This window comes from Salvelinus alpinus, chromosome 4 (genome assembly GCF_045679555.1).
Source record: "Salvelinus alpinus chromosome 4, SLU_Salpinus.1, whole genome shotgun sequence".
In the NCBI taxonomy this organism is placed as follows: Eukaryota; Metazoa; Chordata; class Actinopteri; order Salmoniformes; family Salmonidae; genus Salvelinus; species Salvelinus alpinus.
Window position 1 is genome coordinate 33,287,510 of NC_092089.1, and position 71,173 is coordinate 33,358,682.

The 71,173-nt window shown below is 44.2% G+C and overlaps 3 protein-coding genes across 9 annotated transcripts in view; 2 read left to right on the forward strand and 1 right to left on the reverse strand.

Annotated features, from left to right (window-relative positions):
• Positions 1-2,427: 2,427 nt before the first annotated feature.
• On the reverse strand, positions 2,428-7,776 carry LOC139573328 (rap1 GTPase-activating protein 2-like). 3 transcript variants are annotated; one of them, XM_071396654.1, is made up of 19 exons: positions 7,615-7,776; positions 7,431-7,463; positions 7,173-7,263; positions 6,857-6,892; positions 6,696-6,743; positions 6,236-6,433; positions 6,016-6,113; positions 5,840-5,918; positions 5,671-5,724; positions 5,382-5,465; positions 5,184-5,284; positions 4,879-5,008; positions 4,598-4,777; positions 4,422-4,493; positions 4,250-4,336; positions 3,173-3,328; positions 2,997-3,083; positions 2,862-2,887; positions 2,428-2,786 (listed from the first exon to the last, which is right to left on the reverse strand). In XM_071396654.1, the coding sequence occupies exons 1-19, from the start codon at positions 7,683-7,685 to the stop codon at positions 2,687-2,689; spliced, it is 1,731 nt and encodes a 576-aa protein (XP_071252755.1). In that variant the 5' UTR covers positions 7,686-7,776; the 3' UTR covers positions 2,428-2,686. The 3 variants fall into 3 exon arrangements, with proteins under 3 accessions (XP_071252755.1, XP_071252756.1, XP_071252754.1); XM_071396655.1 differs by having other exon boundaries at positions 6,236-6,427; positions 7,173-7,266; positions 7,615-7,775; XM_071396653.1 differs by having other exon boundaries at positions 7,173-7,266; positions 7,615-7,775.
• Positions 7,777-17,318: 9,542 nt separating this feature from the next.
• Positions 17,319-29,722, forward strand: casp2 (caspase 2, apoptosis-related cysteine peptidase). Of its 5 annotated transcripts, none has more exons than XM_071396656.1 (11): positions 17,319-17,395; positions 18,126-18,279; positions 18,803-18,964; positions 23,588-23,660; positions 24,189-24,280; positions 25,206-25,388; positions 25,790-25,918; positions 26,002-26,092; positions 26,169-26,357; positions 27,341-27,450; positions 27,560-29,722. In XM_071396656.1, exons 1-11 carry the CDS (start codon positions 17,334-17,336, stop codon positions 27,692-27,694), a joined length of 1,380 nt encoding a protein of 459 aa, XP_071252757.1. In that variant the 5' UTR covers positions 17,319-17,333; the 3' UTR covers positions 27,695-29,722. The 5 variants fall into 5 exon arrangements, with proteins under 5 accessions (XP_071252757.1, XP_071252759.1, XP_071252758.1 ...); XM_071396658.1 differs by having other exon boundaries at positions 17,328-17,399; positions 18,123-18,279; XM_071396657.1 differs by having other exon boundaries at positions 17,344-17,399.
• A 29,314-nt stretch (positions 29,723-59,036) lies between these two features.
• clcn1b (chloride channel, voltage-sensitive 1b) overlaps positions 59,037-71,173 on the forward strand; it is a 39,661-nt gene continuing 27,524 nt past the window's right edge. Inside the window, exons 1-2 of the mRNA XM_071396661.1 lie at positions 59,037-59,357; positions 59,465-59,596. Of these exons, the coding sequence (XP_071252762.1) occupies positions 59,243-59,357; positions 59,465-59,596 (247 nt within the window). The 5' untranslated portion in view covers positions 59,037-59,242. The remainder of the gene's footprint in view (positions 59,358-59,464; positions 59,597-71,173) is intronic.

The following is a 71,173-nucleotide window of genomic DNA, read 5'->3' on the forward strand; positions in this document are numbered from 1 at the left end:
TAATCCATGGCGGCGTAGTGTGTTACTAATGGTTTTCTTTGAGACTGTGGTCCCAGCTCTCTTCAGGTCATTGACCAGGTCCTGCCGTGTAGTTCTGGGCTGATCCCTCACCTTCCTCATGATCATTGATGCCCCACGAGGTGAGATCTTGCATGGAGCCCCAGACCGAGGGTGATTGACCGTCAACTTCAACTTCTTCCATTTTCTAATAATTGCGCCAACAGTTGTTGCCTTCTCACCAAGCTGCTTGCCTATTGTCCTGTAGCCCATCACAGCCTTGTGCAGGTCTACAATTTTATCCCTGATGTCCTTACACAGCTCTCTGGTCTTGGCCATTGTGGAGAGGTTGGAGTCTGTTTGATTGAGTGTGTGGACAGGTGTCTTTTATACAGGTAACGAGTTCAAACAGGTGCAGTTAATACAGGTAATGAGTGGAGAACAGGAGGGCTTCTTAAAGAAAAACTAACAGGTCTGTGAGAGCCGGAATTCTTACTGGTTGGTAGGTGATCAAATACTTATGTCATGCAATAAAATGCAAATAATTTCCTTAAAAATCATACAATGTGATTTTCTGGATTTTTGTTTTAGATTCCGTCTCTCACAGTTGAAGTGTACCTATGATAAAAATTACAGACCTCTACATGCTTTGTAAGTAGGAAAACCTGCAAAATCGGCAGTGTATCAAATACTTGTTCTCCCCACTGTATGTGTATATGTGTATATGTATATGGATATATATATATATTTACCCCCCAAAAATATATGGGGGATTGGAAATGATGCAGACAATTACATTGATGGAAGCGAAAATCTTTCTGCAATATTAAGCTGATCCACCCCTTAAAAAATATATATATAATAAAAAAATGTCTTCACTGACATTTTCAACCTCTTCCTGTCTGAGTCTGTAATACCAACATGTTTCAAGCAGACCACCATAATGCCTGTGCCCAAGAACACCAAGGTAACCTGCCTAAATGACTACCGCCCCGTAGCACTCACGTCTGTAGCAATGAAGTGCTTTGAAAGGCTGGTCATGGCTCACATCAACACCATCAACACCATTATCCCAGAAACCCGAGACACACTCCAATTTGCATACCAACAGATCCACAGATGATGCAATCTCTATTGCACTCCACACTGCCCTTTCCCACCTGGACAAAAGGAACACCTATGTGAGAATGCTATTCATTGACTACAGCTTAGCGTTCAACACCATAGTGCCCTGAAAGCTCATCAATAAGCTAAGGACCCTGGGACTAAACACCTCCCTCTGCAACTGGATCCTGGACTTCCTGATGGGCAGCCCCCAGGTGGTAAGTGTAGGTAACAAAACAACACATCCGCCACGCTGATCCTCAACACAGGGGCCCCTCGGGGGTGCGTGCTCAGTCCCCTCCTGTACTCCCTGTTCACTCATGACTGCACGGCCAATCACGACTCCAACACCATCATTAAGTTTGTCGATGACACAACAGTGGTAGGCCTGATCACCGACAACAAACAAACAGCCTATAGGGAGGAGGTCAGAGTCTTGGCCGTGTGGTGCCAGGACAACAACCTCTCCCTCAATGTGATCAAGACAAAGGCGATGATTGTGGACTACAAGAAAAAGAGGACCGAGCACGCCCCCATTCTCATCGACGGGGCTGCAGTGGAAATGGTTGAGAGCTTCAAGTTCCTTGGTGTCCACATCACCAACAAACTAACATGGTCCAAGCACACCAAGACAGTCGTGAAGAGGTCACGACAAAAACTATTCCCCCTCAGGAGACTGAAAAGATTTGGCATGGGTCATCAGATCCTCAAAAGGTTCTACAGCTGATCCATCGAGAGCATCCTAACTGGTTACATCACTGCCTGGTATGGCAACTGCTAGGGCTCCGACCGCAAGGCACTACAGAGGTTAGTGCTAACGGCCCAGTACATCACTGGGGCCAAGCTTCCTGCCATTCAAGACCTCTATACCAAGCGGTGTCAGAGGAAGGCCCTAAAAATTGTCAAAGACTCCAGCCACCCTAGTCATAGACTGTTCTCTCTGCTACCGCACGGCAAGCGGTACCGGAGCACCAAGTCTAGGTCCAAGAGGCTTCTAAACAGCTTCTACCCCCAAGCCATAAGACTCCTGAACAACTAATGAAATGGCTACCCAGACTATTTGCATTGCCCCCCCCCCCCCCCTCTTTTACACAACTGACACTCTCTCCCTGTACCCCTGTATATAGTCTCGCTATTGTTATTTTACTGCTGCTCTTTAATTACTTGTTACTTTTATTTAATATCCGTATTTTTTTTAACTACATTTGTTGGTTAGCGGCTCCTAAGTAAGTATTTCACTGTAAGGTCTACACCTGTTCGGTGCATGTGACTAATACAATTTGATTTGATTTGAAGGTGCTTCAACAAAGTACTGAGTGAAGGGTCTGATATTTCAGTGTTTTATTTGTTATAAAATTACAAAAATGTCTAAAAACCTGTTTTTGCTTTGTCACTATGGGGTATTGTGTGTAGATTGATGAGGGAAAAAAACTATTTCATCCATTTTAGAATAATCCATTTTAGAATAAGGCTGTAACGTAACAAAACGTGGAAAAAGTCAAGGGGTCTGAATACTTTCCGAATGCACTGTACATACAAAGTATCCACTCGGTTATTACTAAAATATACACATAATTCTGTCTGTCTACGTATTCTCCTGGGGACTGGAGTGGTCTTTGACCTCTGTGGAGCCCAGGTTGTCTGTGGGCGGAAAGCTGGGTTCAGGGGGCTTGTAGGCCAACTCACTGAAAGACAAAAAACAACATCTGTCTGTCTGTCCATCCATCTGCATGATTTGTCCGTTCTCTGTAGTGTCTTACCTCTCTCCATCTCTCTCTGTAGCAGCCTGGAGAGGGAGACAAAAACCAACAGGGGTGGTCAGTATTTCCCACAAACATATCAATAAGATATTCACTGAAAAAAGAGAAAGTGCTTCCATCTTCAGTATGAGTTACCTTGGGCTTCTGTGGGAGCGGCACCCCGCCCATCTTTCTAGGCCCCCCAAGAGTGTCAAAAGAATTACTGCGTACCCTAATGGCTCTCTGCAACAAAGACAGGAAATATGGATGCCAAATCCAAAACCCACCCTTTCCCCATACTGGAGTGAAAAGTCAAGGATTTCTGACTTCACCTTAAAGTTTTCGATGAACCCTCCACTCCCCTCAGTTACACCCCTCATCCCCTCAGAAGTCGAGAGGGCAGACACAGGCGAATCTCCCATCATGCACTGGGAGCGGGTGGACAGTTCCGCCTGCAGACCCTCCAGGAGGGACGAACGAGTGCGCAGCTTGAAAAGATAGAATGAGAGGAGAGAGGGAGGCAGAGACGGAGGAGAGAAGGAGGCAGAGACGGAGGAGAGAAGGAGGCAGAGACGGGGGAGAGAAGGAGGCAGAGACGGAGGAGAGAAGGAGGCAGAGACGGAGGAGAGAAGGAGGCAGAGACGGAGGAGAGAAGGAGGCAGAGACGGGGGAGAGAAGGAGGCAGAGACGGGGGAGAGAAGGAGGCAGAGACGGAGGAGAGAAGGAGGCAGAGACGGGGGAGAGAAGGAGCCAGAGACGGAGGAGAGAAGGAGGCAGAGACGGGGGAGAGAAGGAGGCAGAGACGGAGGAGAGAAGGAGGCAGAGACGGGGGAGAGAAGGAGGCAGAGACAGAGGAGAGAAGGAGGCAGAGACGGAGGAGAGAAGGAGGCAGAGACGGGGGAGAGAAGGAGGCAGAGACGGAGGAGAGAAGGAGGCAGAGACGGGGGAGAGAAGGAGGCAGAGACAGAGGAGAGAAGGAGGCAGAGACGGAGGAGAGAAGGAGGCAGAGACGGAGGAGAGAAGGAGGCAGAGACGGGGGAGAGAAGGAGGCAGAGACGGAGGAGATAAGGAGGCAGAGACGGGTTAGAGAAGGAGGCAGAGACGGGGGAGAGAAGGAGGCAGAGACGGAGGAGAGAAGGAGGCAGAGACGGGGGAGAGAAGGAGGCAGAGGCGGAGGAGAGAAGGAGGCAGAGACGGGGGAGAGAAGGAGGCATCATAGAGGAGTTAAGTAAGAGATGGGGAGCAGAAGAGAGGAATTGGAGAAGAGGAAAGACTTGTTTCTTTGGTTTCTGTTCCACATAAAAAGATACCAGATTTGCATCTAGAAAGTCTTTGGATATGTGCATGTAATGCCTCAAGAATTACTGTATACATTTATAATGGTGTTGGTGTTGTTCTTCTGTGGTTACCTCCAGTCTACTGAACCTCTCAGCCTTATAACAGGAGATCTCTGCATTGATAAGCTTGGTCAGAAGGAACTCTCTCAACAGGGAGCTCTGGAAGATAGGCCAACAGAGACACACTAAGTATGCATCATGGTCTTTTACCATGTCACCAAGTTCAGATGTGAATTCTACTCACCTCTGTGAATATGGGAGGATCAGGGAGGGAGGGACCAAAGGGAGGTACATCCTCTCTGGCTGTGACTGACACCTGCAACAGACCACTTCCAGGTTTGAAAAAGGCTTTCCATTCCAATAAAAATACCTACAGTGATAAGAGATCAATGTGTCTCTCATTTTGTTTTATCTTCTTACCTGGAACACCCCTCTTCCTCCTGCCTCCTCCCCCTCATCCCCCACTCCCTTCCTCACCCTCCTGACCACTAGGAAACAGTGCAGGAAGTGTGAGCCGATGACATCAGACAGAAAAGGGGTGTGGCCTTCCTGGTAAACAACAGCAACGATGTCGTTGCCTATGTGTCTCTTCCTCTGTAGCTGTAAGGAGTAATGAGCAGAGGGTAAGAGGGAGCCACTGGAGCTGGGTTGAAGTGATTGACTGTGGGTGAGGATGATTTGGTGTTGTTATTCAGGCTAACCTGTTGTGTATCGCCCTCTGTGAAGGGGAGTTTGGTGGACACATGGAACATAATCTCTCTGCTGTGGAAGGAAGTGAAGACCGCATCACTTCCTGTCTGGCCGTGACACACGTCCAAACCTCCTCGAAACCTGGAAGAGAGGGAGGGAGAGAGAGAATGGGGGAGAGAAAGAGGGAAGAGGTAGTTGGGGAGAGGGAGTGACAGTAAGCTGCTGGTATCTTCTTATTCATCTCTTCCTGTTACAATGTCATATTTCTGTAATTACTCCATAAGGCTATGTCAAAATGTCGGTTACTGTACATTACCCAGTGAACCCTTGAAGTGCGACTGTAGCTCCCAAAATAGAGAGGAATTCTTGAAACTCTTCACTTTCCTCATTGTTACAGAGTATGTCCTCCTCTGTCAACTGTAAAAGATAGAGAGAAAATATGAGAGGTAATGTACAGTAGACTAGTGCTACTATTTAATGCTTCCAAGCTTCTGCCTGCATTCCAGTTATTTACCTGTCCCTCTCTCTGATACAAGACACCAAACTTGAAATTCGGAGACACTCTGTGTTCATCAAATGCTGTTATAAGATCTGGTGCCTGAAAGACAGAGAGGGGAAGAGAGAAAGAAAGAAAGAAGCAAAGAGAGGGAGAGAGGGAGGGAGAGACAGAGAGATAAAGGGGAAGGAGAGGGCACACATTTTTGTCAAAATGGTCTCAGGGTTTAGAGGTCATTTGAAGAGTACATTCTGTGTAACATGAAGGCCTAAAGCATTTGGGAATATGTACAGTGAAAAAGAAGTACCTTGAGGTAACTGACCACATCAAATCTGGGCACAGTCACACTGTCGCATAGCATCTGAAAAGGACATGGTCAGTTTGGGTTTTTTCAATGATGGTAAATGTTTTCAGTAAAAGTACAATAAAGGTTCATCTAGAATACACACGTCTGTTGGAGAGACTAGTAATGGTACCTTGGCCAGCTCCACAGCAGACGGGATGTTTGGGAACAGAGACACAGAGAAAACCCCATGCATAGAGCATTCCCTCATTCTGGAAAGGAAAGACAGACGTAATAACTGTTGCTCATGGAATTCACCAGGGTGTTTCATTACATTAATTGAATCATTTCCATTCTTTCTGATACAACCTCAGTATTACTCTCAGCCTCTTCTCTTCTTCCTCCAAACAGACAGAGAGAAGGAGGGGTCCCAGGGAGGGGTCCACTGCTGTGAACGAGTGATGATACTGACATAGGAGAGAAAGTCACACAGCTACTATGTATGTATTTCATCATCTTGGATCATAGTCCATCTCTACCATCAAATGGAACAGAATAAGAGTAGTCCTATGGGCGGTACTCTACTAACTCGTGAGCGGAAGAACTCCTGGTAGTATGTGGCCTCGCTGTCTCTCTCCATGATGTCATAGGTCTCTGGGTCTAGTCCGTAATGAGAGGATGTCGGACTGGTCTCAGCAAACTTCTGTAGCGGGGGGTCTATCCAGTAACCACCCAGCTTTGGAGGCAGGATCAGAGGAAGGTCATGACCTATCTTCAAAAGCTGAGACTTTCAAAAGGGTGAGATGATAATTAATAAGTCTGGTGTATCCAATTAAATGTAGATCTAGTAGTATCCATAGGATGATGGTTGCATCAGCATACCTAATAATGAGTTTTATGTATGCTGGTATGAGTGTTACAACTATTGTGACATCAGTGTTTTAGGGAACAAAAATGTCTGTATCGTTGATAATATTGAAAGGTCATTGTCAACACACACACACGTGTGCACACAGATCTTGACATTATATTTTAGGAGAAAGACTCACCCTCAAAGGCAGAGGGAATTCACAGCGCTGTTCATCTAGCCTGCTGCTCTGATGAAGGAGAGGGAAGGTAACAGTGACTGACTGATTGACTAACTGGAGAGAGAACTGTTGTACACACAGAGACTACACAAAACAGAGAGGGAATGGTGCTGTACACTCACCTGCAACTTCTCAATGATCTCAAACAGCTCTGTCACCTTACATGGAAAACACAGACAGACAGACAAAGTCAGACAGACAGACAGACAGACAGACAGACAGACAGACAGACAGACAGACAGACAGACAGACAGACAGACAGACAGACAGACAGACAGACAGACAGGAGGTTCAGGGAGAAACAGGAAGAGAAAGAGTATCAACGTTAGACAAACACAGATGCAGGGGAATGCAGGGAGACTAAATTAGTGATGATGTGATCAACAAATGCAAAAAGGATATGATGAAAGACACATTATCACAATTAAGTCATTTTACCTTCTGGTTGCTGCTAGCAGAGAGTAACGGTTTGGTCTCGCTGGTAGGGGAGTCCAAAATATCCAGAATGCTGTGCTCTAAAGGTTCTGGTCTGCTGCAACAGGTGGAATGACAGAGCAAAGAAATGCAACCATCACCTTTCCCATTCATCAACTGCAAGTGTATTAAGCTCTAAATCCATTGTAAAATGACCAGCGAGAAATAAACTACATCTAATGTGGATAAAGGTAAATAAAGGTATTTTTAAGTTTTTCTCACCTAGTCTCATTTTCACATATGAACTTGTCCACACTGTGAATAGGGAAAGTGGTAACTCCTTAGACAATTTGCCACATGACATTAAGGACTACTTCTATGGACAACTATTTCAAGATCTTATTCAGATTCTGACACAAGAACCAAAGCATTTTAATTTGTTCCCAATACTTTGACTGTTACTCACCCTCCATATGCCCCAAAAGTGAAACTTCTCTTTCTGGAGAAGAACTTCTCATTTCTGCTGTCTCTCTCCATCGTTCTGTGTGGGTGTTAGTGCTTGTGAGTGCCAGTGTGCTAGCTATAGTCAATCAGTACTGCTTAGGGATGAATTAAATCACTCCCCTCTCTCTCTCTCTCTCTCTCTCTCTCTCTCTCTCTCTCTCTCTCTCTCTCTCTCTCTCTCTCTCTCTCTCTCTCTCTCTCTCTCTCTCTCTCTCTCTCTCTCTCTCTCTCTCTCTCTCTCTCTCTCTCTCTCTCTCTCTCTCTCTCTCTCTCTCTCTCTCTCTCTCTCTGCCCCCTGCCTCTCACTCATTTAATCTCTTTACTTCCTTCCCTCTATCCTGCTGTCAGCCAGACTAGCAATATTAACCTCATCTTGGCCGCAGGGACACGCACTGATGGATAACAAACCCTCATGACCCTGCCCTGACAAGCAGTACATGTAGGACACAGAGACAGAGGGGTCTCTGGGTATCGGTCGCCATGCTCTAAGAAACACAGGTAGTGGTCTCACTGACTGGGTGTGTGTAGGAATGGTAAATAAATACATACATGAGAGATTGGACCTGTTACCCTTTGAGTCTGTAGAACCATCAATTATTGACAGCACATACTGAGAGAGGTGCAAGGCAGCGGGAGAGGAGAGGAGAGAGGAGGGAAATGGGGATGGGTGGTAGTGGGGGGGTGGGGGGGGGTTGAGGCACACTGCTAAAGGGGGAATAAAAAAGAGGAAGGGAGGTTAGAAATACTGTCTGTTCCTACTCTATCTATGAAAACAACATTAAGCTTCATTTGTGCAGTAAGGTCAATTATGTTGTGGCATTGGTAGTATTTAAAAAAAATATTTGTTATCAAGGAAGATGTTTCATATCAATCAAAATACCCTTTTCTGTGTTTGCAAACATTTCCGCAGGTGGGTGATGCGCGCCATATTGGAAGTTCTCATAGACGGTCAGCTAAAAAAGCCTCCATTTACATGTTGCTTATGAGTAGATTTATAATAATAATAATAATTAGGAGGGTGCTTACATTTGTCCTATTTCACACATGTACTATACACAGTATTATACACATTTGTCCTATTTCACACATGTACTATACACAGTATTATACACATTTGTCCTATTTCACACATGTACTATACACAGTATTATACACATTTGTGAATTGGACATTTGTTTTTTGCATATCCCTCTCCCCCTGAGACAACCTCGGAGAGTGGGGTCACAGCCTGCAATTATTGACTGCGACCCTGGAGCAATTAGGGTTAAGTACCTTGCTCAAGGGCACATTGACAGATTTGTCACTTAGTTGGCTCGGGGATTAGAAACCAGCAACCTTTCGGTTACTGGCCCAATGCTCAACTACCTGCCACCCAATTTCACATTACTTAGGGATTATTATTGGATTTTCGCATTCTAGCTAACAACTGCTACATCCAAAATATATGTTTTTTAAAGTTTACAAACAAATATAATCTTTGCGACTATTCAAGCAATAATCAAAACATTTTAAGTGTATGAGAAACCAAAAAAGTGTTCGCCCAGCAAAACGTCAATCAAAATTCCCTGAACTGTCATTGGCTATAATCCAAAACTTCTATCAGTCCCACTACTCCCACACTGCAGAGGTGCGGAAGTTGGTTGTTAGTAGGGTACGTTGTTAACCTCTGAAGTAAAGTCCCTTATTTAGGGGACTAGTAGCGGTTCTGGACTGGTTCTGAGTGACCGAAATGTTTGTGTACAGAACGTTCTGTGAACAGTGCAACGTCAATTGCTTTAAACTCAGCAAAACAGCTGAGTCTCCCAATTCAGATGGCGCTCTCCGCAAGGTGCTGAGATGTAGGGTTTGAAATCTTACACCTCATTTGCATAGGGAGTGACGTGTCACATTTTTTGTCCTATCCAGACAAAGGATCTATTCCTCTGGCTGTGAGCATAGGAGCCCCACTTGCTATAGAGCCGGGCTCTCCAATCAATGAAACTCAAGATTCTCAAATGGAGATAACGTTTGCGGTATTAAGTGTTAGCTATGTTGAATGAACAGATTACTATATTCTATATGAAAACCCTTCAGTTGGCATGCTGAATGATATTTCCCCAGTTTGACTGATAAATAAAATGTATCAGGAACATATTATACATGTAATTGTATTCATGAACATCGAAGGGAAGAAGTCTGAATTTGCTCAATCTAGTTCTGTTTATCCACCACAAATATTTATTTGGATGGAGACCAAAGTTCACAACTGGTTCCATAGTGGCGACATTCTTATTGATTTCAAGGAGCTGCAAACACAACTCATGGTAACCTTGCAGAATCATCCGTATCAGTGAGCTGTTGTGAAGCTCCTTCTAAGAATCGCTCTTACAAAAAAATGTCATATTTGCATTTTCACATTTGAAATAGCTGCTTTCACATGTTGAGCTGAAATCTTCACGGGAAACCATATGTTCACATGTATTACATTTTAATATCACATGTAACACCACCTTTTCACATAAAATGTGTTCAACTCACATGTGAATTGCAGTTTCACATGTGAATAATAAAAGTAATGAGTAATGATAACTTTTTTTACCAGTACCGAGTCGATGTGCAGGGGTACGAGTTAATTGACGTAGATATGTACAGGATTAAAGTGATGTATAGTGAACAGTAGTCCAACGTCAATTAGTGAGAGCTGAGAGCTGTCAAAAGGAGAATACTCCATCAGGTCAGAGACAGCTTGGTTAACCAACTGGGCATAGAGCGGCAAAGATCCACCAGATAAGGCAGGAGTTAAGAACAGTTCAAGGAGGCGAGTGAAGAAGAAAGACCAGCCTTGTCAGCGCTACGGAACATCCTCAGGGCCTTGCAGAGAGCTGAGTGGCATGGAAGGCACAGGAAAAAGAGGGCAAGGAAGCGGGCTGCCTTTAGCAAATCTCTTTGGATTTATTGAACAGCTGCTAGGTCACAGTGGTCACCTTACCTGCTCCAAAGATGAGATCAACAACCATCTACGCAGCACGTACAGCAACGCAATCAGAGAGCAAGATCTGGAGCACGGCAAGGCCTTGATAGATCTACCAGTACCAACCACAGAGTTAAACAAGAAGGAGCCCTGCTGGAAGGATGTACAGGAGGTTGTCAAGAGGGCAAGAGCATCCAGAAGGTGATCTGGAGGAGGGGCAAAGTCTCTCAACAGTGGAGATGTGCAGAAGGAGTATGGATTCTGAAGGAGGAGAACTCGAAGAACATCAACCATTTCAGAACCATCTCGCTGCTCAGTGTTGAAGGAAATATATTCTTCAGCATTGGGGCCAGCCGTCTGACAGACTACCTCCTGAAGAACTCCTACATCAGTCCAGAAAGAAGGGATCCTTGAGGTGCCAGGATGACTGGAGCACACAGGCGTGGTCAAGCAGATAATCAGGGAAGCCAGACGTGCTGCTTTCTGAAACATCCAAGCAGGTCATCTTAATGGAGCTCATTGTCCCTTGGGAGGACCGCATTGAGGAGACAAATGAAAGAAAATAGGCCGAAGTACGAGGACCTGGTGGAGCAGTACCAAAGAGTAAGTTCTGAGTCTGTCGAAGTGGGATGCAGAAGGTTTGCAGGTCAATCCTTCTACAGGGCATTAAGACTACTAGGCACCACAGGGAGGAAAGCCATCAAGACAGTGGAAGCAATGCTTTGGCTGTTAATTGTTAATTATCCATGTTAACCATGTTACATTTCAGAAATGTCAACTTCAATGGAGTAGGGACGTCCCAAGGATTTTGGATAGCACAGATCCAAGTGCGCACTGAGCTGTGCTAGTGTGCAGGTGTTATCTGCTCTGTTAAACCGAATCTAAAAAGAGGGCAATAAACACAGGTTTTGACTAGATGGTTAGTTTGTCAGAAAGGACTTTTCGTAGCAGGTTAGGAGAATTTACACCGTAGGCTCGGATAATAAATGTAGCAGGTTTGGAGAATTAGGTTAGATTTGGGAAAAAGGTTAGGGTTAGCTAAAATGAAAAAATAATCAACTTTTGACATCAATTTGATAAACTGTATCCCATCTAGCAATGACCATGCGAAAGTGAGTAGTTTATGTTGAAAAACACTGGCATCCATCTTGGACATTGTCTCTAGTTAATTTATAAGCTAAGTACACTCTGCTCCTAAAATTAATACCAACTTTACCCTCTTCATGTAAAAATGAAAGACTGCTATTGGGTAAAGTATAAGCCTATACCTGAAAACATATCTACTATATACAAAATGTATTAGCTAAAACGATTATAACTATTATAGTTTGTAGTTCATGATTATCCATAACTGTAGAATTTTTTTGTCTATAATTGTCAGTTATACGGCTGGCTATATGTTTATTGTGCCAGCCCTACTTCTGCAGCTATTTATTAACAAATAGGCAATACCAGTTGCTTCTATGATTTTCCAAAAGTTATGTCACTGTTTTAGAAGTATATTACCAAAGTCATCTATTGTACAGTAGACCGGGACTAAACCTTGCACTGGGTAGGTTATCCTTTGGAACCAGGGTTGAGCATCACGTGTTGTTAAAGGGATAGTTCACCCAAATAAAAAAATGACATGTTGATTTACTTATCCTGTAAGCAGTCTATGGAAAAGGTATGACAGCAATCCATGATTTGGTTTAGTTTCCCTGACAGTTTGCACATGCAAACGTTAGCATTTGTGGCACAAATTCCATACAAGTCATGAGCAATGTTCCCTCACATTTTTTTCGGCACTAAGCAAATTTCAGGTCTGCAGTGCGCAAACTTGAAAGTTGTGAAAAGTCAGTGCAACTGTCTTTACTGTGAACACAGAGGCTGTACCCACTTTAAGTTACAGTTTAAACAGTGGTCAAGTAGGCTACTGTGGCTATTTTATCATAATGTCATAATCATAATAATCTACCAGAGTGGGCTACCATCAAAAACAATGGAGAAAATGCACCCCATAACATTTTTACATAGAAATAGCTGTTCTGTGTGGTGGCATATTTCTGCATTACCAAATGAGGGGAGTTACAAACTTCACACACCAGTCAGAGTTATACTTAAATTACATCTTTAATAATAAGAGCTTTGCAATTGCCTTTTTGACTTTCAATGATGCACTATCTCTAATGAACCATTGAAAAGTACAAACATAAAAGTACAAAGATCTTTTATAGCCAAGATACACCCCTCTCAACTTACATGACGAACCACAGATCTTAGGAACAGTTCACAAAGGTTAAGATTTGTATGAAAGATATCTATAAAACACAGCAGACAGTTACTGCTGTGTCAACAGTTTTCATTGTAAAGACCAGTGTCTGGCCCTCCTACTCCAAACAGGAACCGTCTCTCCCTGGTACGGTATAGAAGAGAAACATTAGCTCATGTTCTCTGGAATGCTCTTTAGGTTTTATCACCCAAAGACATCGTAAATCTCCTCTGTCAGTGTTATCTCATAGAGGCCCATCCTCAGTAGAACACACACACACAATAGTTAACAGAATATTCTATTCTGTCGAATAAAACAACCATTATAATGCTATACAAGCATTCTAACATAATCTTGCAATTTTCCACGACATCTGTTGTTAAGCCCACAGCAGCAGCCATTGAGTGGTGTTCAATGTCAGCCTACATTCCATGAGACTTTTGAAAAAAAAAACATGCAGGGCTTGACATTAACCTGTTTATCCACTTGTCCTTCAGACAAGGAGGTGACTAAAAATGTTGTTGTGTTTGATGCAAGGAACCACTTTACAAGATATAAAATCAAATTTATTTATATAGCCCTTCTTACATTTACATTTAAGTCATTTAGCAGACGCTCTTATCCAGAGCGACTTACAAATTGGAAAGTTCATACATATTCATCCTGGTCCCCCCGTGGGGAATGAACCCACAACCCTGGCGTTGCAAGCGCCATGCTCTACCAACTGAGCCACACGGGACCAGGATCTTACATCAGCTGATATATCAAAGTGCTGTACAGAAACCCAGCCTAAAACCCCAAACAGCAAGCAATGCAGGTGTAGAAGAAAAACTCCCTAGAAAGGCCCAAACCTCGGAAGAAACCTGGAGAGGAACCCGGCTATGAGGGGTGGCCAGTCCTCTCCTGGTTGTGCCGGGTGGAGATTATAACAGAACATGGCCAAGATGTTCAAATGTTCATAAATGACCAGCATGGTCAAATAATAATAATCACAGTAGTTGTCGAGGGTGCAACAAGTCAGCACCTCAGGAGTAAATGTCAATTGGCTTTTCATAGCCAATCATTGAGAGTATCTCTACCCATCCTGCTGTCTCTAGAGAGTTGAAAACAGCAGGTCTGGGTCAGGTAGCACGTCCTGTGAACAGGTCAGGGTTCCATAGCCGCAGGCAGAACAGTTGAAACTGGAGCAGCAGCACGTCCAGGTGGACTGGGGACAGCAAGGAGTCATCATGCCAGGTAGTCCTGAGGCATGGTCCTAGGGCTCAGGTCCTCCGAGAGAGAGAAAGAGAGAAAGAGAGAATTAGAAAGAGCATACTTAAATTCACACAGGACACCGGATAAGACAGGAGAAATTCTCCAGATATAACAGACTGACCCTAGCCCCCCGACACATAAACTACTGCAGCATAAATACTGGAGGCTGAGACAGGAGGGGTCAGGAGACACTGTCGGGAGACATCCGATGATCCCCCGGACAGGGCCAAACAGGCAGGATATAACCCCACCCACTTTGCCAAAGCACAGCCCACACACCACTAGAGGGATATCTTCAACCACCAACTTACCATCCTGAGACATAGCCCACAAAGATCTCCGCCACGGCACAACTCAAGGGGGGGCGCCAACCCAGACAGGAAGACCCACATCAGCGACTCAACCCACTCAAGTGACGCACCCCTCCTAGGGACGGCATGGAAGAGCACAAGTAAGCCAGTGACTCAGCCCCTGTAATAGTGTTTGAGGCAGAGAATCCCAGTGGAGAGAGGGGAACCGGCCAGGCAGAGACAGCAAGGGCGGTTCGTTGCTCCCGTGCCTTTCCATTCACCTTCACACTCCTGGGCCAGACTACCCTCAATCATATGACCTACTGAAGAGATGAGTCTTCAATAAAGACTTAAAGGTTGAGACAGAGCCTGCGTCTCTCACATGGGTAGGCAGACCATTCCATAAAAATTTAGCTCTATAGGAGAAAGCCCTGCCTCCCGCTGTTTGCTTAGACATTCTAGGGACAATTAGGAGGCCTGCGTCTTGTGACCGTAGTGTACGTGTAGGTATGTACGGAAGGACCAAATCGGAAAGATAGGTAGGAGAAAGCCCATCTAATGCTTTGTAGGTTAGCAGTAAAACATCAGCCCTTGCCTTAACAGAAAATGTGGTTCTAGTCAGGATTCTAGCAGCCGTATTTAGCACTAACTGAAGTTTATTTAGTGCTTTATCCGGGTAGCCGGAAAGTAGAGCATTGCAGTAGTCTAACCCAGAAGTAACAAAAGCATGGATACATTTTTCTGCATAATTTTTGGACAAGAAATTTCTGATTTTTGCAATATTACGTAGATGGAAAAAAGCTGTCCTTGAAACAGTCTTGATATGTTCATCAAAAGAGAGATCAGGGTCCAGAGTAACGCCAAGGTCCTTCACAGTTTTATTTGAGACGACTGTACAACCATCAAGATTAATTGTCAGAATAAGACTAATTGTCAAAATAAAATGTATTATTATTCCCATACCACTATTACAGAGAATCAGACAAATTATGCTACCCTCTGCCTATTGGCTACTTAGCTTATTCAACCCTGTCCCAAAACACAACACTGCCCCTTCAAGACAAAAAAAGCTCATTACCTGACTCGCTTTTCAAAGATGCCTAGAAATGTACACGTTTGTTCTCTTGTAGGAAGCAATCACTCCCCTATTGCTGTCAACAAATTATGTAACTGGGCTAAAAACTCATTAACTAGCAAAAGATATGAACAAAATATGCACACGTGGCTACATGTAGCTCTCGCTTCGATCTCAAAACAAGCACATCTACTCATTACCGCTCATGCTATAAACACAGTCCAGTTCAAAGTAAATGGCACAGATCCATATACATTGCCTTCAGACAGTATTCAGACCCCATTACTTTTTCCACATTTTGTTATGTTACAGCCTTATTCTAAAACTGATTACAGTTTCCCTCATCTATATACACACAATACCCCATAATGATGAAGCAAAAACAGGTTTTTAGACATATCACATTTACATAAGTATTCAGACCCTTTACTCAGTACTTTGTTGAAGCACCTTTAGCAGTAATGGCAGAGTTTGATCGGGTTCAAGTCCGGGCTCTGGCTGGGCCGTTTAAGGACATTCAGACACTTGTCCCGAAGCCACTCCTGGCTGTGTGCTTAAGGTAGTTGTCCTGTTGGAAGTACAGTCCGGGCTCTGTTCTTTGCTCTGTTCATCTTTCCCCCGATCCTGACTAGTCTCCCAGTCCCTGCCACTGAAAAACATCCCCACAGCATGATGCTGCCACCACAGTGCTTCACCGTAAGGATGGTGCAAGGTTTACTCCAGATATGATACTTGGCATTCAGTCCAAAGAGTTCAATCTTGGTTTCATCAGACCAGAGAATCTTGTCTCTCATGGTCAGAGTCCTTCAGGTGCCTTTTGGCAAACTCCAAGCAGGCTGTCATGTGCCTTACTGAGGAGTGGCTTTCATCTGGCCACTCTACCATAAAGGCCTGATTGGTGGAGTGCTGCAGAGATGGCTGTCCTTCTGGAAGGTTCTCCCATCTCCACAGAGGAACGCTGGAGCTCTGTCAGAGTGACCCTTGGGTTCTTGGTCACCTCCCTGACCAAGGACCTTCTCTCCCGATTGCTCAGTTTGACCGGGCAGTCAGATCTAGGAAGAGTCTTGGTGGTTCCAAACTTCTTCCATTTAAGAATGATGGAGCCCACTGTGTTTGTTGGGACCTTCAATGCTGCAGAATTATTTTTGTACCCTTCCCCATATCTTTGCCTCAACAATCCTGTCTCGGTGCTCTACGGACAATTCCTTCGACTTCATGGCTTGGTTTTTGCTCTGACATGCACTGTCAACTGTGGGACTTTATATAGACAGGTGTGTGCCTTTCCAAATCATGTCCAATCAATTTAATTTACCACAGGTGGACTCCAATCAAATTGTAGAAACATCTCAAGGATGATCAATTGAAACAGTATACACCTGAGCTCAATTTCGAGTCTCATAGCAAAGGGTCTGTATACTTATGTAAATAAAATGTGCAAAAATGTTGAAAAACCTGTTTCCGCTTTGTCATTGTGAGGTATTGTGTGTAGATCGATGAGGAAAAATATATTTAATCCATTTTAGAATAAGTCTGTAACGTAACAAAATGTGGAAAAAGTCAAGGGGTCTGAATACTTTCCGAATGCACTGTATGTTCATACTGTATCTATAAATACAACATATTTGGCAAATGCCATGCCATGCCATCCTCTCTACTTCATCTAAACATTAGATGGCTGTTTATGTCAGTCTTCCATGATATTCTTATCAATTGGCTGATTATTTACTGTAACAACCGATTCAAATTCAAAATGAATTTGATAAATACGTTTCCAACCACGCCCTGGGAAAGCTGACTCGTATTCGCCCAGGAAAACGTCAATCCAAATTTTCCGAACTGTCATTGGCTATAATCCAACACAATGAATTTAGACCACTCCCGCTACCATTTTCACACATTGCAGAGGCGCGGAAGTTGGTTTACGTGGGTAAGTTATATTGTTCATTTGTGCGAAATAATTTCAAATACAGTTAGCTAAATTGGCTATCTAGTTTCAGGACAGATAGGGTTGGGAGCAGATGAACGCATTGAAAGTGTTCTGAATGTTTGAAATCCACACAAAAAATAACATCCCAACGTTAGCATGCCGATGTAACGTTAGCTGTTGCATATCTAAAGTTAAATGTACATTGTTTTGAAAAATGCAACGATACTGATTGACACTTGCTTACATTGTGAACAAATTTCTTAGCATAGCTACCTGTTTTTATGCAATACAATTTACAATTTAGTATTGTTCGGACGTCAAGGTGATGTCAACTTTTCCTTCACACATTAATTATTAGCTAGCTAACGCGTTAGCTGGAGACAGCTGGCTAACGTTACCTGACAGTCATTGTAAGTATCTGCTGCTGAGTGTTACCGGACTTTGGAAAGAATAGGAGATAACTACCAATTACTTTCTCGTATTCATCCAGACAGCTAGCTAACTAGTATAATGTTAGTTATCTTACAGAAAGACGCATTCAGCATCCTTACCACTCCGACTTAGAAAACAAGGTAAATTGAGCTATTATAATAGCTAGATACAATGCCAATGAGTAACGTTAACACGTTGTTGAGAAGCTAGGCCTATATACCGCGCTACGGTTTTGCAAGAAGAATGGAAGTTGACAGTAAATGAAGCGTTTTCCTGTGTCTTGTCTCGAAGCAGAATGTTGGGGGAATGCGGTATGCTGGAACGAGACAAAAGGGGGCTTCGGAAATACGCTGTGACTCTCTGCAAAGAGATGGTGGTGGACGAGCTGTTCATTCAGTCGCTGCAGACAGACGACATTCTCACCGACAGCATGGCAGAAGGCATCCTGGTATGTTGTGTTCAATTGTGTAGCTCGATACTACCAGGTCAGGTGACTTATGACACTTATCAACTTCCAAAAAATCGAATCAAATCAAATGTATTTATATAGCCCTTACATCAGCTGATATCTCAAAGTGCTGTACAGAAACCCAGCCTAAAACCCCAAACAGCAAGCAATGCAGGTGTAGAAGCACGCATTCATGGCCCAAATGTCTTATTGTTGATTTATGTCATTAACTTCAATCATGTAATCAAATGTGAATGTTAGTGTAGATCAGGGTTCCCCATACTTGGTCCTTGAAACTCGTTCTTGCTCCCTGTGCATGTTTATTTTCTGCCCCAAGCACTACACAGCTGATTGAAATATTCTAAGCTTGATGATGAGTTGGTTATTTGAATCGTGTAGTGCTATGGCAAAAAACTAAATGTGCACCTGGGGGGGCAGGACCCAGTTTCGGAAACCCTTGTGTAGATTACCATGTCTTTCACGTTCTATTTTTTCTAATCTGGTGATATCCGTTGTTCCCCAGGCGGAGCCGACCTCCCACAAGCGGAGCTGGCGTCTGCTGTCCCTGCTCCCCAAGCGTGGTCCCAGAGCCTTCAGCAGCTTCTGCTCAGCACTGAGAGACACAGAGCAGCAGCACCTATGTACCCTGCTCACAGAGTCACCAGAGAGGGACGGAGAGAGACAGGTGAGTGGGCACTGGGTGCCACACCACACACAGCACAATAATCAGATGTTGATCCTGACAGACGAGCAGAAGGACAAAGATAGAAAGGGAGAGGGTAGACATGGAGAGAGAGGGGTGAGTGCCACAACCAACCCAAGCCTCAAACTGCACCCCTTACTCACAGTGTCCCCAGACAGCTAGGGCGAAAGACAGGGCTGAGGGGGTGAGTTCCACAAAATACCCAATCCAAGCTTCAGACCGCTACGCCCCATTCACAAAGACCCCCAGTCAAAGACAGTGAGGAAGAGGGGGATGAAGAGAAAGAGGTGAGCGCTACTCAACACCTAGCCCAAGCTACAGACTAAGTAAGAATATTTTCCTGGTATTTTACAAATGTTCCATCCCAAGAATAAAACAACTTTTCTCCCGTGTAACCCTGTATTTCCCGCCAAAACTGGAAGTGTCATTCAAAAGCATTATAAAGCATATAAATATGTAATGAAAATTCAAACCTAATGCTACCTGAGTCCGATACATTTTATGAGCCTTACATTAAAGACATTTAATGACACCAAAAAGTCCAAATAATTGTGCTATTATCTATAGGATATAGGCTACTGCACATTATGCACGACAGAGAAGCATAAAACCCCATAGATGTAGCTAGCTATATGCTCTCTTGGGTAAATAAATGAAACAAGCTCCAGTAGGCTAATCTTTTTGAGTGTGAACTGTATTACTGTACTGTATTATATGGACTGGTATTACGTACATCGTTCAAACCATGATAAAGCAGAAGAGAACACGCGGTTCTGGTGCAGCACATGCAGCCTACAAAGTTACAAATATAGGCTAGAGAATTTATTTTAATTTTGAAATGTAATAGGGACTATTTGTATAAATAGTAGGCTGACGCATATATACCTTTTTCATAATATTTCCCCTGATGTTATTAGCCTTTCTCCTCTTTCTCCCTCTATTGTTGCTTTATTCCTTCCTTGCTTTCAACAGTTACATTAAATATTTTCCAATCTCCCTCATCATTCTAATGACATCCTTGAATAATATATAGCCCCCGTGATATGCAACTTTTCAGGGAAGTTAGGAACCAATATACACAGGCAAATATAATGTCCATGGAGAATAAGAGCACCCCCTCCCAGTTGCCCACTGCACTGAGGCTAGGAAACACTGTTACCACTGATAAATCCACTATAATTGAGAATTTCAATAAGAATTTTTCTACGGTTGGCCATGCTTTCCACCTGGCTACCCCTACCCCGGTCAACTGCCCGGCACCCCCCACAGCAACTCGCCCAAGCCTCCCCATTTCTCCTTTACCCAAATCCAGATAGCTGATGTTCTGAAAGAGCTGCAAATCAGCCGGGCTAGACAATCTGGACCCTCTCTTTCTAAAATGATCTGCCGCAATTGTTGCAACCCCTATTACTAGCCTGTTCAACTTCTTTCGTATCATCTGAAATTCCCAAAGATTGGAAAGCTGCCACGATCATCCCCCTCTTCAAAGGGGGTGACACTCTAGACCCAAACTGCTACAGACCTAAATCTATCCTACCTTGCCTTTCTAAGGTCTTTGAAAGCCAAGCTAACAAACAGATTACCGACCATTTTGAATCCCACCGTACCTTCTCCGCTATGCAATCTGGTTTCAGAGCTGGTCATGGGTACACCTCAGCCATGCTCTAGGTCCTAAACGATATCATAACCGCCATCGATAAGACACATTACTGTGCAGCTGTATTCATCGACCTGGCCAAGGCTTTTGACTCTGTCAATCACCAAATTCTTATCGGCAGACTAAACAGCCTTGGTTTCTCAAATGACTACCTCGCCTGGTTCACCAACTACTTCTCTGATAGAGTTCAGTGTGTCAAATCGGAGGGCCTGTTGTCTGGACCTCTGACAGTCTCTATGGGGGTGCCACAGGGTTCAATTCTCGGGCCGACTCTTCTCTGTATACATCAATGATGTCGCTCTTGCTGCTGGTGATTCTCTGATCCACCTCTACATAGATTCTGTATACTTCTGGCCCTTCTTTGGACACTGTGTTAACTAACCTCCAGACGAGCTTCAATGCCATACAACTCTCCTTCCGTTGCCTCCAACTGCTCTTAAATGCAAGTAAAACTAAATGCTTGCTCTTCAACCAATCGCTGCCCGTCCGTCCAGCATCACTACTCTGGACGGTTCTGACTTAGAATATGTGGACAACTACAAATACCTAGGTGTCTGGTTAGACTGTAAACTCTCCTTCCAGACTCACATTAAGGATCTCCAATCCAAAATTAATTCTAGAATCAGCTTCCTATTCCGCAACAAAGCATCCTTCACTCATGCTGCCAAACATACCCTCGTAAAACTGACCATCCTACCGATCCTCGACCTCGGCGATGTCATTTACAAAATAGCCTCCAACACTCTACTCAACAAATTGGATGCAGTCTATCACAGTGCCATCCGTTTTGTCACCAAAGCCCCATATACTACCCACCACTGCGACCTGTACGCTCTTGTTGGCTGGCCCTCGCTTCATACTCGTCGCCAAACCCACTGGCTCCAAGTCATCTACTAGTCTCTGCTAGGTAAAGCCCCGCCTTATCTCAGCTCACTGGTCAACATAGCAGCACCTACCCGTAACACGTGCTCCAGAAGGTATATCTCACTAATCACCCCCAAAGCCAATTCCTCCTTTGGCAGCCTTTCCTTCCAGTTCTCTGCTGCCAATGACTGGAACAAACTGCAAAAATCACTGAAGCTGGAGACTCATATCTCCCTCACTAACATTAAGCACCAGCTGTCAGAGCAGCTCACAGATCACTGCACCTGTACATAGCCCATCTGTAATATAGCCCATCCAACTACCTCATCCCCATACTGTATTTATTTATTTATCTTGCTCCTTTGCACCCCAGTATCTCTACTTGCACATTCATCTTCTGCACATCAATCACTCCAGTGTTTAATTGGTATATTGTAATTACTTCGCCACCATGGCCTGTTTATTGCCTTACCTCTCTTATCTTACCTCATTTGCAAATCAAATCAAAGTTTATTTGCCACGTGTGCCGAATACAACAGGTATTACAGTGAAATGCTTACTTAAAATGCACACACTGTATATAGATTTTTTTCTACTGTATTATTGACTGTATGTTTGTTTATTCCATGTGTAACTCTGTGTTGTTGTATGTGTCAAACTGCTTTGCTTTATTCTTGGCCAGGTCGCAGTCGTAAATGAGAACTTGTTCTCAACTAGCCTACCTGGTTAAATAAAGGTGAATAAAACAAATATATTGCTAGAATTAGATGCAGAAGGCTTTCACTTCTCTTCATGAAGATATAATGGTTATGGGTCTGAATAAATAACTGCTATAGCCTTCCGCCATTGCACGCATTCACTGTTCTTTCAAACTACCCGTGAGTTCTGTTGGCTGCTGTATTTAACATTCAGCAAAAAATATATTGCATCCCTCTTCGAATAGTCTATTGGTGTAAGAAATGCTAAAAAGATTGTCTAGTCTAGCTTTTTCTGCGTGGGACTCAGAAAACGCTCCTTAGCTCTAAGGCGTGGCCAGCGGAGCACAGGCGCTTGCGTATTGTACAAGAGACACAGGCTATAAGTTAGATGTTTATTATGCATAACCCGTCATTAATTAGCTAAATATAAGGCTAATAATGTATTACCTGAAAGAGGTAGGCTAGAACATCTATATATGTCAATTTAGAACAGGATTATCTATTTTGGATGCAATTTGAATGGAGTTGATGGAGATAGTGTGTGCACTGATTTAAAGCAATGCTATTCGAGTGAAAGGCTGTTTTTAAAACTCTTTACAATGAAAGAAAAACAAGGTGGCCCCTGAAAGCCAGATCATTCTGTCTTTATATTACTGTAGCATAGGCTATGCTGCAGTCAATGTATGCCCACCTGTCACAAGAAAACACGTTACCATGATGAGATGATACAGGAAGAGTAGCTGCTGCTTTTGCAACAGCTAATGGGGATCCTAATAAAATACCAATACAGTAGGTCCTCCTACATGCATTGTGAATTGCGCTCCATACTGAGATGGGCTGTCTGTCCCCACCCTGAGCGTTGATTCATCATGCAGCGGCCGTAGAGAAGCCAGATTTAGACATCGCGTATCATTTTAACAGTTCCATTTCACTCCATGCTGTTCATATAAATCATTTATTATAATTTACCGGTTTCTCACAGTTATTTATCCTGGGAAAGAGGAGTGGTTTTGGACAGTAAATCTCGGAAACCGGGTTCCTGCCATTCAACCCTACTACAGACTGTCCCCCCCCAGAGGCCCCAGACAGTCACTAGAGAAAGAAGTGACACCAACACTCCCAACCCAAGCTACAGACTGCTGTAACAGGAAGAAAGAGGGGGATGGGGAGAAAGAGGGGAATAAGAAAAGAGAAGGAGAGATGTAGATTGGGAGAGAGGTGAGAGTCAGCCATCACTCCCAACCCAAGCCTCCTCTGGATGTTTTGGTATTCACACTGCAGACGAGGAAAAAAATCAGGAATGAACTGGTTTTGCTATAAATGTTCAGATTGTATTGACGTCGAAGGTAAAACATGGTTAAATTCTCAATTTCCTTTGTCTTTCAGAGATATGTGGACTCTCCCCTCCCACTGCCCACCCAGGAGGGGATGGTTCCAGCCAAGAGAACCAGAACACAAGGTGAGTAGAGCAGTCATCTGAGCTGGGTGCATTCAAGATCACAGTTTTACAACTGTTTCATTGACAATATTTGCACGTTTCCTAGGAGATCATGGGAGGGGTTATTTGTGTGGTTGTTTGGGAAAAATGTAATCATTCTGTTTGTTGGCTTGTAACTCAGTCTTTTATAAAAAAGCTATTTTTAATAAATCCAATAAAACTGTGTAAATGAAAATGTCCCCATTGAGTCCAGTTGTATAATTTGATCAGTGTGGAAGCAGTGTGCTGTAGCCTTGGTGTGGAGTGCCACTGCCCAGCCAGTCTCGCCACCTGCAGGCACCACGCCCGTGTGACTTGCTCACATAGCTGTAGTACAAAGGTTGTTACAACACCATTATATGTTGCTAACAGCTTCCCTTTCAAGGCAGAAACATGACCTTGAATGGAACCCTGCTCTGATGGGCATTATTGTAATTGTTTGTCTCCACTGGTGTAATTTATGGAATGAAATGCATGCAGGGTGTAATGTCATCCTAATATGTGTTTCAGAGTCAATGGAGATGTGTCTGGATGCAGACAGTCCCATCACCAGCCCTGTTCTTCCCTGTACACCAGACTTCTACCTAAAACACTGCCAACAGGTACAACGCTCACTGTTAATACAAACCAGTAAATCACCTGTCTGTACCATGTCACTGCCAACAGGTACAACACTCACTGTTAATACAAACCAGTAAATCACCTGTCTGTACCATGTCACTGCCAACAGGTACAACACTCACTGTTAATACAAACCAGTAAATCACCTGTCTGTACCATGTCACTGCCAACAGGTACAACACAGTCTGTCTGGTATCTCTTACCTGAGACAATTAACGTTGTTAACTGCTGTATATTTTTGGTTCTCATATTTGTCACTGCAAATACAACTGTTACAATGGAACTTTATGCAATCCCCTAGGGCAGTTAGTTTCAAGGCAGCAGCCACTGCAACATGCACCTTTGCAACAAACACATGCATGTACTTCCTGTGTCCAGAATGTGTTTCCAGCTGCTGTTTAGCTGCATTGTCCCCCAAGGTATTTCTAGGGAGCTGCAGAGCAGATCTTCCTATTCATCCACCTCAACCTGTAACAGCTGTTGAAGTGTCTACACTCTAAACAGACAGATATTAGACTTCTGCAGTATAGACAGAGTTTAGACAGTACCAGGGGAGCCCCACTGGTCCGTAGAAGACAGTGTTTGTCTAGACCACAGTCAGTTTGACAGGAAAGAGAGACAGGGAGAATTCCCCCAGCCCATGTGTTGAAGTCTCTGTAAACCTGCTCAGGTTGGGGATGATTCATCACTGAGCTCCACTGGGGTGTAAAACTGTCATTGAAGTACAGGGACAGAAACCACAACAAACACTGCCGAGAACAGCAGCAACGTAAGCACATCATTATTTTCCTTCAGGTAAACCATGTCATTTTCTCACGCTGCATTTTTGTCTCTTGTCCCTCACTCTTTTCTCCTCCTTTCCTCCCTTTGCACCTCTTTCTCCTCTCCTCTCTTTCTCCCCTTCAGTCCTACAGTATGGTTTCCAGTCCTCGTGGCCTGGCCTTGGTGATCAGTAACGTCTCCTTTGACCCCTGTGCTGCTCCTGACCTGGACTCCAGGAAGGGAGGGGAGGTGGACGAGGAGGTCCTCAGGAAGGTGTTCACTGAGCTGGACTACATAGTCACCGTCCGGAGAGACCTCACAGCTCAGGTAACACACACACACACACACACACACACACACACACACACAGACAGTAAGACAGTGGTGCCAAAGGTACAGCAGTGCTTCAACCAACATGGACTATATCGGTGGATCCCCCACTAGCTTCCATCTGTGGAACTCAGGTATTTGTTTGCCTTGATCTTCACATAGACCTGTTGCTATTAGAGTCATGGTGCTAGTTAGTGGAGACAGCTGTTTGTAGCATTGGTCTTTCCATGACCATGTGTTTACAATGCCAAGAACAAAGGGGGAATTTACAGCTCTACACTTCCTCTCTGTATAACTAGTGGCGCTTGCACTTTGTGACAAAATGTACCAAAATAATTCTAAAAGTGCTATGTAATTAGAATATAGTGAAATACTTGATTGATCTCTCTCTATGACAGGGCATGCGGGCGTGCATTGAGCAGTTTGGCAGACGGCAGCAGCACCAGACCGTATCCAGCTGTGTGGTGTGTCTGCTGTCCCATGGAGTAGAGGGGGCTATCTACGGCACAGACGGACAGCTACTGGAGGTGTGTGTGACCTCATTCAGTTGAGAGAGAAACCCTTTCTGATGATAATAATCATATTAATTGAATCTCTGTCTCTCTCTCAGTTGGACTGGGTGTTTGAGGCGTTTGACAACGCCCACTGTCCTCTACTGCAGAATAAACCCAAGATGTTCTTCATCCAGGCCTGCAGAGGAGGTGAGCTCACACACGATCTCTCTGCCCTCACTCTCCCTCCTTCCCTTTCTAACCCGTCTTCTCTCTGTCTCTCCAGAGGAGATGGACTGTGGGGTGGAGCAGTCAGACGGGCCAGAGAGGACCCAGTCTCCTGGCTGTGAACAGAGGGATGCAGGGAGGGAGGGAGAGGGGGATGAAGACACCAGGCAGACGGAGGAGAGAGGCAGGCTCAGAGTCAAACTGCCCCAGCGCTCCGACATGATCTGTGGCTTCGCCTCCCTCAAAGGTGTGTGTGTGTGTGTTTATGATGTGAATGTTGGAATATTTGGTGGTGTGTTTCTTTGTGTGTGTGTGTGTGTGTGTGTGTGTGTGTGTGTGTGTGTGTGTGTGTGTGTGTGTGTGTGTGTGTGTGTTGGTCCCTACTAGGTAATGTAGTGTCTGTTGGGCCCTACTAGGTAATGTGTTGGTCCCTACTAGGTAATGTAGTGTCTGTTGGGCCCTACTAGGTAATGTGTTGGTCCCTACTAGGTAATGTAGTGTCTGTTGGGCCCTACTAGGTAATGTAGTGTCTGTTGGGCCCTACTAGGTAATGTGTTGGGCCCTACTAGGTAATGTGTTGGGCCCTACTAGGTAATGTAGTGTCTTTTTTATTTATTTTTTATTTAACCAGGTAGGCCAGTTGAGAAAAAGTTCTCATTTACAACTGCGACCTGGCCAAGATAAAGCAAAGCAGTGCAACACAAACAACACAGAGTTACACATGGAATAAACAAATGTGTTTATCCCATGTGTTGGGCCCTACTAGGTAATGCAGTGTCTGTTGGGCCCTACTAGGTAATGTAGTGTGTGTTGGGCCCTACTAGGTAATGCAGTGTCTGTTGGGCCCTACTAGGTAATGTAGTGTCTGTTGTGCCCTACTAGGTAATGTAGTGTGTGTTGGGCCCTACTAGGTAATGTAGTGTGTGTTGGGCCCTACTAGGTAATGTAGTGTGTGTTGGGCCCTACTAGGTAATGTAGTGTGTGTTGGGGCCTACTAGGTAATGTAGTGTCTGTTGGGCCCTACTAGGTAATGTAGTGTCTGTTGGGCCCTACTAGGTAATGTAGTGTCTGTTGGGCCCTACTAGGTAATGTAGTGTCTGTTGGGCCCTACTAGGTAATGTAGTGTCTGTTGGGCCCTACTAGGTAATGTAGTGTCTGTTGGGCCCTACTAGGTAATGTAGTGTCTGTTGGGCCCTACTAGGTAATGTAGTGTCTGTTGGGCCCTACTAGGCACTGCAGCCATGAGGAACACCAAGAGAGGATCCTGGTTCATCCAAGAGGTCAACTCAGCACTCCGCTTCAGAGCCAGAGACACACACCTATCAGATATACTGGTGCAGGTAAACACACACACACCACATATCACAGTCATAGTAAGTACATTTTCCCTCAATAAAGTAGTTATCAGCAAATTCAGTGCTAGTAACCTTTTGTAACCTCTGTCCTCAGGTAAATGGTCGTATTAAAGACAGAGAAGGCTATGCTCCTGGCACCCCCCACCATCGCTGTAAGGAGATGTCTGAATTCACCAGCTCCCTCTGCAAAGACCTCTACCTGTTCCCCAAGTACCACCCTCAGTACTGACACGCACACATTTCTGCACCCCTACAGCACCACACCCACTACTGACACACACACATACTGTTACACACAATCATAGAGGATTAATTCATTCACATTTGCTGTGCAAATTCCCTCTCACAGACAAACTCTTGGAAAGGAAAATGGAACAAGTTGTTGTAAATCTATGTGCTTGGTAATGGGCATGAAGTATACATGACTGGTATGCAGCTGATGTGTGTACCTACCTATCAGCTAGGCTTGCTATATGTGAATCTGTGCCAGTTAGAAATGGGATTGAAATGTTCTAGGAAAATATTTTAGCTCGCTAACACACCAGAATATATTTAAATGTATCGCTTTTAATTTCTTACTAAACAGTAACTTTTGGGTTTGAAGATTATTCTTTTTTTAAACATGTATTTTGTATGCAGATCTATTTTTATCCATTTATTTTGTATCAAATCATTTTGAAGCTCTTTTTTGTAAGAATTGTAAAGCCCTTGTCTCCTTTTTATATTAAAAAATGTTTATTATAAAATGCATAACAATATATGCATTAGAATAGGAAATCCCCCTGACCAAATGAAGGTATGTATCTGTGTCCATCTGATGGACAGACAGGTGGTGGTGTAGAGTTATTGGCTGAGGATGCAGCATGGAGGGAGCTGCATTTCAATACCTTACTGTTTTTTTCCCCTCATCCTAGTAATCTGAGTCTTCCACTAAAGGATACTGGGACAAGTAGATATGATATTGGGAGTTTCATGTTTGTTAGCAATGATTTGATGTGTTATTGAGGCAACAAGTGTACTGCATTCCATTTGAGTAGAATGGAGTCATGACCATTTCTCTCACAAACAACTGTCCTCCCCCTCCCATCTCTCTACCTCCATGAGGGGGTTACGGTCTAAGGCACTGCATCTCAGTGCAAGAGGCGTCACTACAGTCCCTGGTTAGAATCCAGGCTGTATCACATCCGTACGTGATTGGGAGTCCCATAGGGCAGCGCACATTTGGCCCAGCGTCATCCGGTTTTGGCCGGGGTAGGCCGTCATTGTAAATAAGAATTTGTTCTTAACTGACTTGCCTAGTTAAATAAAAAATGTAGGCAAGTTAAGGCACGTAGGTTAATTAATGTTGTTACTACATTGGTAACCAGACTTATTACTTAGATGTGATGAAAGATGTCAACATTTTATTTAAATTAGATACATTTATATGTTACACCAATGAATTATATTAGAATTCTATGTAACTGCTTGTTATCTCTGGTCAACTTGAGACCTAAGTTATCCACTCAACGTTTCCTTGACCATTTAAGATTTCAGTTCACAAGATGGATGTACATTGGTGTTTAAAGATCTATGGATTGATTTTAAAGCAGCTACAGTATTTTACTTTTAGATTTTATATGCAATATTCCATAGCAATGTGAAAGATGTGTTAAGTATTGTCTTTAAAATACTTGGTTTATCATTTACATAGGACAATGCATCACATTCAAGTGTATGAGCAGCAATATTGATGTTTCTCAGAATGAGTAGCAATGTGTTTGATTCTAACAGTGTTGTAGGGAAGAGTGATATGACAGGAACAGTATGAATTGAGCTGTTGACCAACCAATCACAGAGACAGCACGGAGTGCTCATCTTAAAAAAATAAATACAGTTCCATAGAGATCCTGTTAAATTAGTATTCTAATTCTATGGACAGTTCACCCCAAATTCAAAGTGCCAGATGTTTGTTAGACATTTTCCATTCGGTTTGAAGCCTCTAGTTTGGTTTCAACTAACTTAATGTGTACAATATAGCATCTACACAACCGGTGTGGTGACAAAGTCATATTTTTTTGTTATTGTAAATGTTCAGAAAGATTTTGTGGTGAAGTAGGTTATCTCTTGAAAGTGAAGTACTGAGGGCTGGGGTTCACTGACATAAGCTAAGGAGCTGCTGGAGATGGGGGGGGGGGAGAAGATGACTGTATTTATGTCTAAAACAAAGACTGCCAAATGTTCAGGAAAATAAACAGCCTTTTGTTTTAACTATGAATTGACTTTCTATGAGTTGTGTTGACATGCGTTGTGTGTGTGTGTGTGAGAGCACTGTACATATGTACACTATGCATGATATTATATGTTGATCTCTCCTTGTTGCTGTTTGTTTATCACAGTGTACATCCAGTCCCCCTCTCAGTGTACTGGTATAGTATAACTCACATAACCCTGTAGTAAGGACTGTTTCATGACTGTATGATATGCTTCATGAGTCACACACTGACCACCACCACAGTGATAATGTTCTCTGTGTATCAGGTAGTGCCTCAGCCAGCTGTCCATAATCATTCTCCCTGACACACATCACACACTCGCCCGTGGTCGGAGTGACACATTTCTCTCTGGCCACCACCATGCAGTGAGATTAGGTTGTAATGTGGTGACGTGTGGTCTCCAAAGCAGAGAAGGGTTAAGGGATTTTTGGGTCTGGGGCCATTCTCTCGCTCTCTTTAGGCGGGCCATGTGCCATGCTGTCTCATCCGGCTGAAATGGAAACAGCTGATTTCAGATCAGTAAACACGATTGAGTGAAAACCACTTTAGACTTTTGAGATGCACGCCTACAACCCAGACTGAAAACCATTATATCAGAAGGGATAGATGGCAATGTGCATTATGGTGACTGCTACATCTGGCCTAGGGAAGTCCATTACAGATTGCTGATAAGGAAGAGATATAGTGAAACAGCAGGGGGAATGAGGGCTTGGAGCATGTGAGGGTTCTGATGACGGGGGTGTTAATGTGCACCTAACCTCACGTTGCAGGGGCAGCCCCGTGGGGGGTGGCATCACCCTCACCCCTGCCTGTCCAAACAAAAACACCTCATCCAAAAACAAAGATCTAATGGCCCATGGGTCTAGCTGGCCTGCTCACGGGGACAAGAGGCTTGTATGCCAGTATCGGTGTCGTTAACGTGAGCCCTGCTGTGTGTGTGATTAGGTGTCTGCTGTTCTAATAAAGGAAAGCGCTGCGTCTGTCGCTGCCTCATATCACTACCAGGAGTCTCTGTACAGACGTCTTTCTGTTGACTGTCTTACAGGACAGGTGGAGGGAACACCGCCTCTGGATCAACTGGACAAGATTGGATCTGAACAAGTGTCAATCTCAAGTGTGTGTGTGTGCACTGAACTGCTGTGTGTGTGTTAGAATGCATATGTAAGAAAGTGTGTGCACTCTTGACGTGTGTGTTTGTTTAGCTGAGAGTGTGCGGGTGGAAATGCTGAAGCCACCATCGGGGTTATTTTTGGGTCAGTGACAGCGTGTCAATGGCTGCAGATGCATCGCAAAGGAAGGCTCTGAGATACCAACAGACCCTGGTAGGTCTCTGTCTGTCTGTCCATCAGTCTGTCCACTTCTCACGCTCTACCTGTCCGAGTGTCCGTCAGTCTCAGTCCATCTCTGTCTCTGCCCGTCTGTACATCTCTCACTCTGCCGTCTATCCACCTCTCACTCTGCCCGTCTGTCCATCCGTCCACTTCTCTCATTTGCAAATCAAATTTTATTTATGACATGCGCTGAATACAACTGGTATAGACTTTACCATGAAATTCTTTCTTATGAGCCCTTCCCAACAATGCAGAGTAAAAAAAAAAAAATTGTAACAGAAAGAATAAAATAAAATACAAGAATGGATCTATATACAGGAGTACCAGTAGCAGATCAAGAATGGATCTATATACAGGAGTACCAGTAGCAGATCAAGAATGGATCTATATACAGGAGTACCAGTAGCAGATCAAGAATGGAGCTATATACAGGAGTACCAGTAGCAGATCAAGAATGGAGCTATATACAGGGAGTACTAGTACCAGATCAAGAATGGATCTATATACAGGAGTACCAGTAGCAGATCAAGAATGGATCTATATACAGGAGTACCAGTAGCAGATCAAGAATGGAGCTATATACAGGAGTACCAGTAGCAGATCAAGAATGGAGCTATATACAGGAGTACTAGTAGCAGATCAAGAATGGAGCTATATACAGGAGTACCAGTAGCAGATCAAGAATGGAGCTATATACAGGGAGTACTAGTACCAGATCAATGTGCAGAGGTACGAGGTATTTGAGGTAGATATGTACATGATGGCAGGGTAAAGTGACAGTGCATCAGAATAAATAATAATAAGTGTAAAATAAAGAACAGAGTAGCAGCAAATGATGTGTAAAAGTGTGTGTAATGTGTATGTATGTGTGTTTGTGTTGTGTTGGTCTGCATGGCTGTGCTTGTGAGTGTATGTGTGGGAGTGTCAATGTAATGTGTGTGAGTTAGTGTGTGCATATGGTTTGTATACAGTATATAGTCCAGTGTGTGTGCGTATGGTCAGTGCAAGATAGTCAATGCAAATAGTTTGGGTACCATTCTTATGGCTTATGGGTAGACGCTGACTCAAAGCCTATTGGTTCAAGAGCCAATGCTCCAGTACCATTTGCCAGACGGTAGCAGAGTGAACAGTCTATGGCCTGGGTGGCTGGAGTCTTTGGTAATTTTTCGGTCCTTTCCCTGACACCGCCTGATATGGCAGGGAGCTCGGCCACAGTGTTGTACTGGACTGACCGCACCACTCTTTTCAGCCTCCTGAGGCTGTGATGTGGGCGCCAAGGAACTTGAAGCTGGCTGTCTCTGTCTCTCTGTCTCTCTCTCTCTCTTTCTCTGACCTCAATAATGTTATGTGCTCAGGTGTTATGAGCTTGTCCGTTCTGCTGGTGTGATGACATATATATCTGACACTGTAGAGAACCTAGTCTTCCTCGTTCTCTCCTGGCCTGTCTTCAAGAAGAGAATCTGAATTCTCGTTGCTTCTTCATGTATGAGATTTCATGGACCCCCATTCATCTATACACTGAGTATACCAAACATTAGGAACACCTTCCTAACATTGAGTTGCACCCTCACCCCCCTCCCTCCTTTTGCCCTTGGAACAGCTTCAATTTCTCCGATGTGGCAAGATGGCACTGACAGACATGGCAGCTTTGCAGTATTATGTTTTTTGTGTTATTACATACAGCCGGAAATAACTTTTGGATATCAGAGCGACGGTAAATCACCAACATTACCGCCAGGAATACGACTTTCCCGAATTGGATCCTTTGTTTGTACCCCCCAGGGCAATTTAACTTATCCCAGAGGCTGCTCCAAGACCCTGCCGGCAGAGAAGAGGTATTCGGAGTGGACTTCTAGTCCGACTCAGGAGGTGTGCCACTTCCAAGTATATTACTCGCTTATTTTCAGTCTCTGGACAATAAAGTAGACGAGCTCAGGGCGAGGAACCCCTTCCATTGGAGACATCAAGGACTGTAACATACTCTGTTTCACGGAATCATGGCTCTCTCTGGATATACTTTCTCTGTCCATACAGCCAGCTGGGTTCTCAGTACATCGCACAGACAGGAATAAAGAACTCTCAGGGAAGAAGGGGGTTGGTGTATGTTTCATGATTAACAACTCATGGTGTGACTGTGATAACAAACAGAAACTCAAGTCCTTTTGTTCCCCCGACCTAGAATACCTCACAATAAAATACAGACCGTATTACCTCTAAAGAGAATTATCTTCGGTTATAGTCACAGCCATGTATATTCCCCCTCAAGCCGATACCACGACCGCCCTCAAGGAACTACACTGGACTTTATGCAAACTGGAAACCACATATCTTGAGGCCGCATCTATTGTAGCTGGGGATTTTAACAAAGCAAATTTGAGGAAAACGCTACCGAAGTTCTATCAACACATTTACTGTAGTACTCGCTCTGCTAAAACACTTGACCACTGCTTCTCCCCATTTTGAGATGCCTACAAGGTCCTCCCCCACCCTCCCTTTGGCAAATCAGATCACAACTCCATTTTGCTCTTCCCTTCCTATAGTCAGAAACTCAAACAGGATGTACCTGTGCTAAGGTCGATTTAACACTGGTCTGACCAATCGGAATTCATGCTTCAAGATTGTTTTGATCATGCGGCCTGGATATGTTCCGGGTAGCGTTTGAGAATAACATCGAAGTATACACGGACACGGTGACTGAGTTCTTCATAGGGGATAGGGGATGTTGTTCCCACTGTTACTATTAAAACCTAACCAGAAACCATGGAGAGATGGCAGCATTCGCGCAAAACTGAAAGCACAAACCACCGCATTTAACCATGGCAAGGTGACTGTGAATATGGCTGAATACAAACAATGTAGTCATTCCCTCCGTAAGGCAATCAAACAGGCAAAACGTCAGTACAGAAACAAAGTGGAGTCGCAATTCAACGGCTCAGACACGAGACGTATGTGGCAGGGTCTACAGACAATCACGGATTACGAAGGTAAAACGGGCCACGTCACGGACAGTGACGTCTTGCTCTCAGACAACCTAAACACCTTCTTCGCCCGCTCTGGGGCTTAGACTCAGTACGTTTTATTAACAATGGTGCAGGCTCCACCAAGTCCTCACACTTTGGGCAACTGAGATATATAGTTATGCTTTTATTGTTGATCTCTGGTAATGTGCGACCAAACCCTGGGCCGGTAGATACCATGCTATCTCTACCGACTCTATATGATTTTAAAAACAGAGCAGATTTTGGCCTCTTACATGTTAAGGTCAGAAGTCTATTTCCAAAAATAGACATGATTAGAAAATGGGCCAACATGACAAATGTAGACGTAATGGTTTTATCAGAAACTTGGCTAAATAAATCTGAGTCAAATTCTATTAATGCCCATTCTATTAATGGGTACATGGTTTTCAGAATGATCACATGAGTAAAGGAGGAGGGATTGCAATTTATGTGAAATCCGAGTTTAACACCTCTGAAATTCTCTCGATTACCAAAGCCAAACATTTTGAATTGCTTGCGGTTAAAGTGAACATATATAAGGACTCCCACATCACTGTAGTCGGCTGATACAGACTGCCCTCGGCTTCGGGACACGCTCTTAACTCTCTCTTTCTGATGTCCTGCAAGCTTAATCACTCTGAATTCATTATTTTAGGAGATTTGAACTGGGACATGCTTACATCTGTATCAAACTATTTTAAAGAACTGTGTGACTCTCTGAATCTCACTCAATTAATTAATGCCACTACAAGACCGAATCCAAGAGCACCTAACAAATCAACGCTATTGGACATTATTCTAACGAAGACCCCTCACAAATACACATGGACTGGGATATTCTGTAATGATGTCAGTGATCACTGTGCAATTACTTGTGTTAGAAATTACGAAAATTACCAAAGCCAAACCCCGTTATATTTTTAAAAGACATTTTAGACAATTTGATGAGCAAGCGCTCTTACATGATCTGTACCATAATATTGACAGAGTAAGTCTGATTCCCGATGTTGACACTGCCTATGTCACGTTCCTATGTCACATTTCTTGGGGGGGGGTTAAAAGGGAGTGTGGTGAAGTCAGGTAGGAGACCTGCGCATACTCCCTGTACTTACCGTGGAGAGCGAGAGTACGGGCAGACACCGTGTTACGCAGTAGAGCGCATGGTGTCTCCTGTACGTGTTCATAGCCCGGTGCGGGTTATTCCACCTCCCCGCACTGGCAGGGCTAGATTGGGCATTGAGCCAGGTGCCATGAAGCCGGCTCAACGCGTCTGGTCTCCAGTGCGTCTCCTCGGGCCGGCATACATGGCACCAGCCTTACGCATGGTGTCCCCGGTTCGCCTACATAGCCCGGTGCGGGTTATTCCACCTCCCCGCACTGGTCGGGCTACGGGGAGCATACAACCAGGTAAGGTTGGGCAGGCTCAGTGCTCAAGGGAGCCAGTACGCCTGCACAGTCCGGTATTTCCGGCGCCACCTCCCCGCCCCAGCCCAGTACCACCAGTGCTTACACCACGCACCAGGCTTCCTGTGCGTCTCCAGAGCCCTGTTCCTCCTCCACGCACTAGCCCTATGGTGCGTGTCTTCAGCCCGGTACCACCAGTTCCGGCACCACGCACCAAGCCTCCTGTGCGTCTCCAGAGCCCTGTTCCTCCTCCACGCACTAGCCCTGTGGTGTGTGTCTCCAGCCCATTACCACCAGTGCCTACACCACGCACCAAGCCTCATGTGCGTCCTGTTGCTGTTCCCCGCACTAGCCTGATGGTGCGTGTCCTTAGCCCGGTACCTCCAGTTCCGGTACCACGCACCAGGCCTACAGTGCGCCTCAGCCGGCCAGAGTCTGCCGTCTGCCCAGCGGCGCCTGAACTGCCCGTCTGCCCAACGCCATCTGAGCTGTCTGTCTGCCAAGCGCCGCCTGCGCTGCCCGTCTGCCAAGCACCGTCAGAGCTGCCCGTCTGTCCTGAGCCTTCAAAGCCGCCCGTCTGTCCCGAGCCTTCAAAGCCGCCCGTCTGTCCCGAGCCTTCAGAGCCGTCCGCCAGACAGGAGCCGCTAGAGCCGTCAGCCAGACAGGAGCCGCTAGAGCCTTCCGCCAGACAGGAGCCGCTAGAGCCTTCCGCCAGACAGGAGCAGCCAGAGCCTTCCGCCAGACAGGAGCAGCCAGAGCCTTCCGCCAGACAGGAGCAGCCAGAGCCTTCAGCAGGACAGGAGCAGCCAGAGCCTTCCGCAGGACAGGAGCAGCCAGAGCCTTCCGCAGGACAGGAGCAGCCAGAGCCTTCCGCAGGACAGGAGCAGCCAGAGCCTTCCGCAGGACAGGAGCAGCCAGAGCCGTCAGCGAGCCATGAGCAGCCAGAGCCGTCAGCGAGCCATGAGCAGCCAGAGCCGTCAGCGAGCCATGAGCAGCCAGAGCCGTCAGCGAGCCATGACCAGCCAGAGCCGTCAGCTAGCCATGAGCAGCCAGAGCCGTCAGCGAGCCATGAGCAGCCAGAGCCGTCAGCGAGCCATGAGCAGCCAGAGCCGTCAGCGAGCCATGAGCAGCCAGAGCCGTCAGCGAGCATTGAGCAGCCAGAGCCGTCAGCCAGCCATGAGCAGCCAGAGCCGTCAGCCAGCCATGAGCAGCCAGAGCCGTCAGCCAGCCATGAGCAGCCAGAGCCGTCAGCCAGCCATGAGCAGCCAGAGTCGTCAGCCAGTCCGGAGCTGCAGTCCCTCAGTCCGGAGCTGCCGTACCTCATTCCGGAGCTGCCGTCCCTCAGTCCGGAGCTGCCGTCCCTCAGTCCGGAGCTGTCGTCCCTCAGTCCGGAGCTGTCGTCCCTCAGTCCGGTGCTGCCCCTTATCCCGGTGCTGCCCCTTATCCCGCTGATGCCCCTTATCCCGCTGATGCCCCTTATCCCGCTGATGCCCCTTATCCCGCTGATGCCCCTTAATTTAGGTGGGTTTATTTGGTGGGTGGTCATTGGGAGGGGGCTACAAAAGCGGGGATTGACTATGGTGGGGTGGGGGACCACGCCCAGAGCCTGAGCCACCACCGTGGACAGATGCCCACCCAGACCCTCCCCTAGACTTTATGCTGGTGCGTCCGGAGTTCGCACCTTGAGGGGGGGGTTATGTCACGTTCCTGACCTGTTTTCTCTTATTTTTGTATGTGTTTAGTTGGTCAGGGCGTGAGTTGGGGTGGGCATTCTATGTTATGTGTTTCTATGTTTGTTTAAATGGGTTGCCTGATATGGTTCTCAATTAGAGGCAGGTGTTTGACATTTCCTCTGATTGAGAACCATATTAAGGTAGGATGTTCTCACTGTTTGTTTGTGGGTGATTGTATCTCGTGTCTGTATGTGTTACCACACGGGACTGTTTCGTTTGTGTAGTCTGTTCCTGTTTGTGCGTTCTTCGTGTTTATGTAAGTGCTCAAGTTCAGGTCTGTCTACGTCGTTTTGTTGTTTTGTAATTTTTTCAAGTTATTTTCGTGTTAGTGTTCGTTTACGTCTTGTTAAATAAATTCATTCATGTCTTCATCACCCGCTGCGCCTTGGTCCAATCTCTCTCCGCAAGACGAACGTTACAGCCTGGGACTAAGCATGCCCCTGTGAAGAAATGTAGAATCAGTGGAAGGGACAATCCCTGGTTTTCAGATAACTTGGCAGAATGAATTAGAAAGAGAAATATCTCTTGGGCTCAAGCTAGACATACAAATGCTCCTGTTGACTGGACCTCCTTCAGAGCACTAAGAAACAAATGCACAGGATTGATCAGGAAGTCCAAATCACATTACTATTTAAATGCAGTCACAGAGAACCTAAACAACCCTACCAAGCTATGGAAGCTAATCAAATCAGTGTCAGGTTCTAATGTATCCTTTGGCCGTGAAGGCTAAAGCCGATATTGTAGGGGCTTTTAACAAGCACTTCATATCTGCTGGGTCAGTTTTTGATAATGGTGGGGCCCAGGCCTTTAATGTAAACTCGGTTACAGTCAACTATGATATAGGCCCTCATGTGAACCCTTTTAACTTTGAGTCTGTTTCTTATACTGAGGTCTATAAAGCACTAAAGGCAATAGACACTAAAAAGTCTGCAGGTCCAGACAACCTGGACCCCTACCTCTTAAAGATAGCAGCAGGTATTATTACTGAACCTGTGGCTCACATTTTCAACTTGAGTCTCTTGACCAATTCCATACCCAGCATTTGGAAATCAGCTTATGTCCTCCCATTGCTAACGGGTGGAGATCCCTCAGATGCTAATAACTATCATCCTGTCTCTAAACTCCCTATCCTGGCCAAAGTCTATGAATCCCTAGTGAACTCACAGAACTCACAGTTAATTGAAAAGAACATACTGAGCGGGGTTCAGTCTGGCTTTAGATCGGTGCACAGCACCACAACTACAGCTATGGCAGTGTCAAACGACATCATTAATGCACTTTATAAAAAGCAACATTGTGCTGCTATGGTTGTGGATTTATCAAAGGCCTTTGATTCAGTTGACCATGAATTGTTGCTAGCTAGACTAAAGGGGCAGGAGATTGGTTTGGAACTATCTTTCTGACAGACACAGTGTGTATATACTGACAATCACAAGTCTAGCTTTCTTGAGATTAATAGAGGTGTGCCCCAGGGTTCCATTTTAGCTCCTGTGTTGTTCACAATTTTTATTCATGATTTGGGAAATGGGATGCAACCAGCGAAGTTACATCTATATGCAGATGATACAGTTACAGCTGAAGTCGGAAGTTTACATACATTTAGGTTGGAGTCATTAAAACTAGATTTTAACCACTCCACAAATTTCTTGTTAACAAACTATAGTTTTGGCAAGTCGGTTAGGACATCTACTTTGTGCATGACACAAATAATGTTTCCAACAATTGTTTACAGACAGATTATTTCACTTATAATTCACTGTATCACAATTCCACTGGGTCAGAAGTTTACATACAATAAGCTGACTGTGCCGTTAAACAGCTTGGAACATTCCGGAAAATGATGTCATGGCTTTAGAAGCTTCTGATAGGCTAATTGACATCATTTGAGTCAATTGGAAGTGTACCTGTGGATGTATTTCAAGGCCTACCTTCAAACTCAGTGCCTCTTTGCTTGACATCATGGGAAATCAAAAGAAATCAGTCAAGACCTCAGAACAAAATTGTGGACCTCCACAAATCTGGTTCATCGTTGGGAACAATTTCCAAACGTTACCGCGTTCATCTGTAGAAGCAATAGTAAGCAAGTATAAACACAATGGGACCACGTAGCCGTCATACCGCTCAGGAAAGAGACGCGTTCTGTCTCCGAGAGATGAACGTACTTTGGTGCCGAAAAGTGCAAATCAATCACAGAACAACAGCAAAGGACTTTTTGGAGAAATGTCCTCTGGTCTAATGAAAAAAAAAATAGAACTGTTTGGCTATAATGACCATTGTTATGTTTGGAGGGAAAAGGGGGAGGCTTGCAAGCCGAAGAACACCATCCCAACCGTGAAGCACGGGGGGTGGTAGCATCATGTTGTCAGGGTGCTTTGCTGCAGGAGGGACTGGTGCACTTCACAAAATAGATGGCACCATGAGGTAGGAAAATGATGTGGATATATTGAAGCAACATCTCAAGACATCAGTCAGGAAGTTAAAGCTTGGTCGCAAATGGGTCTTCCAAATGGACAATGACCCCAAGCATACTTCCAAAGTTGGGGCAAAATGGCTTAAGTACAACAAAGTCAAGGTATTGGAGTGGCCATCACACAGCCCTGACCTCAATCCTATAGAACATTTGTGGGCAGAACTGAAAAAGTGTGTGCGAGCAAGGAGGCCTACAAACCTGACTCAGTTACACCAGCTCTGTCAGAAGGAATGGGCCAAAATTCACCCAACTTATTGTGGGAAGCTTGTGGAAGGCTACCTGAAATGTTTGACACAAGTTCAACAATTTAAAGGCAATGCTACCAAATACTAATTGAGTGTATGTAAACTTCTGACCCACTGGGAATGTGACAAAATAAATTAAAGCTGAAATAAATCATTATCTCTACTATTATTCTGACATTTCACATTCTTAAAATAAAGTGGTGATCTTTTAACTGACCTAAGACAGGGAATTTTTATTCGGATTAAACGTTAGCAATTGTGTGAACCTGAGTTTAAATGTATTTGGCTAAGGTGTATGTAAACTTCGACTGTATATATTCATGTGCTCCTTCTCTGGTTCAGGCTGTTGAAGAGCTCCAGACTGCTTTTCAGTCACTGCAGGCTTCCCTTTATGGTCTCAAACTAGTCTTGAATGTACAAAAAACTAAATTCATGACCTTTACCACAGCTAGAACTCTGCCAGAGAACGTTAGCATTGTCACATCTGGTGGCTTATCCATTGAGAAAGTGTCATCCTACAAATACCTAGGTATTTGGTTCGATGACAAGTTGTCCTTTAAAGTTCATGTGGATAATCTTGTGACAAAGCTTAAATTGAAATTGGGTTTTTATTTTTGTAATCAGGCTTGCTTCCCGCTTATGGCAAGAAAGAAACTTGTTCAGGCCACTTTTCTCTTTGTAATTGATTATGGTGACTTGTTGTATATGCACGCAACCTCCTCCGTCTTACAGAGACTGGACTCTGTTTATCATGCAACCTCCTCCGTCTTACAGAGACTGGACTCTGTTTATCATGCATCCTCCTCCGTCTTACAGAGACTGGACTCTGTTTATCATGCAACCTCCTCCATCTTACAGAGACTGGACTCTGTTTATCATGCAACCTCCTCCGTCTTACAGAGACTGGACTCTGTTTATCATGCATCCTCCTCCGTCTTACAGAGACTGGACTCTGTTTATCATGCAACCTCCTCCATCTTACAGAGACTGGACTCTGTTTATCATGCAACCTCCTCCGTCTTACAGAGACTGGACTCTGTTTATCATGCATCCTCCTCCGTCTTACAGAGACTGGACTCTGTTTATCATGCAACCTCCTCCGTCTTACAGAGACTGGACTCTGTTTATCATGCAACCTCCTCCATCTTACAGAGACTGGACTCTGTTTATCATGCATCCTCCTCCGTCTTACAGAGACTGGACTCTGTTTATCATGCATCCTCCTCCATCTTACAGAGACTGGACTCTATTTATCATGCTGCCTCCTCCGTCTTACAGAGACTGGACTCTGTTTATCATGCATCCTTACGCTTTATTACAAATGCCAAGTCACTCACTCACCATTGCACATTGTACCAAATGGTAGGTTGGATCTCACTTTATATGTGCAGAAAGCTATGATTTGTATGTGTTCATCTACAAAGCCCTTTTGGGTAAACTCCCTCTTTACCTCTGTAGTCTGGTCTCCTTCACCACCAGCAGGTAAACTCCCTCTTTACCTCTGTAGTCTGGTCTCCTTCACCACCAGCAGGTAAACTCCCTCTTTACCTCTGTAGTCTGGTCTCCTTCACCACCAGCAGGTAAACTCCCTCTTTACCTCTGTACTCTGGTCTTCTTCACTACCAGCAGGTAAACTCCCTCTTTACCTCTGTAGTCTGGTCTCCTTCATCACCAGCAGGTAAACTCCCTCTTTACCTCTGTACTCTGGTCTCCTTCACCACCAGCAGTTACCATACCCGGTCTGCTAGGTGGTTGCTACTTTTAAAGTCCCCAGGACATTCACAGTATTAGGCAAGACTGCCTTCTCTTCTTGTGCACCAGACGCATGGAATAATCTACAATCCATGCTTCATCTAGATAAATTAGTGCCACTGAATGAATTTTACATTTTTATGGGAGACTGTTACAGATGAGTGTAAATGCTTTTTAAGGCTGGATCATGTTGTATGGTATTGTTGTATGTTTTAATTTTGTAATGTATTGATTGTTGCTGCCTTCTTGGCCAGGTCTCCCTTGAAAAAGAGTTTCTGGGTCTCAATGGGCTTTTCCTGGTTAAATAAAGGTTGAATATAATTTTTAAAAGCACAGTGCCACCGACGCAGCCCTCTCCCAACGACTGTGGGCTCTCGTTCTCCGTGGCCAGACATGAGTAAGATATTTATGCGTGTTAACCCTCGCTAGGCTGCCAGCCCAGACGGCATCCCTAGCCACGTCCTCAGAGTATGCGCAGACCAGCTGGCTGGAGTGTTTACAGACATATTCAATCTCTCCTTATCCCTGTCTGCTGTCCACACTTCCTTCAAGATGTCCACCATCGTTCCTGTACCCAAGAAAGCAAAGGTAACTGAACTAAATGACTATCGCCACGTAGCACTCACTTCTGTCATCATGAAGTGCTTTGAGAGGCTAGTTAAGAATCATATCACCTCTAACTTACCTGCCACCCTAGACCCACTTCAATTTGCTTACCGCCCCAATAGATACACAGACGATGCAATCGCCATCGCACTACACACTGTCCTATCCCATCTGGACAAGAGGAATACCTACGTAAGAATGCTGTTCATTGACTATAGCTCAGCCTTCAACACCACAGTACCCTCCCAGCTCATCATCAAGCTCGGGGCCCTTGTTCTGAACGCCGCTCTGTGCAACTGGGTCCTGGACTTTCTGACGGGCCACCCCCAGGTGTTGAAGGTAGGAAACAACACCTCCACTTCGCTGATCCTCAACACATGGGCCCCACAAGGATGTGTGCTCAGCCCCCTCCTGTACTCCCTGTTCACCCATGACTGGGTGGCCACGCATGCCTCCAACTCAATCATCAAGTTTGAAGAAAACACAGTAGTAGGCCTGATTACCAATAATGACGAGACGGCCTACAAGGAGGAGGTGAGGGCCCTGGTGGTGTGGTGCCAGTAAAATAACCTCTCCCTCAAAGTCAACAAAATGAAGGAGCTGATCGTGGACTTCACGAAACAGCAGAGGGAGCACCCCCCCATCCACATCGACAGGGTGGAGAAGGTGGAAAGCTTCAAGTTCCTCGGCGTACACATCACTGACAATCTGAAATGGTCCACCCACACAGACAGGATTTAACAAGTGACATCAATAATGGATCATAGTTTTCCCCTTGATTCACCTGGTCAGTCTATGTCATGGAAAGAGCGGGTGTTCTTAATGTTTTGTATACTCAGTGTATGGGAAAAGTTAAGATCCCTCTAATTGATATCCATCTCTGGTATGGTGGTCAGAATGCTCCTAAGACTTCAGTCTTGTAAAGCTATCACTGTTTTCATGGATATAAATAGATATTCCTATAGCAGGAAATGTGAGCAGACAGGTTCAATCTATTTATACAGCATCACTTCCCTGTGAACACATGGAGGGATGAAGTTATGTCCATAGAATAATTATGAATAGAACAGGTGTCCCCATTCAAGTCAATGATGACAAAATGGGTGGACTCGCAGCCATTTTGAGTATACCCATAGGAGCAAAGCAGAAAGTGTACCCATCAATCTATGCTGTGAATTGTTGAATCAATTCAACTGACATTTCAAAAAACGCATCTCATTAAATGAGCAGCATCAGTTAGCATCCTTTGAATGAGCATTCTACATTACCATGGAAATGATTGCATCACAGTACCAGGCAGCCATTGGGAGTGTACCCATGAGTTTACCAGGGTTAGAGGTTCCAAGCCCGTTCTATTCATTGTATTTCTATGGTCATGTCACCTTCTCCTCAGCTTCATCATTTTAAATCCTCATCAGAGGAGGCTGGTGGGAGGAGCTATAGGAGGACGGGCTCATTGTAATGGCTGAATGGTTGGAAAGCTGCCTAAGGCTGCCTCAATTCCCCCTCTTCTCCCTCTCCTTCTTCTCTCTCTACTCTTCCTCTCTTTCCTCTCCTCTTCTCTCTTTCTTTCCCTTGGAGGTGCTAGGATAGAGTTGAGGTTTATCCAAGGAGGCCCCTCTCCTTCCTCTGTCCCCCTCATCTTCTCTCCTGTGTCTTTCCCCTCTCCCTCTTCTCCTCCCTCTCTCCGTCTTGGAGGTTGCAGAGACGTGGTGGCCTCTTGCCCACGGCAAATCCTTAATCCCTGGCCATAGCAGAGTGTCTATGGGACCAGAGGTCAGATAAAAATAAGACATCTAAATTAGTCACACTATTTACAGGCTTAATATCCCCCCACTGGAGGTACCCACATCTATCACACAGGGATGATCACTATGATGGGGCTGTGTGTGTGTCTGTGAGAGAGAGAGTGTGTGTGTGTGTGTATGTGTTATGATAGCTATGGTGGGTTACAGAGGGGGAGAGAAAAGTGGGAGAAGGGTGTGTTGAGCTGTTGAAACTGGTACACTATCTTAAAACTGTTTATTTATTCAATGCCTTGACACAGCCGGGGATAATTTCCTTCAAGATTTTGAAGTAAGCTAGCTAAACCCCTTCTGAGGATGGTGGACTGGGCTTATGTAGTGAGGTGTGTCCCATGTTGTAAGAGGAGCAGAATATCTATACAGGTTTTCACTTCCTGGTCACACACACACACACACACACACACACACACACACACACACACACACACACACACACACACACACACACACACACACACACACACACACACACACACACACACACACACACACACACACACACACACACACACACACACACACACACACACACACACACACACACACACACACACATACACTACCATTCAAAAGTTTGGGGTCACTTAGACATTTCCTTGTTTTTGAAAGAAAAGCAACAAAAGAAATTATCCATTAAAATAACATCAAATTGATCAGAAATACAGTGTAGACATTGTTCATGTTGTAAATGACTACTGTAGCTGAAAACTGCAGATTTTTAAGGAATATTTACATAGGTGTACAGAGGCCCATTATCAGCAACCATCACTCCTGTGTTCCAATGGCACGTTGTGTTAGCTAATCCATGTTTATCATTTTAAAATGCTAATTGATCATTAGAAAACTATTTTGCAATTATGTTAACACAGCTGTTAAACTGTTGTTCTGACTAAAGAAGCAATAAAACTGGCCTTCTTTAGTCTAGTTGTATATCTGGAGCATCAGCATTTATGGGTTTCGATTACAGGCTCAAAATGGTCAGAAACAAAGAACTTTCTTCTGAAACTGGTCAGTCTTGTTCTGAGAAATGAAGGCTATTCCATGTAAGAAATTGCCAAAAAAATGAAGATCTCGTACAACGCTGTGTACTACTCCCTTCACAGAAACAGACGCCTCACAAGTCCTCAACTGGCCAGCATCCCGGAGTCGCCTCTTCACTGTTTTATTTGATTTTATTTCACCTTTATTTAACCAGGTAGGCTAGTTGAGAACAAGTTCTCATTTACAACTGCGACCTGGCCAAGATAAAGCATAGCAGTGTGAACAGACAACAACACAGAGTTACACATGGAGTAAACAATAAACAAGTCAATAACACAGTAGGAAAAAAACAAAATGAGTCTATATACATTGTGTGCAAAAGTTGACATTGAGACTGGTGTTTTGCAGGTACTATTTAATGAAGCTGCCAGTTGAGGACTTGTGAGGCGTCTGTTTCTCATAATTGACACTCTAATGTACTTGTCCTCTTGCTCAGTTGTGCACCGAGGCCTCCCACTCCTCTTTCTGTTCTGGTTAGAGCCAGTTTGCGCTGTTTGCGCAGTTTGCGCTGTTCTCTGTACACACACAGAGACACAGACAGTGTCTTTCTGTTGGTGTGTGTCTGTCAGCACAGCTCCAGAGGTCACATCCTCTGTCAGCCAGGCCAGGGGTCAACACAGCTGTGTGACCTGGAAGTAAATCGCTTAATGTTATGCTCCATTAACACAACAACATCAGTCTGAATAGTCAGTCAGTAGACTATGGTCTGGGTCAGTAGGCTATAGTCTGGTTTAAAGTCTGGGCAAGTAGGCTATGACCTGTGTCAGTAGGCTATAGTCAGTCAGTAGACTATAGTCTGGGTCAGTAGACTATAGTCAGTCAGTAGGCTATAGTCAGTCAGTAAGCTATAGTCAGGGTCAGTAGGCTATAGTCTGTCAGTAGACTATAGTCAGTCAGTAGGCTATAGTCAGTCAGTAGGTTATAACCTGGGTCAGTAGGCTATAGTCAGTCAGTAGGCTATAGTCAGTCAGTAGGGTATAGTCAGTCAGTAAGCTATAGTCAGTCAGTAGGCTATAGTCAGTCAGTAAGCTATAGTCAGTCAGTAGGCTACAGTCAGTCAGTAGACTATAGTCAGTCAGTAGGCTATAGTCAGTCAGTAGCCTATAGTCAGTCAGTAAGCGATAACCTGGGTCAATAGGCTATAACCTGGGTCAGTAGGCTATAGTCAGTCATTAAGCTATAGTCAGTCAGTAGGCTATAGTCAGTCAGTAGACTATAGTCAGTCAGTAGACTATAGTCAGTCAGTAGGCTATAGTCAGTCAGTAGGCTATAGTCAGTCAGTAGACTATAGTCAGTCAGTAGACTATAGTCAGTCAGTAGGCGATAGTCAGTCAGTAGACTATAGTCAGTCAGTAGGCGATAGTCAGTCAGTAGGCTACAACCTGGGTCAGTAGGCTATAGTCAGTCAGTAGGTTATAACCTGGGTCAGTAGGCTATAGTCAGTCAGTAGGCTATAGTCAGTCAGTAGGGTATAGTCAGTCAGTAAGCTATAGTCAGTCAGTAGGCTATAGTCAGTCAGTAAGCTATAGTCAGTCAGTAGGCTACAGTCAGTCAGTAGGCTATAGTCAGTAAGTAGGCTATAGTCAGTCAGTAGGCTATAGTCAGGCAGTAGGCTATAGTCAGTCAGTAAGCTATAGTCAGTCAGTAGGCTATAGTCAGGCAGTAGGCTATAGTCAGTCAGTAGGGTATAGTCAGTCAGTAAGCTATAGTCAGTCAGTAGGCTATAGTCAGTCAGTAGGGTATAGTCAGTCAGTAAGCTATAGTCAGTCAGTAGGCTATAGTCAGTCAGTAAGCTATAGTCAGTCAGTAGGCTACAGTCAGTCAGTAGGCTATAGTCAGTCAGTAAGCTATAGTCAGTCAGTAGGCTATAGTCAGGCAGTAGGCTATAGTCAGTCAGTAGGGTATAGTCAGTCAGTAAGCTATAGTCAGTCAGTAGGCTATAGTCAGTCAGTAAGCTATAGTCAGTCAGTAGGCTACAGTCAGTCAGTAGGCTATAGTCAGTAAGTAGGCTATAGTCAGTCAGTAGACTATAGTCAGTCAGTAGCCTATAGTCAGTCAGTAAGCTATAACCTGGGTCAATAGGCTATTACCTGGGTCAGTAGGCTATAGTCAGTCAGTAGGCTATAGTCAGTCAGTAGACTATAGTCAGTCAGTAGGCTATAGTCAGTCAGTAGGCTATAGTCAGTCAGTAAGCTATTGTCAGTCAGTAAGCTATTGTCAGTCAGTAAGCTATTGTAAGTCAGTAGGCTATTGTCAGTCAGTAGGCTATAGTCAGTCAGTAAGCTACAACCTGGGTCCTTAGGCTGTAGTCTGGGGTCAGTAGGCTATAGTCAGTCAGTAGGCTATAGTCAGTCAGTAGCCTATAGTCAGTCAGTAGGCTATAGTCAGTCAGTAAGCTATAACCTGGGTCACTAGGCTATAACCTGGGTCAGTAGGCTATAGTCAGTCAGTAAGCTATAGTCAGTCAGTAAGCTATAGTCAGTCAGTAGGCTATAGTCAGTCAGTAAGCTATTGTCAGTCAGTAAGCTATAGTCAGTCAGTAGGCTATAGTCAGTCAGTAAGCTATTGTCAGTCAGTAAGCTATAGTCAGTCAGTAGGCTATAGTCAGTCAGTAAGCTATAGTCAGTCAGTAGGCTATAGTCAGTCAGTAGGCTTTAGTCAGTCAGTAGACTATAGTCAGTCAGTAAGCTATAGTCAGTCAGTAGGCTATAGTCAGTCAGTAAGCTATTGTCAGTCAGTAAGCTATAGTCAGTCAGTAAGCTATAGTCAGTCAGTAGACTATAGTCAGTCAGTAGACTATAGTCAGTCAGTAGGCTATAGTCAGTCAGTAAGCTATAGTCAGTCAGTAGACTATAGTCAGTCAGTAGACTATTGTCAGTCAGTAAGCTATAGTCAGTCAGTAGACTATAGTCAGTCAGTAGACTATAGTCAGTCAGTAGACTATAGTCAGTCAGTAGACTATAGTCAGTCAGTAGGCTATAGTCAGTCAGTAAGCTATTGTCAGTCAGTAAGCTATAGTCAGTCAGTAGGCTATAGTCAGTCAGTAAGCTATAGTCAGTCAGTAGACTATAGTCATTCAGTAGGCTATAGTCAGTCAGTAGGCTATAGTCAGTCAGTAGGGTATAGTCAGTCAGTAGACTATAGTCAGTCAGTAAGCTCTTGTCAGTCAGTAAGCTATAGTCAGTCAGTAAGCTATAGTCAGCCAGTAAGCTATAGTCTGGGTCAGTAGATTATAGTCAGTCAGTAGACTATAGTCAGTCAGTAGGCTATAGTCAGTCAGTAGGCTATAGTCAGTCAGTAGACTATAGTCAGTCAGTAGGTTATAACCTGGGTCAGTAGGCTATAGTCAGTCAGTAGCCTATAGTCAGTCAGTAGACTATAGTCAGTCAGTAGGCTATAGTCAGTCATTAAGCTATAGTCAGTCAGTAGGATATAGTCAGTCAGCAGGCTATAGTCAGTCAGTAGGCTATAGTCAGTCATTAAGCTATAGTCAGTCAGTAGGCTATAGTCAGTCAGTAGACTATAGTCAGTCAGTAGGCTATAGTCAGTCATTAGGCTATAGTCAGTCAGCAGGCTATAGTCAGTCAGTAGGCTATAGTCAGTCATTAAGCTATAGTCAGTCAGTAGGCTATAGTCAGTCAGCAGGCTATAGTCAGTCAGTAAGCTATTGTCAGTCAGTAAGCTCTTGTCAGTCAGTAAGCTATAGTCAGTCAGTAAGCTATAGTCAGTCAGTAGACTATAGTCAGTCAGTAGGCTATAGTCAGTCAGTAGGCTATAGTCAGTCAGTAGGCTATAGTCAGTCAGTAAGCTATTGTCAGTCAGTAAGATATAGTCAGTCAGTAGACTATAGTCAGTCAGTAGGCTATTGTCAGTCAGTAGGCTATAGTCAGTCAGTAAGCTATAGTCAGTCAGTAAGCTATTGTCAGTCAGTAAGCTATAGTCAGTCAGTAGGCTATAGTCAGTCAGTAGGCTATAGTCAGTCAGTAAGCTATAGTCAGTCAGTAGGCTATTGTCAGTCAGTAGGCTATAGTCAGTCAGTAACCTATAACCTGGGTCCTTAGGCTGTAGTCTGGGTCAGTAGGCTATAGTCAGTCAGTAGGGTATAGTCAGTCAGTAGGCTATAGTCAGTCAGTAGACTGTAGTCAGTCATTAGGCTATAGTCAGTCGGTAGGCTAAAGTCAGTCAGTAAGCTATAACCTGGGTCACTAGGCTATAACCTGGGTCAGTAGGCTATAGTCAATCAGTAAGCTATAGTCAGTCAGTAAGCTATAGTCAGTCAGTAGGCTATAGTCAGTCAGTAGGCTATAGTCAGTCAGTAAGCTATAGTCAGTCAGTAAGCTATTGTCAGTCAGTAAGCTATAGTCAGTCAGTAGGCTATAGTCAGTCAGTAACCTATAGTCAGTCAGTAGGCTATAGTCAGTCAGTAAGCTATTGTCAGTCAGTAAGCTATAGTCAGTCAGTAGGCTATAGTCAGTCAGTAGGCTATATTTTGAGAAGCCTGGTATGGAGACATCACATCATGGGTGAGAAGATCCATCCGACATTTGGAATGTTTTGGTCACCTGTTTTGTCTTTTTCACCATGATTAAATAAAATGTAATATCTAGGTAAATACTATATAACTATCTGTACTAAATGGTCTAATTAGGTTAATACACAGATCTTACACTTTAATTACTGTATATATGGTTATTATTGGTCAATAACAGTTGTTAATGATATGAAACGGCTTAGACTGAGTGACTGAGAGAGAGAGAGAGAGAGAGAGAGAGAGAGAGAGAGAGAGAGAGAGAGAGAGAGAGAGAGAGAGAGAGAGAGAGAGAGAGAGAGAATGAGAGAGAGAGAGAGAGCGAATGAGAGAGAGAGAGAGAGAGAGAGAGAGAGAGAGAGAGAGAGAGAGAGAGAGAGAGAGAGAGAGAGAGAGAGAGAGAGAGAGAGAGAGAGAGAGAGAGAGAGAGAGAGAGAGAGAGAGAGAGAGAGAGAGAGAGAGAGAGAGAGAGAGAGAGAGAGAGAGAGAGAGAGAGAGAGAGAGAGAGAGAGGTTTGCGGAGAAGTGTCTCAGTGAGCATTGAGTCACACTGGCTCTAAATTTAACCCAGAGTTGGGTTTCACCCCAGCAGGCGAGGGTTAAGGGGGAGACAGGGTAGAGGGGTGGTGAGAGGGAAAGTTTGGGGGGGGGGTGAAAGGGAGGAGGGGGAATAGGTGAGATTGTTTTGAGAGATGGAGAGAATAGGGCTTCAGTTAGCCTAGTGGTTAGAGTGTTGGGCCAGTAATCGAATCCCTGAGCTGACAAGGTAAAAATATGTTGTTTTGACCCTGAACAAGGTAGTTATTCCACTGTTCCTAGGCCGTCTTTGTAAATAATAATTTGTTCTTAACTGACTTGCCTAGTTAAATAAAGGTTAAATACAAATAAAATTAAATAAAAACATCCCAATAGGTGTGTACGGTACTTTACCTTGTACGTCTGTACCTTTTTATGCATATATTATATTTCCACTACTGTCAGTCACAAATGAGTTTCCTAACTCAAATCAAATCATATATTATGTTTTACAGAGACCTGGCTGAACGACTACACGGATAATATAGAGCTGGCTGGCTTGTCCGTGTTTCGGCGCGACAGAGCAGCTACGTCTGGTAAGACGAGGGGTGGGGGTGGGGGTGTGGGTCTATTTGTCAATAACTGCTGGTGGGCGATGTCTAATATTAAAGAAGTCTCGCGGTATTGCTCGCTTGAGGTAGAATATCTCATGATAAGCTGTAGACCACACTATCTACCAAGAGAGTTCTCATCTATATTATTTGTAGCCATCTATTTACCACCACAAACCAATGCTGGCACTAAGACCGCACTCAACGAGCTGTATAAGGCCAGCGAACTGCCCAGTGACGCGAGCCTACCAGATGAGCTAAATGCCTTTTATGCTCGCTTCAAGGCAAGCAACACTGAAGCATGCATGAGAGCACCAACTGTTCCAGACGACTGTGATCACGCTCTCCGTAGCCGATGTGAGAAAGACCATTAAACAGGTCAACATTCACAAACAGACCACCATAGTCCCTGTGCCCAAGAAAGCGAAGGTAACCTGCCTAAATGATTACCGACCCGTAGCACTCACGTCGGTAGCCATGAAGTGCTTTGAAAGGCTGGTTATGGCTCACATCAACACCATTATGCCAGAATCCCTAGACCCACCTAATTCACATATCTCCCAACAGATCCACAGATGACGCAATCTCAATCGCACTCCACACTGGCCTTTCCCAACTGGACAAAAGGAACACCTATGTGAGAATGCTGTTCATTGACTACAACTCAGCGTTCAACACCATAGTGCCCACAAAGCTCATCACTGAGCCAAGGACCCTGGGACTAAACACCTCCCTCTGCAACTGGATCCTGGACTTCCTGACGGGCTGCCCCCAGGTGGTAAGGGTAGGCAACAACATATCTGCCACGTTGATCCTCAACACTGGGGCCCCTCAGGGGTGTGTACTTAGTCCCGTCCTGTACTCCCTCTTCACCCACGACTGCATGGCCAAGCACGACTCCAACACCATCATTGAGTATGCTGATGACACAACAGGCTTGATCACCGACAATGATGAAACAGCCTATAGGGAGGAGGTCAGAGACCTGGTACTGTGGTGCCAGGACAACAATCTCTCACTCAATGTGAGCAAGATAAATGAGCTGATCGTGGACTATAGGATTGACAGGACTAAAGTGGAGCTGAGAGCTTGAGAGCTTGAGAGCTTCAAGTTGAGAGCTTGAGAGCTTCAAGTTCCTTGGTGTCCACATCACCAACAAACTATCATGGTCCAATCACACCAAGACAGTTGTGAAGAGGTCACGACAACACCATTTTCCCCTCAGGAGACTGAAAAGATTTGGCATGGGTCCCCAGATCCTCAACATTTTCTACAGCTGCACCATCAAGAGCATCCTGACCGGTTGCATCACCGCCTAGTATGGCAACTGCTCTGCATCTGACTGTAAGGCGCAACAGAGGGTAGTGCATACTTTAAAATGTTTTTTTATTTAACTAGGCAAGTCAGTTAAGAACAAATTCTTATTTTCAATGACAGCCTAGGAACTGCCTTGTTCAGGGGCAGAAGAACAAAGTTTTACCTTGTCAGCTCAGGGATTCGATCTGGCAACCTTTCAGTTATAAGTCCAACACTCTAACCACTAGGCTACCCTGCCACCCAGTATGGCCCAGTACATCACTGGGGCCAAGCTTCCTGACATCCAGGACCTCTATACAAGGTGATGTCAGAGGAAGGCCCAGAAAATTGTCAAAGGCTCCAGTCACCAAAGTCATAGACTGTTCTCTCTGCTACTGCATGGCAAGCGGTACCAGAGCGCCAAGTCTAGAACCAAAAGGCTCCTTAACAGCTTCTACCCCCAAGCCATAAGACTGCTGAACAACTAATCAAATGGCCACCCGGACTATTTACACCCCACCCTTTGTTTTTACACTACACGCTGTTTATTATCTCTGCACTTTACACATTATCTCGACTAACCTGTACCCTGCACATTGACTCGGTACTGGTACTGCTTGTATATAGCCTCGTTATTGTTATGAAAATGTATTGTGTTACTTTTTGGTTGATTAGATTTTCTTTTACTTTAGTTTATTTGGTAAATATTTTTTTAACTCAATTTTTTTAGCTGCATTGTTGGTTACTTCCATTCATGCCCTGCGAGGTGTCCCTAGTTAGTTTTATAATCTTGGACTGGATAGCTGGAGTCTCCTAGACTGACTGGCTGACTGGCCGACTGGCTTATAGGGAATAGACCTAGGAGAATGAATAGCTGTTGACAACCTATTGTCAACCCATTTTGTTAGCCCCTACAAGGTCAAATGCTATATCTAGGAGGTTTAGGGTTAAGGTTAGAATTACTGTTAGGGTTAGAATTAGGTTTAGGGTTAGTGTTAGGAGCTAGGGATAGTTTAGGGTTAGGAGCTAGGGTTAGGTTCAGGGTTAGGGTTAATGGTTAGGGAAAATTGGATTTTGAATGGGACTGAATTGTGCGTCCTCACTAGGCTAGTTAAACAAGACTGTGTGTGTGTGTGTTGTACTTAATTGACCATACCTGTAAGTCATTGGGGACGATACTGTACTACCTCCCCTTGGACAAAAAGAAGGCAGGTACAGTCACTCTTACAGGGATGTCTTAAAGGACAGAAAGGACAGATGTAACATCCAGATAGAGGTTATATACAATGTATATTAGAGAGAGGAAGGACAGAGTGACATCACACAGCACCTGAGAAGAGAGGAGGGAAGATGCAGGAGCGCATCAACACTTTTGAGACCGGTCTGAACTTAGACCAGATTCTGGTAAGACCTTTATTGATATTGATATTTTACTAGTCCTATTTATATTTCTTTATTATGTTATAACATCACATAATTTCAAATTATTGAGAGGTCATGTTGACATTGTTTATGTTAGAATGTTACATATTTATTTACATGTGGCCAAGTGGTCTCAATTTTGTGTTCTCAAAAAATGTTATGTTCTCAATTTAAACTGCTTGGCATATAAATGTCTTAAGAAAATCAATATTTCATTCAATCAACTAAAGAAAACATGTACATTGTGTTTAAGATATGTGCGAAGAGATATTGCACAGTGTTTGGAATATTACCTTTAAACTATTGTGCATGAAACATTGACTCTTGGGGATGTCCTAAAACAGTGTGGTTTTACCCTTATAGGGGATGTCCTAAAACAGTGTGGTTTTACCCTTATAGGGGATGTCCTAAAACAGTGTGGTTTTACCCTTATAGGGGATGTCCTAAAACAGTGTGGTTTTACCCTTATAGGGGATGTCCTAAAACAGTGTGGTTTTACCCTTATAGGGGATGTCCTAAAACAGTGTGGTTATCCTTATAGGGGATGTCCTAAAACAGTGTGGTTATCCTTATAGGTGAAGTCCTAAAACAGTGTGGTTTTACCCTTATAGGGGATGTCCTAAAACAGTGTGGTTATCCTTATAGGTGAAGTCCTAAAACAGTGTGGTTTTACCCTTATAGGGGATGTCCTAAAACAGTGTGGTTATCCTTATAGGTGAAGTCCTAAAACAGTGTGGTTATCCTTATAGGTGAAGTCCTAAAACAGTGTGGTTATCCTTATAGGTGAAGTCCTAAAACAGTGTGGTTATCCTTATAGGTGAAGTCCTAAAACAGTGTGGTTATCCTTATAGGTGAAGTCCTAAAACAGTGTGGTTATCCTTATAGGTTGTCTGTTAGGGTTTACTTGCATGCTCTAAATTGTTACGGGAGTGTTGTTATTGGAGCCAATGATTTTCTACAGGGGTGGGTTTCCCGTTCCTTGGTATTATAGATTACCCATGTATTACCCGTGTGCATGCGCGCGCGCGTGCGTGTGTGTGTTTGCGTGCGTGCGTGCGTGCGTGCATGTGTGGTCAGCAATATATATGACAATATAGCCCTGTCTTGGGACACAAGGTTAATAATATAATCTGACCCAGTCACTGACGGACAGATACAGAGATTAGGACATGGGGCACCACACAGACACACACTCACCAGGGACCCAGGAATCTGTTGTTATTATTATTTTTTAATTAACTCTGAATGTCACCCTGCCCTTCACTCTCTGAATCTGTTAGCAGCTCTCACTCTCTCTGTGAGTCTCTCTCTCGATTAAATTCAAGGGGGGGGGGGGGGGAAATAGGAAAAATATGTTTACATTGCCAAATCAAGTGAAATATATTATCTGTCTCTCTCTCTCTCTCTCTCTCTCTCTCTCTCTCTCTCTCTCTCTCTCTCTCTCTCTCTCGCTCTCTCTCTCTCTCTCTCTCTCTCCGTGAGTCTCTCTCTCTACCCCTATCTCTCTCTCTCTCTCTCTCTCTCTCTCTATCACACTCTCTCCCTGAGTCTATCTTTACCCCTCTCACTCTCCCTGATTCTCTCTATATCCTTCTCTTTCTCTCTCTCTCTCTCTCTCTTTCTCTTCCTGAGTCTCTCTCTACACCCCCCCCCTCTCTCTCCCTCCGAGTCTCTCGCGACCCCTCTCTATTTCTCTCTCTATCTACTTCTCTTTCCCTCTCTCCAGCTCTCCCCTCCCTAAAGTCATCGAAAGTTTCTTCCCTGTTCATTCTAAGCGGTTCTATACCTCCTCTCTTCCTTCCGTTCAGTGTTGTTACTGATGGACTTAGTGATTGACTGTTAATCTTCTAGTTGAGGCACATAGAGGCCCTTACAACTCCCACATCAGGTTGGTTTTGAAGTGAGTGTTTCTTGGATACCACTTGTATGTATTTCAATATAAAAAAATAGGTAGGATTGAACCCTGAGCTAGTTTCTCTCTGGCTTTGTGCGTATTGAGTCCTTTGGCATGGTGAGTATGTGTGTGGAATAGTAGTGAATGGGTTATCAGTGTATTGAGTGGAGTGTACAGTGTATGACTCCACACACAGGGTCACACAGTGACACAGGACAAACACAGGCTGACAGATGAAGAGTGATAGGCTCTCAGTGATAGATGTATCACAGGTCTCAGACTCTCTCACGCTGTCTCTCTTTCTATTTCTCTCTCTTTCTTTCTCTAGAGAGAGATACTCTTTTCTCCCTGTGGTTGATTCATTCTTTCATTCCGTGTCTTATCTTTCGATCTCTCGATCTATCGTACTGTCTGTCTCTCACCCTCTGTCTCCCCCTCTCATTTTTGTCATCACTCCCCAGGTTCCTGTTTTTTTACCTGTCCTGCCTGTTTGTTCATCCCAGATTGATAGCGTTGTGTTGTTAATGTTTAGTGTTGACCTGGTATTACAGTCACATATAATACTGTAGGACAGGGAGAGAACAGTCCCATTAAAGAATGCCCAAGAAAGCAGCCACAGAACAGGTACAGTATGCAACAGGATTATATATTTATCTTAAGCTGTTAAATGCGTATGTATCTTTTGAGGGGTTATACAGTGAGCTCCAGAAGTATTGGGACAGTGACACATGTTTTGTTGTTTTGGCTCTGTACTCCAGCACTTTGGATTTGAAATTATACAATTACTAGGAGGTTAAAGTGCAGACTGTCAGCTTTAATATGAGGGTATTTTCATCCATATCCGGTGAACAGTGTAAAAAGAACATAACTTTTTGTACATCGTCCCCCCATTTTAGGGAACCAAAAGTATTGGGACAATTTCACTTATATGTGTACTTACTGTATGTACATGTGATCAATACAGTATAATGTCTATTGCTTCCTCAAGAGAGGGAACATTCAAGTCAACTTGCCCTGGCAAGACATCACTGTTCTACTTGTTTTTTATCTAAATGAATTATAGATCCACTGTTAGTACAGCTATTACAGTGTAAGTGTCAGAATGAAAACAATTGAGTAAATGCTTGTTGCATGGCAGTTCATAAGCCTCTGGATATAATACAGCGTTGTTTTGAATAGGAGTGAACAGATAGTAGAGATAGTTTGCTCACTTGCAGTAACATTTGCAATAGGACTTTCAAAACATCAAAATAACTTTTAAGAGGTGTGTTCAAGAACAGTTGGCAACATAAGATGTGTTTAACACCAGCCTCACTATAGCCTGTAATTCCATCACTCTATTAGGGTATAGGGAAGGGTCACTATGGGGAATGAGTCGAGAGGTTTAACCAAGGGGAAACATTGCACAAGGCAGTTCAGCGTTATTGTTGTTGACCGTTTATTGTTCACAAAAAATGAATCCCTCAAAGTAGCCTAGACATTGCCCCTGGAATTTTTATTTAACCTTTATTTAACCAGGCAGTCAGTTAAGAACACATCTTATTTACAATGACGGCCTACCAAAAGGCAAATGGCCTCCTGCGGGGACGGGGCCTGGGATACATTTTTATTTTAAATAAATATAAATATAGGACAAAACACACATCACAACAAGAGAGACAACACAATACTACATAAAGAGAGACCTAAGACAACAACATAGCAAAGCAGAAACACATGACAACACAGCATGGTAGCAACACAACATGACAACAACATGGTAGCAACACAACATGGTAGCAGCACAAAACATGGTACAAACATTACTGGGCACAGTCAACAGCACAAAGGTCAAGAAGTTAGAGACAACAATACATCACACAAAGCAGCCACAACTGTCAGTAAGAGTGTCCATGATTGAGTCTTTGAATAAAGAGATTTAGAAACAGTGAAACACAAATCACTAGTGTCACATCGTTAATGCTTTTACTCTGCATAAATACACAAAGCCATTTTGAAATGAACAACAGTTGCACCTGTATTATCCAGGGTTCCGGTTAATTCCACAAATTACAATCTAATTCCAGGTCAGTCTTTGAATTCAAACAAAATGTAAATAATTCTCAATTACAATTCAAGTAAATTTCAATAATAAATTTTCCCAATTCAATATTATACCAGACAAATTCCAATTCCAATTTAATTCCTTCAGGCTTTCATGATGCCACTGTTCATACAGCTTAGCTATACTGGAAATATAGGAATACAAGTTGATATTATTTAAAACAAATCATGCTGTCAATTTTTGTATATTAACTGGGAAATGTACAAATATTGAATTCCAATTAAATTCTAAAGATTACATGTTTTTACAATTCCAATTCAATTCTAATTCCAACAGTCCAAACTTGTTGAAATTTGAATTGAATTCAATGTAAATTCTCCTATAAAATCAAATTGGATTTCTCCACAACCCTGGTATCATCTGACATGGTTGTCAGTAGGCCTCCTGGTAGGTTGGTTGCATCAGCTTTCCTCTCCTGTGAGAACCTGATACAGGACTGTCTGGCGCCAGTGATTTAGTTCTTCCACTGATTTAGACTCATGCGTTGCAACTTAGTGGTATGCAGATATACTGTAGGTGTAAGCATTACTTGTCTTGAAGCACAGGTCCAGGTCCAGGTGTGTTTTATAGCCTGTGTAGGTTGAAGTGTAGGAGTGGGGTGGTGAAAGCTGATCCTAGAGCAGCTCCTGTGTGTGTGTGTGTGTGTGTGTGTGTGTGTGTGTGTGTGTGTGTGTGTGTGTGTGTGTGTGTGTGTGTGTGTGCGTGCGTGCGTGCGTGCGTGCGTGCGTGCGTGCGTGCGTGCGTGCGTGCGTGCGTGCGTGCGTGCGAGCGTGGGTGCGTGCGTGTGTGTGTGCGTGAGTACATCCGTGCATGCGTGTTGGAAGAGGAAGGTGTGGAATGTTCTGTCTTCCTGGGATCTCTTCCTCTGGCAACCTGGCTCCTGTCCAGCCCAGCTTCCACTCAGGGAGGGGTTTTTCCGATCTCTTGGCCCATTTTGTCTATTTCTGGCCTGCGGCAGGGTATTCAGGTTGGTGTGTATCCCTTACAGATACGCCGCACATTCCCTCTCTACCTCGTTATCTCCAGCTATCCCACTGTGCCGGATCCAGTTTTCTCTACTGCTCTGATTTATGATCCCCCTTTTAATTTCCTCTGATTCTCTCGCCCTCCCACTCCCAATCACTTCCTCTCTCTCTCATCTGCCTTTCTTCCCTAACCTCAAATTCAAGACAATGCAACACATGAAAAAACCCTACTGCATCCTGGGGATTTCTGGGCTTTCTTGCTAATGTAATCTTTTACCTCAGTGTTCAGCTCTATGGGGAGAAGGCCTACAGGGAGCCTCTTGGTAGTGAATAGAGCTGCAATGCTTTCTGGGTTATGAAGTCTGCTCTGTACAGGAAACTGCAAGGGGTTCTGGGTAATGTCGTCTTTGATCTCAGTGTTCAGCTCTATGGGGAGAAGGCCTAGGGAGCCTCTTGGTAATGAAGAGAACTAAAAGGCTTTCTGGGTAATGAAGTCTGCTCTGTCCAGGAAACTGCAAGGGTTTCTGGGTAATACTATATAGTCTTTGCTCTATCCAGGGAGGTGCTCTTGGTAAGTATATGTAGTATCCTGCTCTGTCCATGTCCATGGGCGAGTAGAGGGAACCCGCTGGGCCTTCTGGGTAATGTAATGTAGATTTAACATTGCTTCCTGGGTAATGTAGTCTCTGCTCTGTCCAGCTCTACGGGGAGTACAGGGAACAACTGGGTAGCTTTGCCAGGCGGGAAGCCACACGGCTGCTGACAGAGAGACAATGGAGGAAACAGACAGGAGAAAACAACATGGTCAATGCCAGACGGGGGCGTGGCCAACGACATCCCAACCCCGTCACCATGGAGTCATATCTCAGCCACACCTCCTCCACAAAGAAGCCACGCCCCTACTCCAAATGCCAAGGTGAGAGACAAGGACTAGTTCTATCTACATCACTGTAAATAACCCCCGGTAAAAGTTATATTGAGGCCTAAACACATACAGTAATATAACTTATTGTGTTGGTCCAGACTGTGTGGCTCGTATACAGCGGTACATCGTGACCAAGCTGGGGGAGGACTGGATCTTCCTGGTGCTGCTGGGCCTCACCATGGCCCTGGTCAGCTGGAGCATGGACTACACCAGTGCCAAGAGCTTACAAGGTACATGACTACAGTCCCCATAATCCACTGTGGCTGTAGCAGGCCAGGTACCCTCACTAGATGGCCATACAAGACAGGATAAAAACTGATGATCAATATCATGAGCTATTTTACCTCAATTTAGGCCTGCTACCCAATTCCAAGTCAACCCCCTGTCCCTAACCCCTAGGTAAGTCAAATAATTTCAAATAAAATGTTATTAGTGAGATGCGCCGAACTAAACAGGTGTAGACTTTACAGTGTAATGCTAACTTACGAGCCCATTCCCAACAATACAGAGTTAAGAAGTAAGACACATATTTGCTGAATAAAAAAGGCAATAATAAGACAATGAGAACAATAGCGAGGCCAAATACAAGGAGTTCCAGTGCCAAGTCAATGTGCAGGGCTACCAGGTAGTTGAGGTCATCAAGGTAATACTGTATGAACAGGTAGGTAGGGGTAAAAGTCACTAGGCAATCATGATATATAATAAACAGAGTAGCAGCAGCATGAAAGTGTGTCTATGTGTGTGACTGTGTGTGTGGTGTCAAATCAAATCAAACTGTATTTGTCACATGCGCCGACTACAACAAGTGTAGACCTTACTGTGAAATGCTTATTTACAAGCCCTCAACCAACAGTGCAGTTCAAGAAGAGAGAAAATATTTACCAAATAAACTAAAGTAAAAGTAACACAATAAAATAACAATAACGAGGCTATATACCTGGGGTACCGGTACCGAGTCAGTGTGCGGAGGTACAGGTTAGTCAAGGTAATTTGTACATGTAGGAAGGGGTGAAGTGACTATCATCAATCAATCAATCAATTTTATTTTATATAGCCCTTCGTACATCAGCTAATATCTCGAAGTGCTGTACAGACACCCAGCCTAAAACCCCAAACAGCTAGTAATGCAGGTGTAGAAGCACGGTGGCTAGGAAAAACTCCCTAGAAAGGCCAAAACCTAGGAAGAAACCTAGAGAGGAACCAGGCTATGAGGGGTGGCCAGTCCTCTTCTGGCTGTGCCGGGTGGAGATTATAACAGAACTATGCCAAGATGTTGAAAATGTTCATAAGTGACAAGCATGGTCAAATAATAATCATGAATAATTTTCAGTTGGCTTTTCATAGCCGATCATCAAGAGTTGAAAAACAACAGGTCTGGGACAGGTGGCGGTTCCATAACCGCAGGCAGAACAGCTGAAACTGGAATAGCAGCAAGGCCAGGCGGACTGGGGACAGCAAGGAGTCACCACGGGCGGCAGTCCCGACGCAAGGTCCTAGGGCCCAGGTCCTCCGAGAGAAAGAAAGAGAGAAGGAGAAAATTAGAGAGAGCCAAGATTTTCAAAATGTTCATAAATGACAAGCATGGTCAAATAATAATCAGGAATAAATCTCAGTTGGCTTTTCATAGCCGATCATTAAGAGTTGAAAACAGCAGGTCTGGGACAGGTAGGGGTTCCATAACCGCAGGCAGAACAGTTGAAACTGGAATAGCAGCAAGGCCAGGCGGACTGGGGACAGCAAGGTGTCATCATGCCCGGTAGTCCTGACGTATGGTCCTAGGGCTCAGGTTCTCAGAGAGAAAGAGAGAACGAGAGAATTAGAGAGAGCATACTTAAATTCACACAGGACACTGGATAAGACAGGAGAAGTACTCCAGGTAACCAACTGACCCTAGCCCCCCGACACATAAACTACTGCAGCATAAATACTGGAGGCTGAGACAGGAGCGGTCAGGAGACACTGTGGCCCCATCCGAAGAAACCCCCGGACAGGGCCAAACAGGAAGGATATAACCCCACCCACTTTGCCAAAGCACAGCCCCCGCACCACTAGAGGGAAATCCTCAACCACCAACTTACAATCCTGAGACAAGGCCGAGTATAGCCCACAAAGGTCTCCACCACAGCACAAACCAAGGGGGGGCGCCAACCCAGACAGGAAGATCACGTCAGTAACTCAACCCACTCAAGTGACGCACCCCTCCTAGGGACGGCATGAAAGAGCACCAGCAAGCCAGTGACTCAGCCCCTGTAACAGGGTTAGAGGCAGAGAATCCCAGTGGAGAGAGGGGAACCGGCCTGGCAGAGACAGCAAGGGCGGTTCGTTGCTCCAGAGCCTTTCCGTTCACCTTCACACTCCTGGGCCAGACTACACTCAATCATATGACCTACTGAAGAGATAAGTCTTCAGTAAAGACTTAAAGGTTGAGACCGAGTCTGCGTCTCTCACATGGGTAGGCAGACTGTTCCATAAAAATGGAGATCTATAGGAGAAAGCCCTGCCTCCCGCTGTTTGCTTAGAAATTCTAGGGACAATTAGGAGGCCTGCGTCTTGTGACCGTAGCGTACGTATTGGTATGTACGGCAGGACCAACTCGGAAAGATAGGTAGGAGCAAGCCCATGTAACGCTTTATAGGTTAACAGTAAAACCTTGAAATCAGCCCTTGCCTTAACAGGAAGCCAGTGTAGGGAAGCTAGCACTGGAGTAATATGATCAAATTTCTTGGTTCTAGTCAGGATTCTAGCAGCCGTATTTAGCACTAACTGAAGTTTATTTAGTGCTTTATCCGGGTAGCCGGAAAGTAGAGCATTGCAGTAGTCTAACCTAGAAGTAACAAATGCATGGATTAATTTTTCTGCATCATTTTTGGACAGAAAATTTCTGATTTTTGCAATGTTACGTAGATGGAAAAAAGCTGTCCTTGAAACAGTCTTGATATGTTCGTCAAAAGAGAGATCAGGGTCAAGAGTAACGCCGAGGTCCTTCACAGTTTTATTTGAGACGACTTTACAACCATCAAGATGAATTGTCAGATTTAACAGAAGATCTCTTTGTTTCTTGGGACCTAGAACAAGCATCTCTGTTTTGTCCGAGTTTAAAAGTAGAAAGTTTTCAGCCATCCACTTCCTTATGTCTGAAACACAGGCTTCTAGCGAGGGCAATTTTGGGGCTTCACCATGTTTCATTGAAATGTACAGCTGTGTGTCATCCGCATAGCAGTGAAAGTTAACATTATGTTTTCGAATAACATCCCCAAGAGGTAAAATATATAGTGAAAACAATAGTGGTCCTAAAACGGAACCTTGAGGAACACCGAAATGTACAGTTGATTTGTCAGAGGACAGACCATTCACAGAGACAAACTGATATCTTTCCGACAGGTAAGATCTAAACCAGGCCAGAACTTGTCCGTGTAGACCAATTTGGGTTTCCAGTCTCTCCAAAAGAATGTGGTGATCGATGGTGTCAAAGGCAGCACTAAGGTCTAGTAGCACCAGGACAGATGCAGAGCCTCGGTCTGACGCCATTAAAAGGTCATTTACCACCTTCACAAGTGCAGTCTCAGTGCTATGATGGGGTCTAAAACCAGACTGAAGCATTTCGTATACATTGTTTGTCTTCAGAAAGGCAGTGAGTTGCTGCGCAACAGCTTTTTCTAAAATTTTTGAGAGGAATGGAAGATTCGATATAGGCCGATAGTTTTTTATATTTTCCGGGTCAAGGTTTGGCTTTTTCAAGAGAGGCTTTATCACTGCCACTTTTAGTGAGTTTGGTACACATCCGGTGGATAGAGAGCTGTTTATTATGTTCAACATAGGAGGGCCAAGCACAGGAAGCAGCTCCTTCAGCAGTTTAGTAGGAATAGGATCCAGTATGCAGCTTGAAGGTTTAGAGGCCATGATTATTTTCATCATTGTGTCAAGAGATATAGTACTAAAACACTTAAGTGTCTCTCCCGATCCCAGGCCCTCGCAGAGCTGTGCAGATCCAGGACAGCTAAGCCCTGGAGGAATACGCAGATTCAAAGAGGAGTCCGTAATTTGCTTTCTAATGGTCATGATCTTTTCCTCAAAGAAGTTCATGAATTTATTACTGCTGAAGTGAAAGCCATCCTCTCTTGGGGAATGCTGCTTTTTAGTTAGTTTCGCAACAGTATCAAAAAGAAATTTTGGATTGTTCTTATTTTCCTCGATTAAGTTGGAAAAGTAGGATGATCGAGCAGCAGTGAGGGCTCTTCGGTACTGCACGGTACTGTCTTTCCAAGCTAGTCGGAAGACTTCCAGTTTGGTGTGGCGCCATTTCCGTTCCAATTTCCTGGAAGCTTGCTTCAAAGCTCGGGTATTTTCTGTATACCAGGGAGCTAGTTTCTTATGACAAATGTTTTTCGTTTTTAGGGGTGCAACTGCATCTAGGGTATTGCGCAAGGTTAAATTGAGTTCCTCAGTTAGGTGGTTAACTGATTTTTGTCCTCTGACGTCCTTGGGTAGGCAGAAGGAGTCTGGAAGGGCATCAAGGAATTTTTGTGTTGTCTGAGAATTTATAGCACGACTTTTGATGCTCCTTGGTTGGGGTCTGAGCAGATTATTTGTTGCGATTGCAAACGTAATAAAATGGTGGTCCGATAGTCCAGGATTATGTGGAAAAATATTAAGATCTACAACATTTATTCCATGGGACAAAACTAGGTCCAGAGTATGACTGTGGCAGTGAGTAGGTCCAGAGACATGTTGGACAAAACCCACTGAGTCGATGATGGCTCCGAAAGACTTTTGGAGTGGGTCTGTGGACTTCTCCATGTGAATATTAAAATCACCAAAAATTAGAATATGATCTGCTATGACTACAAGGTCTGATAGGAATTCAGGAAACTCAGAGAGGAACGCTGTATATGGCCCAGGAGGCCTGTAAACAGTAGCTATAAAAAGTGAATGAGTAGGCTGCATAGATTTCATGACTAGAAGCTCAAAAGACTTGCTATCGTAAATGTTAGCAACACCTCCGCCTTTGCGGGATGCACGGGGGATATGGTCACTAGTGTAACCAGGAGGTGAGGCCTCATTTAACACAGTAAATTCATCAGGCTTAAGCCATGTTTCAGTCAGGCCAATCACATCAAGATTATGATCAGTGATTAGTTCATTGACTATGACTGCCTTTGAAGTGAGGGATCTAACATTAAGTAACCCTATTTTTTTTTTCAATTTAAAGTTTTATTAAGTTTTCAAACAACCAACCAAACACATTCCACATTCACAGATGTGACAGACTTAAAAATAATAATAATAATAATAATAAAAAAAATGTTATATATATATATATATACATATATACATACCTACATATACATACATACACACATACACACAAATAATAATTATAACAAAATTTAAAATGTAGAACTTGCAGCAGCACTATCAAGGTTCTTATTTGCTATTTCCAGCCTTAGCTGAGATGACGAGCCAATGATTAGTTTTTAGATTTTACAGCACCTTACACAACACGCATCTGCTCACCTCCCCGATCCCCCCATTCACTCTGTCCAATTTGAGATATAGTGGAGTAGTGGAGACCAGAGTCTATCAAACTTGGGCTGTCTCTTGTGGAGGTCATAAGTGAGCTTTTCAAGAGGGAGAAAGTCAACAATCTGGTCAATCCACATTTTAAATGTAGGAGAGGTACTAGAGGCCCACAATAGAAGGATACATTTCTTAGCAAAGTATGTAATGGTCATGAGCAAATTTTCTCTGTCAGGATCAAGAACAAAGTCCTGCTGGGCATTAAGAAGATAGAGACACGGGGTCATATCAAACTGTACATCTAGTATTTTCTGTGCAGCAGTATGTATAGATTGCCAAAATCTGGCAATCTCTCTACAGCTCCAAAATACATGCATATAGGTTCCACTTTCAGAGGTACATCTTTTACAGTTAGGAGAAATGTCTGTTTTCATTTTATGGAGTCTCAAGGGAGTGTAATAAAATTTGTACAAAAATTTGTAATTAGATTCTTTCATTTTTACATTAGTAGAGGAGCAGTATACCCTGTCGCAAACCTCCGCCCATAACTCATCACTGATAGTCAGACCAAGGTCCTTTTCCCAGATTATTTTCAAAGGAGTAAAGGAGGAGCCTCCTTTCTCAGAAAGGAGTCTATAGATATAGGATATTTTGCCTTTAATGGATTGTGCTGTGACAAGAAGGGTTTCAACTTCGTTCAACTGAGTTCTAAACCTCCTCTTGGAAGTAAATGAGGAGATGACATGTCTAATTTGAAGATATTAAAAAAAATGGGATCTTGGCACATTGAATTCACTGCAGAGCTCTTGAAAGGATTTCAGTGTAGTGGTCTTCTGATGAAATAGGTCTGAAAAGGTCCTGATTCCTAGAGTATGCCAAAGATTAAAGTTGGCATCCCTCAGGGCTTTTGGCAAGTCTGGGTTGCCTACTATAGGCGAGTGAGAGCATATTTGGGAGGAGATGCCCAGGTATTTCCTACAGTCCCTCCACGCTAGTAGGGTGCTGTAAATCACAAATGTTTTGGCTATGTTGCCCACTTCACTAAAGTTATTAATGAATATAGTTGAGCTTAGTGGCAATGAACCACAGGATTGGGCTTCTATCTGGATCCATGTTGACTCTTGTCTGTTTGTGATCCATGTTAGCATGTTGCGGATTTGGGCAGACCAGTAGTACAATTGAAGGGAGGGAAGGGCAAGACCGCCCTTAGATTCAGGTTTCGATAGAGTGGAGAGCTTGATCCTAGGTTTTTTATTGCCCCATATAAATTTGGTGATGCTTTGGTTAATTGTTTTGAAAAAGGAAGCTGGGAGATAGCATGGGAGCATCTGAAATAAATAGTTCAGTCTAGGGAGGATGTTCATACGGATTACATTAATTCTTCCTACTAAGCTAATTGGGAGGGAGATCCAGGTTTGGAGGTTGTTTTTGATTCGATCCAGGAGTGGAAGATAATTCTCCTTGAAAAGCCTATTCAGATCTGGTGTTATGAATATCCCAAGGTATTGAAACCCCTGTGTCTTCCATTGGAATGGGCATAGTGTCTTCATAGAACTGGTGAGTGTAATATTGAGAGGGCAGACAGTGGATTTGTTAAAATTAATCTTATAACCTGAAAACGTGCCATACTGAGCAATTGTGTCTAAAATGGGAGGAAGGGATTTCTCAGGGTTGGATATGTAGAGCAAGACATCATCCGCGTAAAGCGAAATCTTGTGCTGCAGGCCGCCTGCAGGAACACCTGTAATACTTGGATTGCTCCTTATCAACTCTGCCAGAGGCTCCGCCCCCAACAAGTAGAGCAGGGGGGATAGCGAGCACCCTTGTCTTGTGCCCCGTCCCAAAGGGAATCTGTCAGAGTTCAGTCCGTTAGTAGTCACCATGGCATTTGGATGAGAGTATAGTGATTTGATCCATTTAATAAAGTTTGGGCCCATATTGAACTTTTCTAAGACTGAGAACAAAAAGCTCCACTCCATCCTGTCGAACGCCTTCTCAGCATCCAGTGAAGCCAGCAGGACAGGGGTCTTCTGTGCGTTTACTTGATCAATAATATCAAAAAGACGGCGAATGTTATCAGAAGAGTATCTGTCTCTAATAAATCCAGTTTGGTCCGCTTTTATTATTTTGGGAAGAAGAGTGTTTAGTCTTTTGGCCAGCAATTTGGTAATTATTTTGTAGTCGAAATCCAACAAGCTTATGGGCCGGAAGGAGGAGCAGGATAGGGGGTCCTTGTCTTTTTTGAGCAACACTGTAATGCGAGCTGTGCGCATTGAGTCTGGGAGAACTCTGTTTTTACAAAAATCCTCCAGCATTGGCATGAAAATAGGGCTAAGCTGGGGCCAAAAAGCTTTGTAGAACTCTCTGGGGAATCCATCTGGGCCTGGGGACTTGTTAGGTGGCATGGAGGTAATTGCCTCCAGGATCTCCTCAGGAGTGAAGGGGGAGTTGAGATCTTCTTGGTCAGTCTCTGATAGTTTAGGTAGCGAGATTCCCTCTAGGAAGGAGTGGAGTTCTGCTTCCGTGTGTTTTCTCTCAGAGGTATATAGTTTGCAGTAAAAATCATGAAAAGTTAAATTGATCTTTTTTGGGTCATATGTGACCTCGTCCTCTGCTGTTCGGATAGCCATAATTGTACGCTCTGACTGCTCTTTTTTTAATTGATAAGCAAGCAATCTACTAGGCCTATTGCTATACTCATGGTATTTCTGTTTAGTAAAGAAAACTATTTTTTTTATCTCCCGAGTATAGTCCAAATTCAGTTTGGCTTTGGCTGCTTTAAGTTGACTCCAGGAGGTGCTGTCTGTGGATTGTTTATGTACTTTTTCACAGCGTTCCAGCTCCCTCTCCAGATCTAGCCTGTGTGCTTCCATTGCTTTTTTCTTAGAGGAAGCATATGCAATTAGATGACCTCTTAGTGTGGCTTTAGCAGCGTCCCACATTGTGGCCGGAGAAACAGGAGAATCTTTGTTGTCTTGTGTGTAGTTGTCTATCCATGTAGTTACCAATGTATGGAATGCTTCGTTTGATAGCATGGAGGTGTTGAATTTCCAGCTCTTTGACCTCGGGATGTTTTTGCAGAGGTCAAAGCGGAGGTGGACAAAGGCGTGATCCGAAAGCGCTATGGGTCCGATTCTACACGTGGCTGAATTTATGAAACTCTTTGGGATAAAAATGTAATCTATACGGGAGTAGGTGTTATGGACATTAGAGTAGTATGTATAGTCCATAGATGAGCTATTAGTCTCTCTCCAGATATCTATCAGTCCCATCTCTTTAGTAAGAGAGTTCAACATCTTTGCAGATCTAGGATTTGTGGTGGGGACTTGAGATGATTTGTCTAGGGTTGGGTTCAGGGTACAATTAAAATCTCCGGCCAACACTCCAAAGGAAACACAATGCTCATTGAACAGGGTTATCATTTTCGACATAAAAGCAGGAGTATCTGTGTTAGGGGCGTATATGTTTAAGAGAGTAATTGGTTGCCCATACAGTGACCCAGTTATCAAAATAAATCTCCCCTCCGGATCAGATATGTTTTTGTCAATTATGAATGGAACATTCTTATGGATAAGTATGGCTGTGCCTCTACTGTTGGATTTGAAAGATGAGAAATACACCTGTCCCACCCAAGCTCTGCGGAGTTTGGCATGTTCAGCATCACAGAGGTGTGTCTCTTGCAATAGCGCGATGTCTGCTTTTTCCTTTTTTAGAGCACATAGTATCTTTTTCCGTTTTATTGCATGACCTAGACCATGGCAGTTCCATGTCAATAGATTTAAGGTACTAGTCATCGTCATCGAACAGTAATCGAACTTTAGTGCAAGTCATCTCTGGGTAAAGGTGGATAGTAGTTACAGCTGCGTTCACATAAAAGGAAAATAAATGGTTTACATAAAATAACAGTCTCTGAACACCCCAGCCGAGTTCCCAAACAACTCGACATATCCCGTTGGATCTATTACCTCCCCGCTCAGTCACAATTCTGTGTTCCAACAACAACAACAAAAAAAAACGGGAACAGTTAGCAACGCACAACGTCTCCCCCTCCCCACCAAAGAAATGCCTCATCCTCTCCGCCCCGCATTGGGTAAATGACAACGTAGCCCCCGTCCAGACCACATTAAAAATGGGAGAAAATAAAATCAATAGCCCAGCCTACATATAGTAGGCCTAGGTTATAATATGGAGCCTATCCCTCTCAGCTAAAGGAACATAAATATAGATTAGACGGCTATAATGACATTTAGCAGGGCGGGTGGGTCTTTGGATATCGGCTATATGTTGTCTTACCTCCTTTAGTAATAATAGTAATCGCATTTAGTCATTGGTCCATTTCTCATTGACCGGGGTTGTCTTTCAAAAAACGTTTTGCCTCTTCGGGAGTTTTGAAGTGTCGCAGGGCTCCTTGGTAAAGAATCCTGAGCTCGTTTGGGTATTTGAATCCCCTAAAGATGCCTCGGTCAATGGAGTATTTCTTCACCTCGTCAAATTCTCGGCGCTTTCGGCGTATTCCAGCTGACAGGTCCTGTAGTAAGATGAGTTTGGCGTTTAAGTAACCCTATTTTGAGATGTGAGGTATCACGATCTCTTTCAATAATGGCAAGAATGGAGGAGGTCTTTAACTTAATAAGATTGCTAAGGCGAACACCGCCATGTTTAGTTTTGCCCAACCTAGGTCGAGGCACAGACACAGTCTCAATGGGTATGGCTGAGCTGACTACACTGACTGTGCTATTGGCAGACTCCACTAAGCTGGCAGGTTGGCTAACAGCCTGCTGCCTGGCCTGCACCCTATTTCATTGTGGGACTAGAGGAGTTAGAGCCCTATCTATGTTGGTAGATAAGATGAGAGCACCCCTCCAGCTAGGATGGAGTCCGTCACTCCTCAGCAGGTCAGGCTTGGTCCTGTTTGTGGGTGAGTCCCAGAAAGAGGGCCAATTATCTACAAATTCTATCTTTTGGGAGGGGCAGAAAACAGTTTTCAACCAGCGATTGAGTGCTGAGACTCTGCTGTAGAGCTCGTCACTCCCCCTAACTGGGAGGGGGCCAGAGACAATTACTCGATGCCGACACATCTTTCTAGCTGATTTACACGCTGAAGCTATGTTGCACTTGGTGACCTCTGACTGTTTCATCCTAACATCGTTGGTGCCGACGTGGATAACAATATCTCTATACTCTCTACACTCGCCAGATTTAGCTTTAGCCAGCACCATCTTTAGATTAGCCTTAACGTCGGTAGCCCTGCCCCCTGGTAAACAGTGTATGATCGCTGGGTGATTCGCTTTAAGTCTAATACTGCGGGTAATGGAGTCGCCAATGACTAGGGTTTTCAATTTGTCAGAGCTAATGGTGGGAGCCTTCGGCGTCTCAGACCCCGTAACGGGAGGAGTAGAGACAAGAGAAGACTCAGACTCAGACTCCGACTCGCTACATAATGGGGAGAACCGGTTGAAAGTTTCTGTCGGCTGAATGAGCGACACCGGTTGAGCATTCCAACAGCATTTCCCTCCAGAAGCCATGAGAAAGTTGTCCGGCTGCGGGGACTGTGCGTGGGGATTTATACTAACGTTACTATCTGTACTTACTGGTGGCACAGACGCTGTTTCTTCCTTTCCTACACTGAAATTACCCTTGCCTAACGATTGCGTCTGAAGCTGGGCTTGTAACACAGCTATTCTCGCCGTAAGGCGATCGTTCTCCTGTATATTATGAGTACAGCGACTGCAATTAGAAGACATCATGTTAATGTTACTACTTAGCTTCGGCTGTTGAAGGTGTTGACGAACCATGTCCAGATAAAGCGTCCGGAGTGAAAAAGTTGAATGAGGGAAAAAAGTTGCGATGGAAAAACTAAAAATATAAACGATAATTAAAAACAAAAACAAAACAAAAAACGTAAAGTTGTCAGCTAGCAAAGTAAAGTAAAGTTGGCAGCAAAACGCACAGCAACAAAACGCACAGCAACACGTCTGCAGACTATGCATAAATAATAAACAGCAAGTAGCAGCAGTGTAATATAATGTAAATAGCCATTTGATTAATTGTTCAGCAGTCTTATGGCTTGGGGGTAGAAGCTGTTAAGGAGCCTTTTGGTCCTAGACTTGGTGCTCCGGTACCGCTTGCCGTGCGGTAGCAGAGGAAACAGTCTATAACTTGGGTGGCTGGAGTCTCTGACAATTTAATGGGCTTTCCTCTGACACCTCTGACACCTCCTCTGACTGCCTATTATATAGGTCCTGGATGTCAGGCAGCTTGGTCCTAGTGATGTACTGGGCCGTTCGCAC

Excerpts from the sequence above, each read along its gene's own strand:
- LOC139573328 (XM_071396653.1), bottom strand. The coding sequence starts at position 7,685 with ATGGAGAGAGACAGCAGAAATGAGAAGTTCTTCTCCAGAAAGAGAAGT. Across the intron at positions 6,744-6,856 it reads AGATCATTGAGAAGTTGCAG|AGCAGCAGGCTAGATGAACA; the intron begins GTGAGTGTACAG and ends CTCCTTCATCAG. Across the intron at positions 3,084-3,172 it reads GGTTCATCGAAAACTTTAAG|AGAGCCATTAGGGTACGCAG; the intron begins GTGAAGTCAGAA and ends TCTTTGTTGCAG.
- casp2 (XM_071396656.1), top strand. The coding sequence starts at position 17,334 with ATGAATTTAGACCACTCCCGCTACCATTTTCACACATTGCAGAGGCGC. Across the intron at positions 23,661-24,188 it reads CAAGAGAACCAGAACACAAG|AGTCAATGGAGATGTGTCTG; the intron begins GTGAGTAGAGCA and ends TATGTGTTTCAG. Across the intron at positions 27,451-27,559 it reads TATCAGATATACTGGTGCAG|GTAAATGGTCGTATTAAAGA; the intron begins GTAAACACACAC and ends CTCTGTCCTCAG.